At 36.9% G+C, this 72,089-nt stretch overlaps 1 long non-coding RNA gene across 1 annotated transcript; it reads right to left on the bottom strand.

Moving 5' to 3' along the window:
• Window positions 1-17,273: 17,273 nt before the first annotated feature.
• Window positions 17,274-66,073, bottom strand: LOC113964981. The gene is made up of 5 exons (XR_003533377.1): window positions 65,891-66,073; window positions 52,497-52,654; window positions 28,110-28,176; window positions 22,772-22,929; window positions 17,274-17,427 (listed from the first exon to the last, which is right to left on the bottom strand). It is a non-coding gene; the product is annotated as an uncharacterized LOC113964981 (long non-coding RNA).
• Window positions 66,074-72,089: the final 6,016 nt, after the last annotated feature.

Raw genomic sequence — 72,089 nt, 5'->3', positions numbered from 1 at the left:
TCAACAGGATGATGCACATCAGCAAGGTAAAAAAAACCTCTTCACCTGCACCTAGCTGCAACCAAATTCTTGCTGAGCTATACTTTAACCCATAAATAGTCCCACTGAAGTCAAGAGGAATAATTATTGTGTAAAGAACTCCCAATAAGCATAAGTATCAGAGCTAGTCTTACCCAAATAAGTCCCAGCCCTTTAATGAATTTTGTGCAATTGGTATCCTACAACCACATACAGCCCCATTAGCTTCAACTAGGGACTCATTGCAAGACTAGACCTTAAAGGCAGGCTGCCAAGAATGAACGGCTTAACTTAAGGGATGATGTTAAAATGATTTAGATTGACAGTTAAATTAAGTGAAACTACCTATGTAGACACACACCAGTTTAGTATGACCCTGTAATTTGCAGTTTAAAACCCCAAGAGCACCCACACACCACCTCACATGGGCTTAATACTGCAACATAACAGACTTTGTTTGCTAACAGCACTCGAGAGAGATGTGCTACCCAGCAATTTGTCCCTGCTTTGTGAATCAAGAAGTCAGCGCATAACCTATGCCTAATGATGAGTTTCTTTTCTTCATCAGGATGCTGCACCTATCTGTCCTGTCCTGTCTGCCCCTGCACTCCCCAGTCACCTTGGATGGCTGTGCAGGGGGTAGGCTGTTCATTTCTGACTATGTTTATTCTTTTCATGATCCCATTTGATCTGTAAGAAATCAGTGAGCCTGTGAGTGCTGGTTTTTGAAATCTCATCAGAGGCATTTCTAACAGAAAATAGACTTTTTAAATCTTACTTAAATAAAATAAAAGATCCTTTCCCAGCCTCTCAATCTTGTACTGCATTCAGTGAACTGCCTTCCATCTTTTGATACAGTATAATCTGAAAACTACATGAAGAGACCAGTGCTGACTTCCAGCCCTGTGCCAGTGATTTTACTGAGCTGTGGAATAAGACCCAAAGGCAAATAATTTGTTGTGGATATAACGCAATGAAATGTTTTTCAAGTATCCCCGTTCTCTGTATTTCTCTTCTGGATTTGGCAAAAAATTCCTGGCCCTTGATCTTGTAGTCCTTTATCTGTCACAAGTTTGTGCCAGCTACACACAATATCTGTATATCCAGACTATGGTCTGGTAGGTAGCTCTGTAACATCTGTAACTCGTAGATAACCTAACCTGGGTTGGTTTTTTTGGTTTTATTTTGTTGGGGTTTTTTTCTCACTGTAGAAAAGGTTGGACACTTCTGTGTTGTGTTCTTGAATGAATAGGAAAAAATAGCTTGAGCTAGGCAAGGGGTTTAGTTTGCTTTCTTTTTCTTGACCCCTACAGACATTTCATGACATATTTCATGTTGATTATAATAAATATATAGAAATATTTCAAAGTGTGAAGATAGGACATAAAAATTCAGTGGCTTATAATGAACTCTCTTCCTCTCCTTCAATGGTGTGTATCTAAACCATTTAGTTTCATAGTGAGTGTTCAAACTAACTAGAAGCATCAATGAAAAGGGTTTTGTTTACAAAAGATTTCATAAACCTCTAAACATAGAGAAATAGAAGGATATGCTTTTCTTTGAATACGGATATACAAGGCCAGGTTGGATGGGGCTTTGGGTAACCTGGTCTAATGGGAGGTGTCCCTGCCCATGGCAGGTGGGTTGGAACTAGATGATCTTTAAGGTCCCTTTCAACCCAAATCAATCTATAATTCTATGATATGATTCTTTCAACCATTTTAATCTCTTCTCCATTTCTTTTATTTTCTCTGATCTGTATTTCCACGTGTATTATCTCCCCTTTTTGCTCTGGCACAGCACAGAAATTCTGAGGCAAACTCTGTTCTATGCAGAATGTTATACAATGTCCATTACCTCCAAATTGCACACATCCTCCCAGGGCAAACTGGATCCTGAAATAAAGGCTGGAAACTGTGGCCAAAGGTAAGTCGAGGTTTTCCTAGAACTAGAGTAAGTAAGTGAAATTGTTTCAGAATTACAATTGACCCTAACATATGCATAATGGAAGAACATGAGTAAGCTAGATGAAAACTGTGGTAATTAAATTGTATTAATATTCAATAATTTTTCATCCATTTATTTCTCTTACCTATAGAAACCTATGATCTTCGCATTTGCCGTAAACACTTTTTAGTTTTGTTCTCTCTAGCTGACCTTAAAAACCCCAACTCAAGAGACTATCTACAGGTCCTCTGAACTATATTAGCAGGCTTAGTTTCTACAATCTGGTATAAAATTAAGCACATATTTAAGAACTTGCTGAAACAGAGCCAAAAATCCTGAGGCTGGAAACAGTTTTCAAGTCAACAGTAATTTAACACTATGAAGTCCATGAAGTTCATGAAAAAATATATATAACAGAAAAAGAAAAACCATATATAATATGAAGAAGAAACCACACGAAGAAAAAAAAAAGTATGCACACATGTAAAATCTTCTCTTATCTCTATAGGAGAGGAGTCGTTTGAGAGTATGAAAATCTGTGCACTCAAGAAAAGAAAGATTATAATCTACGTGCTTTATGCAGTTTTCGTATTTATTGAACCAACCTAAAAAAGCCCAGCAGAAAATGCATGGTGTACAATTTATAGTTAGGGATCAAAAATCTTATGTTCTAAGCTTGTTTAATTTCAAACTTTTATTGACAGCAAAGGCACAAAATGTTTATAGTGCTGTATTCTGTCAGGGAAAAAAAAGAATCATCTCTTTAACTCACGTCTCATCTCATCAGTTGTAACCTGCATGAATGATAATAGATTGTCAAAGCTCTCTAGTTCTCTGTGACAGTTCTAATAATGCAGTGACAGATGTTTAAAACTTTTGCAATACCCAAAGGTTGCAATGCAGTGACCTCCATGATCTCCCACTCAGTGAAAGTAGTTGATAAATCTAAACATAATTACAGTGTAAACCATTTAGAGTAGGCATGATTGCAATATAGCAAATAAAAGCCCCTACAAAACTAAATATTTTAAATTAAATGTATTGTTTTCGGGTTATGATAGACAGTCTCTGGGTGTCTCCTATTAATGCCTCCTCAGAAGAGAACAGTGAAGGAGCTTTGAGCATGTTTGAGAAATGGAAGAACACCAAGGAACATAACCTTTGTGTTTTCGTTCCCACAAGCTGTGTAAACCACTGAGTAAAAGCAAAATTTTATTTTTTTTTGCTAAGCCTCTGCAACAGCACATTGGGCATGTTCTTACTGTCCAGAGTCCTTGACAGATAACTGGAAGAGCAGTATTTCCCTTATCACATTTCACCAGCAAACTTGCTGTAATAATACTATATTCTCGCTTTCAGAATTAATTTAGCAAGCATGCAGAATTAACATACGGCCTTTTTTCAAGACCCAAAGCCTGACCCAAACCAAAGGAAAATAATTCCCTTTATCCTTGATGTTAAAAATTCCCGCTAAATAAAAAAAATAGAGCATGTATTGGCCTGTGTAAGTGAATGTTAAGTATGCAAGTATGTAAGTATTTTAAGATATGAGAGTTGCACAGCTGGCACCAGTGAAATGATGACATGACAGCTGGCTGTTGCAAACTGTGCAAACAGTACAGTTTGTAATGACCATCAGATTACTGTAGTTAACTGTTCTGTCCATGAAAGTAGTAAACACTACATCTATTGCTATCACATTATTGTTATTATTAGGTTATTAAAAGATATTACAGAGTGGAACTGAAGAGACATTCTTTTGATTCAATACTCATCGCACAGAAAAGCAAATGCCAGTGTATGTTGCGATGGTTTTTCGGCCACCCCTACAGCCTGACCACAGAGGAGTGGAGGGGCACCTCAGAGGAGGCGATGCAGTAATGTAAAATTGAGGAAACTGGTAGATTAGTGGTTAGGGCAGGTGTTCTCTAAAACTGATTCTTCTTATCCTCCCTTTTCCCTTTATGCTTCATGAAATTTATGTGAAGCTACCAGTTGCAGTGCTTTCCCAAAGCCATTCAGCAGATTATTAGCTGTTCCCACCCAGCCTACCCTCTTCCCTGTGGAACTCAAGGGGTTAATTTAATTTACTGAAGTTTCTCTTACATTCTAGTGGCAAAATTCTCATGATCACACTTCTAAAATGTTACCCTTTCATTTTTCAAGGGCCCTTATTGCCTTTCACTGTGGTATTTTCCTTTCGGTCCCAACTAAGGACAGTGTGCAGACCTTTTTCTTCCTCCCTAATTTAGTTATATTCCTAATATCATGACTCTGAGGGACTCTAGAGAACACCCTCCCACCTCCACTCTCTGCTTCGTTGCACAAAGCAATCACTGCTGACCCGGTAACCTCTATCTTTTAGACCATGATGGGCTCTCACTGAACTGCCTTCCCCACTTCGCCATCTTCTCTCATTTACAACCAAGCCAGCCCGAGTGAGGTCTCAGAGCTGCATTCACACACACATTGGCATGGCTAAGAGGAGTATTTTACCTCTTTCTGCTGTTCAGAGGCATCCGAAGTGCCTACCATATTGCACGCAGAAACAGTGACTCTTCTCATTATGAAATAATTTGATATCGGGGCCCTTCTTGAGGCATCAGTTTGTGCTATTTTCACCAAGAAATCTAGCTTTTATTGAGCTTCCTTACCACAGAAGGAAATTAAAATTCCATTCTGTAGAAACTTTCCAAACAACAAAAAGTACTTCATGCTCCTCCGCCATTCCCTCTAGGATCAGGGCCTCGTTGATCAGGTTTTCCTCTTTCCAGATGTGGTCATAATAATTTTGTCATGGATAGCTGCCCACTTGGGTTCAGGGACAAGTTCACAATTTCATCAAAAAAACCCAATCTGTCATGGAGAGACAGACAAATTTTCAGATACTTGTTGTGCTGATAAGATACTGTGAATATAATATGTGGATCACTCTAAAGCCAAATAACTTTTGCTTTGTAGAGTTACAGTCATACTGTCATAAATATGGGGCTATACAGTATGAAACGGAGTGTTGTTTTTACATCACTGAACTACTTTGGAAAGCTAAAGTTTGAGGAAAAAATGTGTTTGTTTGGTTTTTGTTTTTTGTTTCAAATACATCAATAATCTTCCATTTAATTTATATACCCACAGCTGACAGCTACCCCCAAACCCTCTTAGTGTAATGATATGGAAACATTTTTACTAAAAACTTCTCAGGAATACCTCAGAGAGTTCACATTCATATCTATTTAAGTGAGCAGATGAATAGAATCTACCTAACCTAATTGGGATAGAGGAAAAAAATCAATAAAGTAAGCTTTCTTCTTATCAACTTGTATCCTATTTCTTGTTGGTTTTTCTTGCTCTGTAGATTATTTGGAGGAAACCCTTGTTTGGAATTTAATTTGTTCTGCTCATTCCATAGTCATATCCCTTGGATATAGGGCTCTCTCTCTATATATAAATAACTAAGAAGTAGCATATAGAAATAAAACATTATGAAAGACGTTTGTTGATTTGTTGATCCACCTCGTAAACAGTTTCATGAAGTGTTTTCTTATAATGGGAAAAATGTTAATTCTTCTACTTAGTTAGTTAAAGCACATCAGAGGAAATTCAATCTAATGTCATACAATAGTTTTTTGTTTTGGTTCTTTTTTTCAATATTGCCACTAAATACGTTTGTCTTTTTCTTATAAGATCCTGCCTAGTGCATGGTATCTGCCTATTGACATTCATAAACTCAATGAAGGTCCACACAAGCAAATGGGATGCATCATTCCTGGAGGCCACATTTTCCATAAGGATACATAAGAGGAGGAAGTGTCTTAGCCTTGGTTTTGGAAAAAAATTGGTTCTCTGTGTTATAAAGTTTCTGGAATAATTCCTCCAGATATGTTACCTAACCCTGTACCAAAACACAGGGGTTCGCTTCTGCGAAGTTGAAGTTTCCATTGGATCTGAAGGAGACTATCAGCTTCTCTGCTACCACCTGGCTTCTCTAGCTTTCTCCTGACAGTGTTTTTCTGGCTACTGTGCAAATCATGCTGCTGCAGTATCTTCTTTTGAGGTATTTCCTTTATGAGTCTTCCTGAATGAATGTAGAAGGCATATAAATGGCGGTATCGACTCGGTATGAAATATCCTACTTTTGAGTCATCGTGCCACAGCTTTGAGCATGCAACAACTAGCTCATCAACTTCTACTATAGCAAAGGAAAGGAATACACTGCACTTGAAACTGCAGATCAAATTCTAGGATAATGACAGACAAAGTAGAAAAAGCAGTATTCATCGTGCCCTGCTTCCCCAGGCCAGCTCCATGATTCTGGGGGAAAAAAAAAGAAGCAGAAAAAAACCCCAAAAACAAATCAGGGGGCTCAAAGAACCTGATATAATCTTTGATTATCACAGTCACAGGTGTTGTAATGTGGAATGCAACATAATGCTGTATAGAGAAATTGCTTCAAGGAAATTCCTGTTAGATTCATGAATGTACTGTCTAAGTGATGACAGAAAACGTGTCTGGTTTGTTATTTTGAACTAGACTTCAAGGAGCAGGATGGTATTCCAAGACTGGTGATATGCTTGCTGTTGTAGATACCAATTCCTGAATAAACATGGACTGTCACAGTGGATGAAACACAGCAGATCATTCTCTAAATGTTCCCAGTTCCCTCTCTTGCAGTAGAGTGCATAAGATTTACTGAACTTTTATTGCCTGGGAAAATAAAATAAAATAATGTAAAAAAAAAAAAGGAATACAAAACATCTCTCCTTGTGCATTGTTGAGGGAGAAAACTTGACTTTAGATTGTGTTGCCATCAATTTTATGAATGACGTTGAACAATTGTTTTTCATATACATGTGTTACACATTTAATTACAAAGATATTCACTTGTATGTGTTTTTTCCTCTTCAAAAAAGGGAGCATTACATCCATTTAAAATAAAATAAAAAAGACATAAAATTGATATAATGATAATCCTTTGTGTTCCTATTATGGGAAAGTGTGATGAATAATGGTGTCTACTTTATGCCCTAATGTGTTACCATGATACAACTGTCCTTATCTCCACCTATTTTAACTTTCAATGCATAAACAATTCTCTGGAATGAGTTACAGTTTAGTTCTTGCAACGATATTTCCTACTTGGAGAAATTACTCACTCTGCCTGATTTCTATATGATTTTTTTCTATCAATTGTTGCTAGGCAAAATCCCATAGGCACTTTGGAGAGCAAATCATAGAATAAAATAACCAGCACTGCAAATCTTACAGAATTCTTCCCTAATTTAGAAAATGGAGTATATTACAAACTGTACTGTATTTCTATACCTATTTTTAAGAAAGCTGCTTGTAAGCTTATCATAATATCTAGCAGAGTGTAGTTAAAAGGACCTAAGGAGATTTGGTAACATCAGATTTCTGATAGATCTCCATTGTGAATTCACAGGGGTCATTGCTTAGAAGTTATCTGAAATGATCTATTCTTATAGCAATTTAATTGTTTTTATGCTGGTCTGAATTCTGCATCAAAAACAGGCTTCATGGCACTGTTAGCACTGCTAATTCTTCTAAAGATTTGGCTGTTTAAAGTTACTTGTTCATGCTATCTGTATAATGAATTGTCCTTTTCAAGGTGATAAATTATGTATTAGTCTAATGAACAAATCAATCAGTAGAGCTGGATAACTGGAACACACAGCTTTTGGCAAAGTAAGGTCTGAATGTTTACATTTATCACAGAAAAGCCTTGACTTTGATGCAGACCTTTCAGAGGGGTTTATTAATCATGATCTCATTACAGTTTTGGTAGACTAATAGCTTTTTATTTGCCAGAATTGTTTCTGATGATGTAGTGCTGTTGTCCTAAAAATACAGATCTATTTACACTATTTAACCTTCTGTAAAACTGTTCAAAGGTAGCTTATTTCTAACATTGTGCTTTATAATAAAACAAATCAAGATTAATACCTTAAGTCAGAGTGATTTCAGAGCTGGTGTCTGTGAAATGTTGTGGCTCTCAGATACCAAAGTCAAAAGCACGTCTTGGGTTAGCTGCAGCACAGGGCAGTGATCCACTGCGGAATTGAAAGTATTACTCTGGGAACAGGTCCAGCACTTTTAGAATATGGCAGGGAGCCTCTGACTGCAGAAAGATACATATTGGGTACACTAAGCATATTTTAGTGTTTATTAGTGAGAGATTTGGGATTTAGACTAGAATGTGCTCTGAAAGTAATCTAAATACACATCTTCTGAAGGGTGAAATAGCATGTACTGTAACTCATGAAAATAATGAGTGTGAATCAGTTTCTGAACCACAACTCTACAACTTATTCACATCAGATTTGGCATGAATTTGTTAAAAGGGCATATAATGAAAAGAGTTCATTCAGATCTACGTAAGAATTGCCATTAAGTCAAGTGTCATCTGATGAAAAACATTTTAGCTGTTTTGGAACTTTGCAGCCAATGAGTTCTATGTTTCCTTTTGTTCGTTTATTTGGTTTTGGTGAAAAAAATTACTGGAAATGCCATTTTGTATTGCTATGGCAGAAGATGACAAGGAAAATGAAATGTATTGGGAGGGAATCTTCTGAAGTCAAACTTTTAATCTGGCTTATATCAAATATTCAGTGTAAAGCAGTTGTACCATTACATTAAATTAGCAGATTGGTTAACTATGAGGCCATATATTAGACATGTGAAACTAGTCATGTTAATGGGCACAACTTTTCTGATGTCTGTGTTTAGCAGTAAAATTACTTGGTTTAGCAAAGTTGCCTTAGCAAATAAACTAAGATACACTTAGCTGTACATGCAATTAATTGCAAACATACCAAGTGATTAGAAATTGCAGCCCTCAGCATCAATTCATCTTGGTGGCACATATTATTGATGATGAAATGCTGTTGATATATACCTAGCTTTGACCTGTATTTAGGTGAATATATGGAACAATCTGTTTCCTTCATGACATCTTACTGCTGGAGTTGAAATCAAATTGAAGTTTTAAGTTGGAATCAGGACATCTAATGAGAGTTCATGGGCAAAGCTCTATCAAAATGAGAAATGTGGGCATAAAGCATTGATCAATGAACTGTTCCCTCTTGAAAAACTAAATGCTTTAATCCTGAGGCAGAATATGCACTTTGTGTTGGTCTCATGCATATAAATAGCCACTTTTGAGTCCCAGTTTAATCTGAGTGAAAACGTCTCCACATAACTCTGAATGTGAAAGTTTCCCTCTGCTCCCTTCCCCACTTTAGTGTAATCAATTGGGAATTGACTTGAGTGGAAGAAGGGTCTGACCTACAAATTCAATTAAGCAAATTCCTGGTTGATTGGTATCGCATGCAAGACACCATTTTTTATGTTGTTTTATTTTAAGCCAGTGGTCTAAGTGAACATGTAAACACATTTCTACAACCTTGAAGCACTAAAGTAAAAGAGGACTAAATCTGTACATCCATTTGTAATTTAGGGATAAGGTATAAGCAAACATTTACCTCTCCTGATACTTCTGGTTAAATGTATATCCTTGTCTGACTTCTAATAAATGCTTCATTTTGGTGCAACTTCTCTTAGAATTATGAAGTATACAACACTTATCATCACTGCTGTGTTATAAGTGCTGGTAAAGCAAATAATGAGTTGTGATCTTCCTTGACTGATGTGTAGGAATAAATAAAAAAATAAAAGAAAGAACTCATTTATAGCACTTTGAACGAACACATAAAATAGTCTTGGATTGGCAGAGCTCACATTCATGTGGACAAATAGTGGAACAGAAACAGGAGAGAAAAGTATTTGTGTGTGTGGTTTTTTGTTTGTTTGGTTTGGTTTGGGTTTTTTAGGTTTTGTTTGTTTCTTTGTTCCTTCTAACAGGGAATCTGTGTTAACTTGCCTGACTCACGTAGGGAGTTTGTAGCAGATATCACACAGTAAACACCTTTACTTGACTGTCTGTCCTTTTATTTTTAAATTACATGTTTTTGTGTCATTTGTTTTTTCAGCTATGTGTAGTTTCCACTCACTGTAGCTGAAATTGGTTGAAGCAGCAATGTCTTCTGAGAATCCAACACCCCCAAAAATCAGGTTGACACTGTAGAGCTGCAGACTGCAGCATTAGCATTTTATTTTCCAGTACTTGTGAACCACAGTCTCAAATACTCATTTTAGATAGTGGCAGTCCCTTTGAAATCCTCACACAAGGCACCATACTACATTTAGGCTTTTATTATCTCATGTTGCAGTCACTTTATCCAATTAACATACCTCTTCTTTGCAGACTACTTGATGATCCCTGTGGGTCCCTTCTAACTCAGGATATTCTATGATTCTATGGCTACAAGAAGAATTAAATAAGAGGATACAGGGTAGGAGGAAAAAGAACCAGTCATATTCTCATGCCACCTGAATTCTGGGCTTCAAAATTCTTGCTCTCAAATACTATAAATACAATAAATTCTAGTTCTCTTATTAGATAAACATTTCCTGATATTTATTCTTCTTTATTTTTTCCTTTATACAGTTTCAGTAAAACACTGTGATTTACATAATGCTCAGGCTCACAATCTGCTTATATAGGAGAACTGAATAAAATGGACTTTAAATTATTTGCTTTCCACCTCTCAGCCTTTACCATTTTCGCAGTATCAGTGTGGGTTTTTTCCTGCGTAGAATGAGTAGTTTCATTTTCTCTGGTAGTGAAAACTCTCTTAGTAGTTCTCTCTTGATTAAACTTGATGCCTATGGAAACACATCCCTCTGTTATTTTCCTGAAGTGTCTCAGAATATCAAATATTACCTGGTCAGAAGTAGTAAAATAGCTTCAGAATACTGAAGTATTCTGAGTTATTACTTAACAAGGATGGACATATTAGTAGCTGACAGGGAAAGGCATGTTATTGTGTTACTGCTTTTCAAAGCTGTAAGGGGAGAGGAAAGGAGAGTGTAGGAAAAACAGGTCTTTTATGTGATTCTACTGTATTAGTTGGCTGCAATTTTGCTTAGAAATCCTGATACCATAGAGGTAGGTTCATGACACCAATGAAAATGTGTATGAGGTGCCTATAATTAAATCAGACATCTGTTAAGCAATGGTATTGAACTACACATAAGCCAATGCATGCACTGTCATCATTCTGCTTAAGTACTGTCCTGCTGAAAATACTCAGCAATTAAGAAACTACTAATTTTAAACTGAAAAAAAAAAAAGAACCACATTTTTGTAAGGTTATTATTAAAGTGGTAAACTGGAAGACTACAAATTACACAAGTGCATAAATATTTGCAGGCTCAAGTTTTAGTACATAATGATTAAGACATAATACTCTATGTTACAATGGAATATACCAGATGTTTACATCCATGAACATATTATTATAATCAATATTTTGCTAAAATTTCATACTGCTAGGATAATCAGAATGAAGGTCTTCATGTTTCAAATTAACCCAACATAAAAAAATGTATCAAAGAAACATAAGATTCTGGCTCACTTGGGTGAGATACCAGTTACTCAAAAACATACATCTGTCTGCAGCCTTTAGTTAGACATACAAACATATGCAAACACACAGGTTGGAAGAGACCACTAGAGATTTTCTGGTCCAATCCCCACTATTCAGAGAAGTTGCTCAAAGCCGTGTTCAGTGAAGTTCTATTATCTCCAAATATAGCAATACCACTGCCTCTCTGGGCACCTCTTGCAGTGTCTAACCACTGTCACAGTGTAAAATATTTTTCTTGCACTTATTCAAAGTTTACCATGTTTCAGCCTGTGCCTGTTGCCTCTCCTACTTCTATTGTGTACCTCTGAGAAGATTCCATCTTGGTTTTGTGTACACCCTCCCCTATGTAGTAGAAGACAGCAATAAGATCCTCGACAGTTTTTTCTACCTCAGATTCTCCTCATGTGTCATGTGCTTCAGCCTGTCTCCTGACTGTCTTTGTGGTCATCGGCTAGTTATGTCCATATCTCTTTTCTACTGGGTAGCCAAGAAATGGATGTCACATTCCAGAAGTGTCTCACCAGAGCTGAGCAGAGGGGAAGGATCAGCTCCCTCAGCCTGCTGGAAATGCTCTCCCTGATGTGGATCAGAATGCTGTTGGTCTGCTTTGCTGCAACTGTGTATTGATGGCTCATAGACAACGTAAGTTTATGGAACCCCAGGCCATTTTCTACAAAGCTTCTTTTCCAACTACTTGGTCCATAGTCTCTGCTGGTACACAGGATTGTTCCTTCCCAAGTGGAGATCTTGGCAATTCCATTTGAAATTCCTGAGGTTCCTGTCAGGCTATTTTTCCATCTTACTTACATCCTCATTCCAGCTCTGCCCTCTGATGATTAGACAGTTTGGTATTGGCCGGAAATGTGTGGAGTGTAATGTTAATGTATCATCCAGTCATTAACTAAAAAAACCCATTAAATAGAAGTGCCTTCAGTCTCTACCGGAGAGAGCAACAATAAATAGCCAGGTGTCTGTCAAATTTTCCATGGTTGATCACCACAGTTTGAGCACAGAGATACAGTGAATTTTCAACACATCTTATTTCTCACAAACTTGACTCTAAGTACATGGTGAAAGGCTATGTTAAAACCATTTCTTAAGGAAGTTATTGAAGTATACAGGCAGGGAGCCAGCTTCAGTCCCAAATCCAATGAGTGAGATAGAAGTGTGAGAAGCTGTTGGGCACTGCAAACCCAAAAAAATTGGAAAGGGGTTTGTGTACCGCAACTTGAGGCTAAACAAATAAGAATGAATGTGAGAAATTACAATACATTATGAATGGTGAAAAAGAATACCAGGTTTAGATTAAATATTAGGAAGAAATTCCTTACTGTGAGGGTGGCGAGGTACTGACACAGGTTACCCAGAGAAGTTGTGGATATCCCATCTCTGGAAATGTTAAAGGCCAATTTGAATGGGGCTTTAAGCAACCTGATCCAGCTGAAGGTATACCCGCCCATGGCAGCAGGGTTGTAACTAGATGATCTTTAAAATCCCCAAACATTCTATGACTCTGTGACTGCTTCTGGGTGGAAGATGTCAAAAGACAGGGAAGCTCAGGTTTACCGGGGTCAATGCCTAAGACCAAAATTACCATATAAGTGCGAAAAATCTGCAAAACCAGTTAAGCAAAGAAAGAGTAAAAACGACAGGTTGTTTGTTGAGAAAAAGGAAAAAAAAAAAGAGAATATTGAAAAGCCCCATTTGCTTGGGCTGTCTTAGAGTGATGTTAAAGAGAAGCAAGGATAGTTCTGTTGCAGATAGGAAGGAGAACTGGGAGTTGAGACAAAGCTGGCAGGACTATGCCCTCACTGACAAAGGTAGTCCCACAGAACCTCAACAAGAATAGCAAAGCAGAACTAGGGACAATAACCAGCCAAGCATCCAGATCACCAGATATGTCCATGGCGAAAAGGCAGATCTGAGATCAAGCTGGAAAATCAGGACTGTGGGTCAGGATCAGGATGAACAGAGTACATGATCAGGCACAGATATATTGACAATACAGCTTGGGCAAGAAATCCTCGATGCTGCTCCAAACAATGGGAGGCAAGAACCTCGCTTCTTTCAAAATTGTCATCCAGATCTTTCCCAGCAATCTGATCTAAGATTCCACAGCTGCATTAAATCAGAGTTGGCTTTGAGCACTGGCAGCCAAAGCCTTGAGAGGAGAGATGAAGGAAAACATTGCAGATCCCATTGGTGCACTCAAGACCCTGATGAACCATTGAAGAGCCCTGCACCTTATCGGTGTGGCCAACAGTAGGGCAGCAAACCTATACTGACTGTACCCCATGCGAGCAATTTGCTTCCCTGGTTGTTGGACCCAGTGCAGTGCCAAAAGGGACAGACTAGATGCCCTAACACAAGATAAACAGTAGCCACTGCTTTCCTTGTGTACACAGTCAGTCATCTCATATATTGAAAAAGAACTTATTCAGAAGCAATATGCCTAAAAGCTTCCCCTCATCAAATAATACTTGTTTTCCCCTTGCATTCTTCCTGTCTTCCAATAGCCTCATACATATCCAAAGACTTCTCCCTTTATTGCAAGAGACTTGGTATCTCCAATTATTTGCAGGTGTGTAAAGATACCTGTTATCCAAGGACTTGCTTTCAAGTAGTGCTTTTTTGAAGGGTTAGGTTTTATATCTTTTTTTTGTTGTTTTTTGAGGTTTTATGTATAAAAAGTATGTTAATTTCATTCTTAACTCACAGGAAGTGTATTATAATTTTAGTATATTGACCTGAGAATGTCAATGTTGGGAATGTCAATACTACAGATAAGCTGTGAGTCTTTGATAATATTTGCATGATAACCTAATCAGAAAAGATAATGATATTAGAAGAGCACAGAAAGTCTTTTTCTTCGCATCAATCCAGTCTACCCAGCAGTTTTAGATATAAATGCTGTTGTATAAGTGAGCTCCACAACATGTCCTTCACACCTGCTGGTCTACAAAAAAGAGATGTATGTGTTCTGAGGATGTCATTAACAGACTTCCTGAGGAGACTGCTGAATCTGTACTGTGATTTACTTTTTCTCTTCATTTAATTTTAAAAAAATCGTGGTTGCTGAACTTCAGTGTCCATATTCTCCAAAAGTACAATTCCTAGCACCGGTTCAAATTCATATAGCCTTCCTAAGTGTACAAATGACTGACTCAGATTCACCATTCCCTAACAAAGAAATCAATTGTTGATGAATCGTACAAAGAACTAAATGCAGTATTTTTTACCTAACTTCTTATTTATGGGGTTTTGTGTAGTACAAGCACCTTCCTTGAATTTATACCATCAATATATATGCCAATATCTATGTAGGTTAGTGTATATGTAAGTATATATATTTGATACTGGCATTTCTTACAGATGAAAGGTGCATCTGTTATACAAGTCAAAACAGAATGATGGTACTTCCAAACTCTGCTATTGAAAACTTTACCCCACCTGTCACCCCCACTCTTACTGCAACAAAAATATCTAACACCAACCTTTGAGATATAAAGTGTCCACAGCAACTCAGCTGAGCATAGTCTTTCCTTGCAGCAGAGGAGAGGGTAAGTATGGGATATGCACTGCCCTATTGACATTGTTTTTCCAGAAAACCCCAGAGAAACCATAAAGAAGTAGGTCTGTATGTTGGATGCCTAGCCTTTTTGGCAATAAGATTTGTTGGAGCTGCAGTTACTTCCATACTTCAAGGTATCATTTGAATGGTGATACATAAGATTTTCTGTAGGATCACAAGCATGGTCCAGTTTGGACAGGTTGGTTGGTCTCTCTTCACCTAATTTTTGCAGGGATTAAGTACTATATTCTATGCTAATGACAGGATAGTCTCATTTAAGCTTACTGTTGCACAGGTCCTGAGCTGCACAAATAAGAATCACAGAATCAGAATGGTTTTGCTTGGAAGGGACCTTAAAGATCATCTAGTTCCAACCCCTCCTCTGAGTGCAGGGACACCTCTCACTAGACCAGCTTGCTCAAAGCCCCATACAACCCAGCCTTGAACACTTCCACGGAGGGGGCATCCACAACTTTTCCAGGTAAGCTGTGCTAGTCTTCTATCACCCTCATAGCTCTTCCTTACGCCTAGGCTGTAGAGATGAGTAAACAGTGCTGCAAAGAACATTTCTATGTTGACTAAGAATTTCTTGTGGATAAGGAAGACAAAGAGTGTAGAAGGAAGAAACAGGGAGGCAAATGACAGCGACACAAGCTGGTCTTACAAGCCCTATTCATGTAAGTAACTCTTAATTGGTCAAGTAATCTTAATGAAGTAACTGGAAATTCTGGCATGAATTAAGATCATCTGTGTCAGGACTACACACTTGGGTGTATATGACAAATGATGAAAGTAATGATTCAGAGCATCAGGCCTTTAAAATATATGAAGATGGGAAATTAAAAGAGACCTTAACCTGACATAAATTGACTCAATTACTTATAATTTTGAAGAATCATATTGACTCCCTGGACTAATGACCCGATTTAGACTAAATAGCAAACTATTTGGGAAATGGTAAAAATAAATTAAATGAACTACGCATTTTTATGTACCTTTTAATTCAAACCGAAAGCACCATTCCTAGAAAAATTATGTCCTGCTAACAGCCTGATTCATTTTAACCTGCAATGCACAGAAGAAAACAACACTACCCTTCATCAAAGAGCTGAACCAGTATTTGAAAAGCAGACAGCTGTTGTCTTGTAAGCCTCTGGATTTTTTCTCATCTCAATGTGACTAAGTAAACAGAAGCAAACTGTTTGCTATGTGTAAGAAATAGAAGGATTGTAAAAATGCTTTAGCTTTGCTTGGAATTCATCCAAACTAAGGAAATTAAGTTTCTTTCTGTAGCAAAACTGACATTCCTCCTTCTTTTACCTGTTACCCTTCGTCATGAAATCTTAAAATGTCAGTTTAAACTGCCCCCCCCTACTCTTTGGAATTTATTAGGTTAGTTATCAAAACTGCCTTCGTTTGTATCTGCTAGATAATTCCTATGAAGGACATACGCAGTCTCCGGAGCTGCTGTTCACAGGAGGTGATGTGCATTTTATATAAGAAATGGTGTTCCTTGCACTCCCACAACTTGAAATATGATCCTTTGAAATTTTTTTATTACCAAGGTGTTGTTGTTTCTTTTCAAGCTTTTGTACCCCATGGGAACACCCTAGTGGTTTTTTTTCTTTTTTTTTTTGCTACAAGAAGTTAAAGTAGAAGATCAAAGAGAAACAGCATGAATAGAACAGTCATTAATTTATCTTCTCTATTTTAAAATGCAAAAACCAAACCTAAACCAAACAATAATATTTTCTTATATTTCCAAGAATATATTTTAAAGTAAGTAAATAAAATTAATAAAAAAATGAAATTTAGCATTCAAAATTTCTTTAACTGTAATTCTACTGTGTTTGAAGGGAGCCTACTGTAAACCCAGCAATTTTCATATTGTTCTGAAGGGAAACTTGGTTGAATTCCCCTCTAAAATGTATAAGAAAATACCACTGATCTATATAAACACTGTTATAAACACTGTTATTTCCTAATTATCCCTTCATTTGACAAAGCTGATCTTGGAGAAGCCCTGCCATGACAAAGTCATAGAGATGAAATCTGGTCGGTACAAGTATGTGTGCATTAACGTAAGTGTCCCTTTTACCATGCAAAAGTGTAGGAGATTGTCAATTGTGTAATAGTTTACCTGTACCACCTGGAACAAATGAGGTAATGAAATGGAAAACAGAACATTTTCTCCCATACTAGATCTTTATTTGTAGCAAGATATGTGAGTGTGCAAAGAAACCAGAAGGGGGTGATCGATTTATTGATTCAGTGTTAGCCCTTATGAAGCTTAGGGTTTCAAGTCAGGCTACTGTGAGCTGTGCCATACTTCTGAGCTGGCTTTATGGTCTGTCATCAACAGCACAGGAAGAGTAAGACACTGAACTGTAAAAAAAAAAAAGAAAAAGTGCAAACGTGTTAAGTAATACCCATCAAAATGCACTTCTGTCCTTTCAAGCTGTTGTTTCCTCTGTTTTGGTTTAAAATGTCTTTGAATGCTCTGAGTTTTTCCTGCCTTTATTCATATCATCATTCATGTGCTCTGTGCAGCAAAGGCTCTGTCATTTTTAAACTACTGCTAATCTTCAAATAGTCAGCCTTGAAAATTCATTTCAGGCAATGGTTTTGCATAAATGATCTTAGCTTAAGAGGTTAAAATGAGTTGCCTAATTGTTGCATCCTCTTCCCCCCCCCAAGAAATTCAGTCACACACACTTTACTGATTGAAAGGATTAGGTTTACCATTTTTTCATATTTTACAGCTTTAAGAGGGGAAAATTTAAAAACAATATTGAACGTAGGAACTGCAAGTCTTCTTTCCAACTTTTATCCTTAGCTGCTTCTAATTTCTCCAGTCAAAATATAAAGACTATAATTTGGATTTATTTTTCTTTTTAGCTGAATGACTGTTTAAAATACCCTCAATCATTTAGCTGAGCGTCTGATAATCACTATACTTGCCCTACAGCACTGACATCTGTGCTTCTCTAAAATTTTTGTACTGTTTTATATTCTGCACTATAATTTAGCAGATAAATAATTTCTTGCCAGTGAAACAAACAAACAAACCAACAAACAGAAAATCCCCAGACCAGCATTGTGACTACTTCAGTGTCTCTGCAACTTTTTTGCTTGAGAGGAAGAAGAAAGGTGCTTGAAAGAAATTATTAGTAGATTTGTTCCTCTGTCTGAATGTTGTAACAGAACCAGAATTCTTCCTCACCTAACACGTAGTATAAATATGAGTGTCAAACCTAATTTCATCATGATATTCGCTAAGTATGTTAACTTTTTCTCAGCCTGTTAAAGAAGACTACTCACAAGGGAAAGTTCATTTGAGTTTGGGTTTCACATGCCTTTAAGAAAGGGTTGCTTGCCTAAGAAAAGTTAAACTGTGCACATTAAATCACTCTCCCAAGTTTATGTTCCAGAAGGAAGTAAAGAAATACTTTTCTTAATATGTTTGTGTCTACAGTGGAAGGTGTTAGTGGATTTATTTCTTTATTCTCAATTTGTTCCCAACAGAGTATTGATAGGAGGGAAGAAGAGATGCTGCTGACAATGAGAGGAAAGGCAAATGCCCCTCTGGGAGAGGACGTTCCGGCTTCGAGGAGTGTTAAGCAGAAATAATCTCATCTAGGACCTAGGAGCCTGGTTCTTACAGACAAGGACCTTGGCAAGGGGATCACAACTGCATCTTGGAGGGGATGAAAAAGCTTTTTTCTGGGAGTAGAGAGCACTGAGAAAGTTTGTTGTAATCTAGAATTGCTTGTTATTAAGTCTGAAAGTAAGAACATGACTTTGAAGAAGAAAGCAGGAAAGAAAAGAGTGGTTTGTACGTTTTCCTTTCCAGATTTTTTGCCCTGCCTCAGCTACTTGTTATGAGTTCTCTCAATGTAAGAATTTAAGTATTTCGGCAAATGTTCTAATTAAACCTTGTTTCTTCACAAGCCTTTGCTGTTCTTTAAGGAAGTCCTTCTAGGGACAAGGTCAGGGAACATAACTTACAAAGCCAATTAAATCTTCTGAAAAAATCTGTGTTCATCAGTACCAATTTTAAACTTATCTAGAACATGTCTCAACATATTTTACCAATCTGGGCATGTATACATTCCAAGTACTTAATCTGCATGCATGGTTTCTATAAGAACTTACACAATTGGACAACTTCTGTGTGAACAACTCTACAGGTCTCATTCTGGAAAGAAGGTCTTAAAATTTTATATTAGAAACATTTGTTTTCTGTATTTTCAGTGTTCCCTTCACATTGCATATTTGTTCAGCACTCAATGTAACAGATTCCAAATTTGGACTCTTATAGGCTATTTATATTCTGAAGCAACTGTAAGTATTTTGTTGAAGTCAAAAAAAAAGGTGCGATGTTAATAAACATTCATATTATTTTATCATTATTGTAAGTTGTATGGAAGAAAAAACAATTTTCTGCCATATTTGCAAATAAAAGTCATCCTGGGCTTCTCACCAGGTCCACACCTCTCACATGTGTTTCAGATTTTTTCCAAAACAATAGGGTAGGGCATTTGTCATAGTGATATGAACAGAGATGTCTTTCATTACTCTCAACCTTACCATCAGACACAGTCTAGCCATGTTAAAAATGTCTTCTTCCTTTACCACGTAAATTCCTTGAACAGGGCTAAGGATATTTCATGACAAAAAGGTATAAAACCATGAATGGAATGATCAAGAATTGCAAGTCCCTGTACTTAAGCTTATGAAGACCTAGTCAAGGTTACACTGGTATTTGCTGGATATGAGCTAGATTGCCCATAAAAGTCACTGTGAAAAGGCTGTGCATGTAAGACAGCTCATTCTTTTTTTTTGTTTTCAAATAGGCATGAATTAGACATAATAATTTCTTTAAAGTTGCTCTTGTTTGACCACTTTGGTATTATTCATAGAACTGTACAAATGTCTGTAAAAGGTCAGGAAATCAGCCAGATTCCATACAACACTACAAAAATATATAGGAAGACAACTAGTTTGTATGAGCAAAATGTTTCAGGCTCATAGCTTCAGTGAAATCATCCTGAGTTTGGTATCAGCTTCTGCTTCAAACCGTCCAACAACATTATTTAGTAAAATCTTCAGTAATCTGAAATATCCAACCAAAACAAGTAGGGAGACAAACAAAGAAAATCTCTTTTTCTTTACCATTTTTTTTTCTGAAGGCAGCCTGTTGCTATGTGATGTAAAATTTAGAAGTTAATTTTGTCTCAACCTTTTTGAAGAAAGTACAAGTCTAAAAATATAAGATTTAAAATTGTGACAGGTGAAGAAAATGGCAAAATTTTTCCTCTTTTTAGTTCTCCTCTGTCCTTTCCCATATTCAAGAACACAAGTAAAAGTTAGGTTGGACAAAGGAAAAGAGTGTGGGAATGGAAAAACTACACACTGTAAGTAGAAATAAGCACAGATTAAAAGAAAAAATGCTAGCTGTAACTATTCTCTGGCTTTGGACAGATTTACACAAAGTTAATTCCTTTATTTATTCAAGAGTATGAGCTGAATCCAAGCAGTTGAATTGTACAGTGTGTAATCCAAACATTTCAACTACTCAGGTCTTCTTTCCTATCCCAAAAGGATTCTAGAAATCCCCTTTCAGCTCTGACGATTTCCAGAAGGAGAGGAACTTTTTACTCCTTATTTAGCTGGTATCTTACCTTCTCTCTGTTCCTGACCTTTCTGTGTGCGATGATTTATGGAGCAGAGAGAGGGTAAGAAAAGAATGCCAAGTACTACTCAAACACCAGATGCAAACTTCAGCTGACCTTTCCTGTAAATGGGCAATGTGAGGATGGCTCCTTTCTTTCAGTTCACATACAAGAATATTTGCAAAATCTAATTATTTAATAATCTGTCCTCTCCACCATGAAAAGCCCAAAGTTTGGACAGCACTTTAAGACAGTGCAAATAGCCTGTATCTCTGCAGGTGACAGGATTTCATAACTACAGAAAATGTAGTTTTAGTTAGATAATGTAGCTTAATTTCCCTACTTTGTCAAATGCAAAAGGCTGTTAACACTGTCTCAGCCCAGCATATCATCTGAAATGAAAAGCATCATTGCCTATCTTTTCCAGCTATAATAGTCCTATCTGCTGAAGTATTACCTTTGTGTGAGGAAGCTGAAGTCATCATCATCCATTACTATGGTGGCTGATATTATATTTATCTCCACCAAAACATTGGATTTTTAAACCACTGAAGAGACTTCAAAGGATAAGTTATGCCTGGAGTTTGACAGGATCCACCTGTCCTGGTGAGTAAAACGGATCTTTGGGCATAAGCTGTCAGGGCTGATCGAGTGGGGTTTCAGCTAGATACTGAGGATTGCAGTAGGTAGGCCAAGGGCTGCCATTGCATTGCCCGGGGGTGTCAATGCCACTGGGAGCATTCACACTGCTTTTGGGAGCACAGAGGGCTCAGGAGCATATCTGAAATACTTGTACACCAACACATGCACCATGAGAAACATACAGGATGAATTGTAAGCATTGGTGAGCTTCCAGAACTATAATATCATTGGCATTACTGAAACTTGGTGGAATGAGTCCCACAATTGGAATGCTGAGATGGAGGGCTACGGGCTGTTCAGGAGGGATAGGCAGGGCAGGTGAGGTGGAGGTATCACACCATAGTTAAGGGAGAGGTTTGATTACATAGCCTTTACAGTTAGTGATGATGGGGTTGAGATCCTCTGAGTGAGAATTAGGGGGATGGGAAACAAAGGAGGTGTGGTGGGTGTCTACTACTGATCGCCCAGCCAGAATGTAAGCACTGGAAACCAAATTCATTTTCTGTTGGAAGCCAAACAAAGGAAAATGTGCCTTTTTTACTTACACGCTCGCTTTAAAATTACTTGATCTCTTCTTGAGTGGAGAGGTTGCATTTGCTGCATATGCAAAAGACTAGATGTTCAGTGTAGGTCTTTTTCAACTGAAATAGTCTATTCTATTTTAAATTTTCTGTTGATATTTAAGTGAAAATATTTTGCCTCCAGTAGCTTATTCCTTACCCCTTCCTTCCAATCCAGTATCTGTCTGACTACATTTCCACGAGCTCTTTTAGTGGGGTAGATGACCACAGTGCAGAGCAGATTGTAGTTGCCACAAACATATCAGAACATTTCACGCTCATGCCCTTCCTCTCTTTTACCTCCCCAGCAATAAATACGGGCTTCATTACTCCAGTGTATATTGCTACCATTTTTGCTCTCCTAAACACAGAAATTCTAGGAATACAACCTCAGTAAATATGTAATTTTCCATCAAGTAACAAAAGAAAAGCAAGGAAGAGAGAGGGGAAAATGGAATAAAGTGAAGACATTGAAAGTTCTCAGAAAAACTTGACTTTAATGATTTGTGTTCACCGCAATAGGCTGGGAAAAAAGCTGTGGAAATAAATGGATTGACTTTACTGCATATTCCACTGTTAAAAGTAGGAGCAATGTGGGTGATGACAAGTCTGCAGAAGAAAGTTCATAGTGGTCATTGAATTTATCATTATCTACCAAGACATAATAGATGAACCAGTCTTTTTCATATCGACTCTGATAAGAGTTGTGGTGGTTTTTTGATTTTCAATTCTCAGGCACAGTAAGAGATGTGCGTACTACATATATTAGGTCATTATTCTGTTTATTTTATAACTGGTAAACAACAGAAATGGCAGAACAATTTTCAGATCCATTTCTCTTGATTTGCATACCTTGACTAATGCATTGGTTTGGATCCACCTTTAATCACCTAGTGTTCTCAAGTTGAATGTTACTATTAGGTCTCCAAACTTTCATAAATTCCATGCTGTAAATACGCAGTTTGCTACTCATTATTTCTTTTCCTTATTCCACTATTAAAGATTTAATTCTGCAATAAAACATCAAAAATCAGCCAAAAATTACTCATTGAAATGAATGGCATGATAATACACAATGTAACAAATAATAGATTTTATCCTGGAGAGAAAATCTGATTATCTTTTTGCAAGCCATTTTTGAGATAAAAGAGAAACAAAAATATGAAAACATGATTTTAATCAATAGCCATATTTATATAAATATCAATTTTGTATCTGAATTTGCTGAGAGGTATCAGAGAAGACTTATTTCCTTGCCTCATATAAATTCTGATGAATTTGTTCTGATGGAAAATTGCTACCTTAATATCATAAGCAAAGGCTGATTCTTTATTTTCCAGCTGTCATGGAAAGTTTTACACAGTGCTTAAAAATTTATAAAGTATACTTAAAAGTTCCAGCAGATTTTGGAAAGCATTAGACATTCAAAGAGAACACCTGATTTAGAATTTATAAAAGAGACAGACTATGACTATGAAACTGCTTGACATTTCTTAGTTACCCCAACTTCTCTCTGAGGGAGGTGTAAGTTATCATGACTCTGTCATGGGTCTGAGAATCTTTCCTAAAGTTTAAAACCTCACCCTTCCCCAGACATATCAGGATTTAAGGTTGTGAACCTGAACCTTCTTTCTTATATGACACCATGTAGCATAAAAATATTGTCTCTCCTTTCTGTTTTTCGGTATTGTTCATGTTTAACTTGTCAGCTTTTAAGGAAGAGTCAATGAATTAGTTCAGAAAACATGACTTTCCTAAAGTTGTCACATTATCTTTTTGGCCACCTGGCCTAAAATTCAGACAGAACAGACAACATTTGAGTTTCTTGTTTTAAAGGTAACACCATTGTTACTTCAAGGTAATGTAAGACTGTTTCTGACTTTTGGGAGGAGATGACAAAGAAGAGTAAATTCCTCATAGTTAAAACTCTAATGACAGCATTACTCTGACCTTGACTACACATTTCATTAACCATGAAATAATTTCAGTTCACATGACTTTCAATATCAAAGCTGCAGTTGATAATGAATATTCTTCTTCCTCCCTTCTTTTCCCTGGGGGAAAAAAATAAGATATACTTGTTATTTCTTATGAACTCTGACTTAGGGAATCAGTTTTTATGTGGAAGTAGATGAAAAGTAAACATTTAGTTTCATTATTATCAGCATGTAAGGTGAAGTAAAATTACTTAAACCTCTTCAAATTCTTGCTTTGGAAAGTTGTAGATTTGCCATGAGAAATATGCAACTATGATTGTATAATTACACGTGTTACATGGTGTTACTCCTGCTTTAGTTTGGCTGAAAATACTTCAGCAGTATTCGTATTGATTTCTCCACTGTACAGTAAGAGAGAATACCTCTATAATTATGTTATTTCTTAGTTGGATTTGGGATTTGGGGAGGGGGTTAATTTCTTCTAAATTCAAATTAATGCAGAATTATAATTCCTAGATGAGTAAAATGTTATATTTAAATGTTATATTATGAGTAAATGTTATATTTATGTTATATATAGGAGTCCAAACCAACATCTATTGTGATGTATAAAACTGAAATTAAAGAATGTAAAAAAAAGTATTTTTATCAATTTTGGTGGCTTTTAAGTAAGTCTTCATTCAAATGAATTAATCAAAACTGCATAACATGAATGGCACTCTGTGAACTCTCCTTATTTTCTAAGAAACATAGTCTTTCATATTTTCTGTCTTTTATTACGAGGACTAAAAGTGAGCATGCAAGGAACATAATTTTCATGTTGATTCCTTATGAATTACATATATATATAACTTAATGCTGACCTAAGAAAATTTGAGTGCTTTTCAACTGAAGTCATACATTTTAAAAAAACCACTAGATTTACAGTTGGTAGTAAAAAGTGTATGGTCATAAAATGATGTATTGATTCAATACTGTTGGCACTGCACACACAACTTACTGGAAAAGAAATATTCAAAACACTGATGAGGTATGTAATGAAAAATGAAGGAAATATTGGAGCACGGTATTTAGCAAAATCAGACAGAATATTCATTAAAATAATTGCCTAAAAACATAGGGTGTCATTAAAATGCTACAGTATCAGCTTTCCAAATGGGCTTGGGTATAACTATTGACTGTCTTAATAATTGACTTCTTCAATTTTGATGCATGGACATGAACAAGATAAAAGTAACTAGCTAAGTGTTAAGAGACAGAAAACTGGAGTGGGGGATCTGCTTGTTTCCTTCTTGTATTTTCAAACACTGTTGCTAATATTTGTGAAAAAGCAGGGCTGAGCTATTACATCTTTTACCAGTCAAAAACACGAGAAAACACATGGGGATGTGAAAGCAGTTGGAAATTTTCATTTTGCACCATGAAAATTAAGAAGAAGGAAGTAAAAGGTGTAGGCTTAAGAATACCTCCTTGGCAAGACTCATCAGTGATTCTGTACTTTGCTTTACTTTGCTTTGATTTGAGTATACATGACTAGTTTTCATTTTTAGGACACTAGAGGAGGCTCTGGAGTCAGAATTGTTTCTTTTTTTAACAGGCTGAACAAATTAATAAAGTAACGACTGGATGGTGTGCCGGAAGAACGTACCTATTGTTCCTTGATGCAACTTTAGGGCCTTCAGACGAACTACATCAAGATTAATTCTGATCTTAGAGGACTATGCTCAAATATGTGAATAAATGTTCTGCAATAATTTTCATTTCCATGAAAAATATACTCCTTGGGTTTTTCTCTTTCTGCTCCAAAAGGTCAAGGAAGGTGTTTGGCATTGGCTTAGTTTTTTGCTGTGTTTTTCTTTTTTTTGTTTGTTTTTGGTTTTGTTTCTGTTTTATTGCAATGTTGTAGGTGGGGTTTTTTTTCTTTTTTAGTTTAACACTTTCATCAATGGCTCTGTGTTTTAGATTTTTTTATCACCCTACTTTCTTGCTATGCCTTCTGCTTGTAAATTTTTTTTTTGTAAAACATCATTTAAGACTAGATAGATATATTGTCTCCACAGGGTATTTGAACAAATATATTCTATACAGACACTAGCTTCTAGATGGTCAGCATTCTGGAAGAGTTCAGCAGACCTTAATGTCATAAAGGTTTCATGCTATCTAGGTATCTAGGAGTTAAAGAGATGCATTCTGCTCAAGAGAATTATGTTATATAATCTGTTAACTGTAAAATATAGAGTAGATAAATTTTATAACAGAATTAAAGTACATCTACACCCTACAGCACAATTGCCACTGTGACTGTTTTCCTTAGAATATAAAGTTTGTCTTAAGCATTTCTATATGATAACAGGAAAACATAGGTTGGGAGGGACTTCCAAAGACCATTTAACCCAACTTCTTACCCCACCACACTATGATCAGGTTGCTCATGATAGTGTCCAGTTGAGTTTAAAATATCTTCAAGAGAAGAAATCCCACATATTCTCCAGGCATCTGCTCTACCTGAATGACCACTTTTATGATGAAAATGCTTCCCTTGTATCTAGTTAGAATTATCCTGTTTTTGTCCATTGCTTCTCCTTCTTCCAGTGTGCACCTTTGATAACAGCCTGGGTCCATCTTTCTATACTGTTCCAGTGCTAAGTCAGTGTTTTGTATCAAAGACCCCCAAGCTGAATACAATACTTTGATCACATAAGAGTTAAGTGGGGCACAAAATTTACTGCTTGAACTGTTGGCTGCCCTATTTCTAATCTAGTCAAATATGAGGGTGGCCTTCATTGATGCAATGGTGCACTGCTGACTCCTCCAGTTCATCTGGTTTTTCACCTAGAAACCCGGGTCCTGCATTCTGTGAAGTTGTATTCTAGCCAGCTGACACTAAGACTGCAGTCTTGCATGAGTTTAGTCCATCCCAGGTGCAGAAACTTATATTTACCAAAGCTGAACTTCATTCAGTTCTTTTCATCCCTTTTCTCTGGATTGTGTTGTCCCTTGAACAGCACGCCCATCTTCCAGCCTTTCTTCAGGCCACTATTGTCCAGAAATGTATGGGAAGTGTACTCTGCATAAGCATCCAGTTTGTTAGTGAAGACTTCGTCGGACGTGAGCTGAGGCTGACAGGTCTGTTGTTTTGTGGATCTTCCTTCTTCCTCATCTTCAAGATGGGGTATTGTTTCTCTTTTTCAAATTATCAGCAGCCTCACAACAACAGCAGCTAAGTCCCCCAGCACCCTTGTGTCCCCCTGACCTTGTGTTTGTCTTATGGCTTAAGTACATCTTCACTTGATCTTACCTCTATTGTTGGTAATACTGTTCTCCCACAGACTCTGCTAACAGGCCTGAGGACTTAGAAGGCATGTGGGCAAATCTAACCAGTGAAAAAAATGAGTTAAAATAGTATTGGGTACCTTGGCTTTCTCCATGTCATTTGTCACTATCTTTCCAGCCCCACCGAGAAGCTGTCCCACATTTCTTTCACCTTCCTTTTATGCCAATGTGCATATAGAAGCCTTCCTGGCTGTCCTTCACATCCCTCACAAGTTCCAATTCCAGCTGAGCTTTGGCTTTCCTAGCTCCATCTCTGCATGCTTAGGCAATGCTTCTGTATTCCTACCAGCTACCCTATCCCTGCTTCCAGCTTTTGTGTTCTTCCTTTATCTAGTTAGGCTCAATCAGAAGTTACTTGCTGATCCATGTTGGCCTTCTGCCATCCTTGCTATGATAGTCCTTGAAATATCAGCTCTCACATTGGACCAGATTCTCTGCAACTCTTTTAAATTTTAGCTCTTCACAGTCCTTTGATTTCCTTTTTTCATCCTTTTTTTTTAATTTTGCTTTCATTTTAATTGCAGCTAATTTAATTTGGCTACTGGGTTAGCTATAGAGAAATCAATAGTTACACTATTATGAAACAGAAGTAAAACTGGAACAAATCAGCTAGCACCACCTCTTATGATTGCCTGACATTTCTCATGGCGTTTTGCTTAGCAAAATAAAATTTGCCAAACCTCCAACGTTTCAACCTTTGGTGAAAGTTTTGGGGATACTTTAGTTATTTCTAAAAATAAGACTAAGGTTAAAAAAAAGTGTAAAAAAGAAAAAGTAAAAAAACCCAACCAACCAACCAAAAAAAACCCCAAAACAAAACAAAAAAACCAAAAAAACAAAAAACAAAACAAAACAAAAAAAACCCCCAACCTTTCCTAAAAAGGATATACGTGCAAACTTCCCTTTGAATGACTTAACACCACTGTGGTTATATATGTGGTTTATCAGCTGTTAGTTTTACTGCTCCCTCCAAAATCCATTCAGATACTGTGAAGACTGACAAAAAACAATTGCCAGTAACTGAGTGGTATGTACCGGAACTCATAATTCAGGCTATCTCTTCCATTGTTAACATCTAGCAAAAGCTACATAACTGAGACAAGGAAAAGCTCAAGTTAAATATGTTTCCAAACACCTGGGTACTAGAATCTATCACATTACTCAGAAGCAAGGTGTAGCTTCCCTGGAGCACCTTCTACAAAGCAGTGGTGTCATGTGAAAGGTGGCAGTTTAGATTTTGTCTGTTGGCATCCCCAGGAGAGTCAGGCATCCCCTGGTGCCTGACAGTCTCCCAAGTGAGACCCTTCACCAACAGATTTACAAGATTGCAGGGTACCTCGACCTCCCTCATTAGGGGGAGCTCAACAGAGCCAAGACCTCTCAGCGGGTACTGCACCTGGTGTTATCCGCTGCCAATGACTGCAAGGACTCACTGAACAGTTTACAGAATAACACTTTTTATTAATACAATTTATAACAGATTAATAAGGTTCGAAGGTTGTCAGTGATAGTGTCCACTGCAAAAATATGCTTTAAAGCATTATACTGATACATGTATTAAGCAAGTACAAGCTCTAATATGAAGCAATCTACTAATATGCTATGCGGTAAGCACAAGCAAAAGCTCTAGTTCTAAAAGCAGCATTCAACATGTGGAGAGTATATTTCTCACCCAAGGCATCCCTCTGGGAGGGGAAAAGATGGACTCAGCCTGTCAACTGATCCTAGCAGTTCCAGTGGAAGTCTCCTCCCACTTTCCCCTCATTCCCAATTTACTTTTATTCTATTTTCTTTATGTTTGGATGAAGTTTGAGTGGCTCTAGTCATAAATATATTTTATTTATGATTGGTGCATTTAATGGGGGGTGGTGGTGGTCATGGTTTGGCACCTGAGGAGGGGGTTCAACATGGTTGTTGGCTTCATCAGGAGAACATCTTGATTCTCCCTTGTCAGACAGGTACTGTATGGTCTCAGGACCACAATATTCTCCCATTCTGCTGGGATTAGAATGGAGGGGGGCACGTAATCTTCATTTCTTTCTGCAGTCCATTCTGTTTCTCTGAGCAGATGTTTATCATTGTACTGGGGAGCATGTCGACTTCAGTCCATCCTGGGAGTTGCAGCTGCTTTTTACTTTAAAATTCTGAATCGCCTCTAGCTTTAACTCTATCCATCATCCCACAAAGGGCCTATGAAAGTACATAGTTCCCTGTGGCTAACTGCCCTGCAGGTGAGATGTGAGTTACCAACTCTAGCAATGATACATCAGGATCCTGTTTCTCACAGATTCTGCCAGCCAGCTCAAGTGGTCACTCTACAGTGCTGGGTGGAACTCAGGGGAAGCACTTGTTTTCCCCTTTGTGAAGCTGACTCTGGATAGAACCCCTGTTGGCATTTCAAATATAAACATTTCACGGAAGTGGAAAGAGTCTTGCCCTTATGTTAAAAAAAACAAACAAAACCCCCTCAAAACATTAAAAAAAAGTGACATGAGCACCTTCAGTCTCAGCACTGCTGGTACCTTTATAATCTAAAATTATATACATGTGAAAATGTTTATTCTTATAGAGAATTAAAGCCATCCCAATGTTTCACGATACAATATTTCTTGAATGTGGTAAAATTTGCTTGACTTCTTAAAGTCCACAGCCAGGAGGATTGGTAACATCCTGTTTAAAAAAAAAAGACTCATGTAGGTACTGTGCCTTTAAGAGAATGAATATTTGGAAATGTTGGTAACATTTAAATACCTGAGAAATTTCATCGTCGTATGCTTGAACCATGGTTCAGCATAAATGCATGCAGATGCCTAACTGTAATACAACAGAGGTTATTACTGACATCAGTGAGGTATTATTTCTAAACTACTTCACCACACAGGTGGTGGGTGTAATTTTGAAGGCTACCGAACACTGTGAATCTTCCCATGTATCCCAATTTTACAGAAACACCTGTGTTAAATAACTCTGCACTGATTCTGTATGAAAATGCATGGTGTTCAATAGTCCTTTGAATTAAATGCCTTGCCAACAAGCCACAGGTGTACACCACAGGAGCACATGATAAAGTAATTGAAAAGGATGTGATGACAGCTCTCCATCCATAATACCACCTTCCCAAGATGCACTCATGCATCTATTTAATATTTAGGTATTTTCTAACTAGCTTCAGAGTCATCTAAGCAGTCAGTATCAATCCCAAAAGTAGCACTAAGTAGGAAAAAAAAACCAAACCAAAACAAAAAACTCCCATGTAAATCACATTTAAAACTGACTGAATCCAGTCCAGGAAGCAATAAAATAAAACCATCACTCACTCATCCCCCCAAAAAAACCCACAAAAAATATGTGCTAATACTTTAAATAGATAGGATAACTTTGATCTTTAATATTTTAAAATTGAGAGTCTGCAAAATGCTTCCCTTACAGAAAATGTTACTACGGAAAATGTTGACAGGATAAATACTTCAAATCCATTGAAATCTATAGACAAATTTTATTAATCCTTTAAGATCTACAGGTTAGCTTAAAAATTCTATAGCTATTGTGCATTTCTATTCCACAAATAATTTGGCAGTGGTTTTTAAATGAATGTATTTGAGTTCTGTAGACATTAACTGATGCGAGTCCTATTCTCTGAAATAGAATTTTTGCAAATACTCCTAGCACCTAAAAATTTTTGGAGGAGTTACATGATGTGAAAATTCCAGAAAAATTTAGACATTTTGATCAGACATTTGTGTTTTGCCAATCTGTTTTGTCCCCACCCCACCTTGGGCAATGAGGATGGGTTCAAGGAACACAGTCACCAACTTTAAAGAATAAGTGTATAAGTTTATTATAGTGCAAACCAGTAAAGAATTACAAAAGAAGCAGTGGCTTATGAAAGGATACACTTAGTAACGCATCTAATCATTACTACAAAGAAAGTCTTATAGTGATTAAGAGAGAGATACATCATCAGTTACCCTAAGTAATTATCATCATTCATACAGCACTTCAGCTGGGAAGGCCCCGATCACAGTGAAGGACTGTAGAACCTCTTCCTGGTAACTGAGAAATCCTGTGTGGTGTGTCCACCCATAGGGGAAGCCTCCATCTTTGCTGAGAGAGGGTCCAGTTAACATAGTGTTAAACCAACCATGTTACACCATCACTCGATTGGTGTGGAAAAACAGTCTGTCTTCATTCTTCTCCTTAGTTTTCCCCTGAGGCCTGGCCAATGCCCAGAGGGAGACCAAGGGAGTCAGTTTGGACTGACTATTATCAAATGCCCCATGGCCTTGACTGGTCTCTAAATACAGAATTATGGCTACATTGATATCTCAAATATGAACCAGCTGCAACCATGTGAGGCCTACTGTTTTCGTGGCCTTGGCTGAAAAGTCATATTTATAACACATACAAACCTTACTAATTATTAATAATATGCTGTGCTAACAAACATGAATGTGTATTCTTCAAGCATTACTAAGGATTATGCAGAATCTTGGTTAATAAGCAAATATATGGCTAAATGCAATACTAGGCTAAATATAATATTAGGTTGGAGGGTCTACCTATAGGTCAACTTTGGCTCAGGGCCAGTTCTTCAGGCCTCAGCATTTGTAAGAAATCTGAAGAAAATAACTAAGCATAGCAAGTATAGAACTTCCTTCTGAATTATTCCACAATTACAAAAAACAGGTATATATTATATATGAAGGTTTTTATCAGTAAACAGAAACTTAGTGTCTTAAAGTATCCTGTAGAATGATAAAGCTATAAGTAGCAATTGTCAAAGCATAGATCCATCCAAATTCACAAAAAAGTACTACCCTTTGTTTTATTGTGTTTAGCAGAGCACATAGTCTAAAGGTAGGTCAGGAAGAATAAATTTTCTTATGGTCACAATTAAAAGATCCTGCACTGCCAGAGTGGATGACTGGGGGAAGGCAGGCTCTACAACTATCTATGACTCAGGAATGGATGTGAGTTTGACTAGAACTAATAAGAGGAAGAGCAAAGTCGGATGGACTAAATCTCATCTTGCTCCTCTCTGCTTTTGGTATGACTTTTGATTTGAATCTTTTCTACAAGCTTAGGCAGTTCATGGCTATATGTACTTGCATAGCAGCTAAACTGTACAAAACATCTTTATAAGCTCATGTGTTTTTGCTTTGTTTTAATTACAAAAATCAAGATTAGCATCATCCCAAGTAGCTACAAATTTGGGAAAAGTTCAGTCCAAGCTTCTTGTATTACAGTTGAAACTTTGCCTATAGTCCTGTCCCTTGTGTGTGCCTATTTTCAGTAATGATGACATTCACTCACCTTTTACCCACAGCCTAATTATTAAAATGTTGAATAGAAATTCTGTGGGGATAAGAATGAGCAAATCTGTCAGTCCCCAATCTGCAAATATGCTAAAAGAGTGAATCATAGAATCACAGAAGAAACTTTTGCCATCCACATTAGCCGGTCTGTCAGATTCATGTCATTTAATTACCACAAATGTGAGTCAGTAGCTCTTTCCATTAACTTGTATCTAATTGTCCACTGAATTCTGGTGCAAACTCTTTCCTCAAAGTGCTGAATACTGAGTAGGGCTGAGACTTTTTCCTCACACTACTGCTCTGTTAATACCTCCCCTTCTGCTTTTCTGTCTCTCCTACATAAAGAACAGTTAGAGACTCAGTCCTTTTTAACTTCTCTGTGCATATATACACATACCACACACACGTCTCTCTCTCTCTGTGTCTTCTCAACAAAAGAATTCAGAGCATGTTTTAGAAAGAAGCATCTACTATGTCATAATCTTTAAGGTACTATGGTTTAATAGCTATCAACATGATTGATGATTGATACCAATGCTTAACAGTGGAAGACTTCAAGGGATTACACTATGAGATTAAATCTGAAAATCCAGCGTCTCTGTTAAAACTACAATAAAAATCACAGTCTCTGATGGGCACAGTGGTGGCAGATAACACAGACCGACGGATGGATTATGCAACTGCTTCCTGATTTCTGTGGATATTTTTCAGAAAATTCAAACCCATAAAATATATTTTCCTTTATATTCAGCTCCACACATGGTGGATTCATTTCCTCCTCAATGGATTAAAAAAAAATTATGCCTGTGCCAGGGAGTGATGGTAAATGGAGTTAAATCCAGCTGATGGCTGGTCATAAGTGGGGTTCCCCAGAGCTCATTACTGGGGCCAGTTCTGTTTAATATTTTTATTAATGATCTCGATGAGGGGATAGAGTGCACACTGTCGGTTCACAGACAACACCAAGTTGGGTGAAAGTGTTGATCTGCTGGAGAGTGGGAAGGCTACACGTAGTTCTGACCAGGCTGAATTGATGGGCTGAGGACAACTGTATGAAATTCAATAAGGTGAAATATTGAGTCTTGCACTTGGGTCACAACAATTCCATGCAGTGCTACAGGTTGGGGGAAGAGTGGCTGGAAAGCTGAATGGAGGAAAAGGACCTGGGAGTGTTGGTTGACAGCCAGTTGATTATGAGTTGGCAGCATGCCCAGGTGGTTAAAAAAGCCAGTGGCATCCTGGTTTGTACCAGAAATAGTGGGGCCAGCAGGATTAGGGAAGTTCTAGAGTCCTCCTGTACTCAGCACTGGTGAGGCCGCACCTCAAATCCTGTGTTCAATTTTGAGCCCCTCGCTGCAAGAAAAACATAGAGGTGCTGGAGCCTGTCCAGAGAAGGGCAATGGAGCTGGTGAAACATCTGGAGCACAAGTCTGATGAGGAGAGGCTGAAGGAGCTGGGGTTGTCTAGCCTGGAGAAAAGAAGGCTGAGGAGAGACCTTATCGCTCTCTACAACTACCTGAAAGGAGGCTGTAGCGAGGTGAGGATCAGTCTCTTCTTCCGGGTAATAAGCGATAGGAAGAGAGGAAATGGGCTCAAGTTGAACCATGGGAGGTTTAGATTTCATGTTAGGAAATATTTCTTCACTGAAACAATTGTCAAGCATGGGAACAGGCTGCCCAGGGAAGTGGTGGAGTCGCCATCCCTGGAGGTAATTAAAACACATGTAGATGTGGTTCTTGGGGACATGGCTTAGTGATGGACTTGACAGTGTTGTGTTAATGGTTGGAACTGATGACCTTAAAGGTTTTTTCCAATCTAAATGGTTCTGTGGTTCTGTGATCCTCTGCTCTGCTTTTGCAGTGTTGATATTTTCATGTAATACACTATATTTCTCAACCCAGCTTCTCTTCCAGCTCAATCTTGTATTCAAACCCTCATCCTGCTCTTTTGAACATCACAGTCTAAAATAATTCAATGTTATGCATTCCTTTCCAGGTTATAGAATAGAATAAGACAGGTCATGAAGAAACAAATCTTTGATGACAAGTAAATAGCTTTTATAACCTAATTTCCAAATGTCACAAAAATCAAGAGACACATGGAAATTGACTTAAGTATTAATTCATTGTTTGCATGCTTCTGATCAGTTTTTTCATAAGGTTATAGAATAATAGACCAAAGTTTCTGCCCTGGATGAGATCAAAAACCAGGCCCAACTACAAAGACAGAAATTCCCATGCTTAAATGTAGCTGTGTTGTAGTCCCACATACTTGAAAGTCCATGGTCATAAAGGAGAAAGCTAAGTACATACCCAAGTCCTTTGAGGGTCAGGGAATTTAAAAAAAAAAAAAAATCAGTGGCACTTTGAAATGAGTGCATTGGCATCAACCTTATCCATATTATATAGAACATGGCATGAAGATATTCTCAAAGAGTGATAAGATTTTTAGACGAATAATATACAGCATACTATTAAAATTTCAATGATTATAACTTATCTTGAAAAAAACTTGACACTGTTTTGGGATCTAGTTTAAAATACATTGAAGAATATAACCTACAATCAAGAATACAGCTGTCATGGAATTAAGTGTACACTTAAAACATTTATGAAAACCAGATACTGGTTAAATTATTGGGGGTGGTTTATTTGAGAAGTATAGAAGAAAACAGAAGCTAATGCCTAAGTGGTGATGAGGTAAGTCAATCTTCAAGCAAATTGACTTACTCAGACAAAGTTGGTTGCTTAGTGTTCAGAATTCTAGGTTGTATCCGTCCATTCATCCATCCATCTGTCCACCCATCCATTCGTACACCCACCTGTTGTCCCACTTGCTGTCCCAGAACAACGGAAACAAAAGCACTATTGAAATTTAAGGTAATTTCCTTTTTTCTCAAGTAGATGAGTAACAGACAGAAGCATGGGGACTTTCCCACAAAGGTTTTTAAATGTTTTTTGAAAATTATGGTCCACTTCAGGTCACTGTAAAAGATTCATCAATTTAAAGAGTCTTGTGTGCTGCCTCTTTCTTTGAAATCACTTTTGTCTTTATGCTTTCTTCACTTAAATACTGTCTGGTTAGAAAAAGTTTACTAGTCACTACACTCATTGATGCCCACAGGGCTCTGCATATGAGTAAGTACAGTAGATATGTATGCACCATGTTTGAGATAATTTCTGGTTTAGGACTGGCAAAAGCCTGAAAATTGGTGCCTCAGTAGATGTGCTTACAGAGAACAAAAGGACAACAGCTGTGCAGCTAGACCTGTAATCATGGCAACAGTTAAAAATTAATTCATTCTGTTTTCCTTATTGAAATTCATTTCCTGTTCAGGGACGACAGCACTAAATGAGTTTCGTAAGATGGTTACATGTTGTACTGTTGAATCATTTTAGGAGACTTATCTTAAAGTAGTGGGATAGTTTTGGTAATTTCTCATGTGTATAGAAAGATAAAAGTAGCTCAGACTGTACTCTGTAGTTCATTCGATAATATATCAATTGCTTTGATATTATTATATTTTATATTATATTACAATTATAATTATATTTTATTGCATAAAATTAAGGTTGCTCTTTTCATATTCCCATTAATCTAAGGCTACATGCAACTGTTTCTTGGAGGAAGAAAACATAAGCACTGCACTGGTGCATAGGCTCTAAATACCTTCATATTGGCAGCATGACCAATTTCTATCACCAATACACAAAGCAGGGCTTATCATGATCTTGCTTCTTGTCTCCTTTCAAAGAAGTTTATGAATGCTGATATATAAAAAGAAAGATGCATAAGTACAAGAGTTCACACACACTCTGAAAGATGTTAAACAGAAGACAAACACATTAGCTGTTACATTCTGGATATCTATATTCAGTTTCTGCTAGTGAAAATCAGTTTGATGGTTTCAATTTATTATTAGTTGCAGCAGTCACAAAATATTGATGCTGTTGGTTGACTCCCTTTAACAAATGACCAAGAGCATCTTTTGAAGATCAGGATGGAGATATGCATGCAGAGCTGTGCAAGAAACTTTTGAACATTGCCATTTCTTCTATTTCATGAACACTAAACCCATGTAAAGATATCTTAAGATCTCAAATAAAGATTCAAATCTCGGTAAAGAAAAAAATTTCTTGTTGCTGCATCTACAGGCAGCTCCACGTTCCTATTCTCATGACAAACTGATAACTTGACAAGCCTGGCATTTCTTCTGTAGGAATTTCTCTGCACTTTAACTTAAAATGATAATGTAGCAGAAAACCTAAGTCTTCTCCACTTGTGAATGTGTCTTAACACTAAACTATTTTCTGTTATTAGAACATTACAGACAATGACTACCAGTGAAGTAGGAAGGCTAGCTGTGTAATTGAGACTCATACAATTTCTCGCCATACTCAACATACCTTGTGTCATCTGGTTTGAATCCCCAAGAATTATATGTAAATTTGTATCTGAAGTGGGAGCCCACACATGCAATTCCCCACTCCTCTACCTCTGTATCCCTGTACCTTGGTTTTGAAAGTGGAAAGGAAAGCCTGCCTGTCAAGACTGGAAGGGAACAGCAATGTACTCTGACAGCTTCCCAGTATTGATCCTGTGGGAACCAAGGTTCTTGCATGGGCCAAGGTACACAGCTGGTACTGAGCATCAACCTAATTTTTCAGTAGCTAGGCAACCCTCTTCAGATGTTAATACTTGCTGAAGACAGAAAAATCAATGACTGTGAAGTGTTCCAGCATCACAACAGCACAGTATTTGAGCAATCAGACTCTTACTGTTACACACTTCTGTTTGTTAATGGAGCATCCAAAGTTGCGTAAACCGGCTCAGCGTGCAGTCCAGTTGCCATTTTGTGATGGCAAGCAGTGCAGAACATTACAGACTGTGATACAGAAGGAGATTTATCTCTTTTCCCCTTTTTGCTAGTGTACGAGAAAGTCCTTTAAAATGAACATAGATATCTGCCTCTGCCTCTGTGTTTGTGTGTGTGCATGTTCATAGATAATTATAATATGCACCTTGGTAACCTTTACATGCTGTGAGATTTAACAGGATTTGCATGCTGATCTTGTAATTGTATGCTTTTAAGTCTTGCTGTTTTTCTTTATAAGCAAATGGCCCATGGCTTCAAGAACCCAAAACTGATGACACTGGGTTATCTCTTGATCATCTTCCAAGTTAACTTGGGGACAGTTATCTGTGCCTACCAAATTAATTCCTAGGACACCACAGATAAATACTGTGGATTCACTTATTATGCATAGTAACCTGAAGTTACGGGTCTCTAACATTCATTAAAAGGTTTCAGTAGATACTGAAAGACAAAGCAACTCTTGCAGACTGGAAAAAATTCCCTCAGGTTAAGGATACAATTCAAGTGTTCATGGGAAACTAGATTAGACTAAACAGAAGACATAAGAATGGTTTACTGTAAACTAAAGTGTAATAGGAGTAGACAAGCTAATTCACTTTCATAGCTAATATTTACAGTGCTAAATCTGATACATAATCACAGAACCAAAAGCCTATTTATTTTGGTAGAGACAAGAAGGAATTTGTTCTTAATATTTTTAGTTTCTGGAAAGCTCCTTTATATCAGATTTCTAAAAAAGGGTGCTGCCTGTTACTGTCTGGTAACGGTTTGGGGAAATGATTTAGCAGGGAGTGGAAGTTGCAGGACTTCTAAGTTACTTACAAAATTATTTGAAAAATTCAGTGTTCCAAAGACATTTCACTTCTGAGACCTGATGCAACCACTGACAAAGAAAAGACAGACAATTTAACACAAAACTAGCAGTAGAAGCAGATGGGACAGAGGTCATAGCAAAAAAAAACCCAAAAAATCTGTGAAGAAGTGGCAAGGTGGGAGGTGAGTACACTCTTTTGTGAAGGGTGAAAAATACTGAACGGCATGTTTAGGAGCCTGAAAGTCAGCTGAAGAGCCTGGGTCATGACAAAGAAAAGAGGTAGCAAAAAATATTCAATAAGAAACTGCAAGAGGAGAAACTAGGACAAAAATGCAGCTAAAAAAAAGGATTTCTTTGTCATTATTTTCTAATTATTGTTGGTTGCTGAAACTTTCCCTGCTTTAAACAAGTTGGAAGTAGAAATTTTCTTTTCAGACAAAAGTAGTGCCGTTTTTTGTAGCTCACACTGACTTTCCTTTTCTTACTGTTGACAAGAACTAGATAACATTTATAAGCTCTCTGAGAGGTTGATCCAGCACCACTTGAGTCAATAGAAGTTTTTCTAGTGACCTCAATAGGCTGAAGATCAAGCAGTGAATGAAATGTCTTCCGTGTAATAATAACAAATTCATCCCATACCCTGGGACTGTGCCTGATCCTTCCCCTCCCCAAAACACAAAGTGAGGTGAAACAGATTATAAGCACTCAGCTGCAACTGTGACATCTTAATGGATCTCATGTCAGAAGGTAATACAAAGCTATTAAAATGTCCCAGCATAAGTCATTTGTTACTAAAGGAAACACAACATCATTGTTTATACTTTCACAAAATCTTGTTAATAATAATGCTGGCTGTGAGACACATGCCTGTTCATTTTAGGGTATTAGATTTACCATCTTAGGGACAGGAGAAAGTAAACATAATCAATAGGTAAATGTTTATTAAGTGGAAAAGAGTAACCAAGTGTAAAAGGCTCTTCTGAGGTAACTGCTGTCTGACTCTGTCAAATTTAAAGGAGACAATTAGAAAAATACCTTAATAATGGCCAGTTCCTTAAACTGGCAACTCTGTTAATTTGTGCAAATCAGCATGGTAATTGATTTTGTTCTTCAGTTTTGCACATGATCATTACATTTCAGATGGAACACAATATTTTGCTCTTTGAATTTTAGAATATGCCTGTAAACAGAAAAAGAACTGTTCTTATTCTTTATTCATACAATTCCATCTTATTTTTTCCAGGGCTATAATGTTTTCACTTTACTTAGCTTTTATATTTAAATTTAACACATATGTAAAGACTTAGAGCATCCACTCTGATGTTATTTGTCTCAATTCAACCCAAAACATATACTAATAAAAAGTATCACATTGTGATAACCTGTGTGGGTGTAGGTGCAAGCTGTGTGTTAAATTCTTCACAAATATAGTCACCTACATAAATTATTTGATGATTGTTCATGATGCTGACAATATTATTAATAGATACTAATGCATTGCAGTGTCTCTTTAGTAACCAAGCATAAGGTTATAAAAACCTACTACTTATTTCAGAGATGAGAGCTGTGTTTTATCTAAAGAGAAATAAACTGACAGCACTAAAGGCTTTAGATCATCATTAACTATTAATTAGATTATCCTGATTTGAACACTAGGATTTAATCTAATATTTTATCTTGGACTCCTTTCTACTCTTAGTTTAAACATGTATAATACAGCTTGAAGTCTATTTGTGAATTTCATACTGACCACCTATCAAATGCTGGGCAGTGCAGATGAAAAACTGCTGATATATCATGACTTTAACCTGTCTAGATGCTACACTTTTTTCCAGTTTTTAGGAAGACTTTCAACTGTGAACTTCCTCAGTAGTTCCAGGTTGCAAACAGAGGCCCAGGGGTGGCTGTGAAGGGGTGAATATCACTCACTGCTTTCTCTCCCTTAGTATACAATAGACTGAAAGCTTATTATCCTTTCTGTCTTTATTGTTAATTTTCTACACAGAAGCTTTCATACAGGATTCTGTTTAAACAATGCGTCAGCGGACAAACCCACGGAAATTGTATAAAAAGGAGAAAGAGTTCATGAACTAGTCTTGAGTTGCTTTAAAAGTCCATATATATGTATTTTAAAACTCAGGTCAATGATAATCTGAGAGGGGCAATGGATCAAATAAGGGGGTGTGACTTCACAGGTAGTGATCCAAAAGATATGTAAGATGTGAAAAATAAAAGAAAAATAAAGGAAAAATAAAAGATGTTGAAGATAATATTCACAAATGCATGCCTATGATCATCTACATAGAAACACACATATTTTCAGGCACAACAGACATTGTTTTGCGAGAATACTCCAGACATTTTACTTCTACCCTAACCACTTGTGTGTACAGCAGTCAGATCAAAGCATCAAAATGTCATGCACTTCATACCTGAAGTCTCCAACATGTTTTCCTTTGCTGAGGGTAAACAGGCCAAGGAAGATGATATGCTAGTTAGCTTGGGAAAAAAAGAAAAAAAAAAAAAGCTTTTTTTATTCACAGAACCATTGAACTGACATTGCAGTAATTAAAGAAGACAGGACTACAAAGCATATCCTTGGACGATACCAGTTTAGCTCCTGACTTAGTCTGAGTCTTTGCATGTTAGGAAAGTTTTGTATGAAAGGTCAGAGTTTAACTTGCTTTTTGTTAGTAATTTACTTTAATCTGCTGTTTATGACTATCTGTGCATGATTGATTTAGAAGCTCAAAACCTACAGGGATATTCATGCCCTTTGTTTGGTTGTACTTTTCCCAGTACTTTGATCATAGACAGAGAGCAGTTATTTCTTCTATAATTTCCTACCCAGAGAAGACATCCATATTCAGTTTGCTCTTTGTCTTAAAATATTACTGAGGGGGAAAACAATTTTAAGAACCATCCACTTTTCAAAAAAAGTTAATGTAGGAAAATGCAGTCCCTGCACAGTTGCTACAACAGGAACACAGGAATGCGTGGGCTCCAAAAAAATCATATCAAAGAATCGGTATTTGCTCCCATTTCCACTATGTCTGTGACTATTTCCACTACGTCTGTGCCATCCAGAGAGACCTTGCCAGTCTTGAGAGATGGGCCAATGCAAACCTCATGAAGTTCAACAAAGAGAAGTGCAAGGTCCTACAGCTGCATCAGGGCAATCGCAGGCACACCTACAGGTTGGGTGGAGAAGTGACTGAGACTAGCCCTGTGGAGAAAGACTTGAGGGTGGTGGTTGACAAAAAACTCAACATAAGCCAGCAGTGTGTGCTCACAGCCCAGAAGGCCAAACTGGATCCTGGACTACATTGAAAGGCATGTGGCCAGCAGGTCAAGAAGGTGATTCTACCTCTCTACTCTGCTTTTGTGAGACCCCACCTGGAGTACTGTGCACAGTTCTGGCGCTCCCGAAATAAGAAGGACATGGAACTGTTGGAGAAAGTCCAGAGGAGGACAACAAAGTTGATAAGAGGACTGGAACATCCCCCCTACAAAGACAGGCTGAAAAAGTTGGGGCTGTTCAGCCTGCAGCAACCTTCCAGTATCTGAAGGGGGCCTACAGGGAAGCCAGAGAGGAACTCTTTGTCAGAAGCTCTAGATCAAGGACAAAGATTAATGGATACAAATTGAAAGAGTGAAAATTTACCTTAGATATTAGGAAGAAAGTCTTTACTGTGAGTGTGGTGAGATACTGAAACAGGTTGCCCAGGGAGGTTGTGGATACCCCAACCCTGGCATTGTTAAGGGCCAGTTGGATAAGGCCTTGAGCAACCTGGTCTAGTGGGAAGTGTCCCTGCACGTGGCAGGTGTGGGGACTAGATGATCTTTAAGGTACCTTACAACTCTTAACATTCTATGATTATATGTTTGTATTCTACACGTCTCTAGGGCTGTAAACTAAACATTTCAGTGATTGCTGAGGTCTTCTGCACAGAATAAAGAATTAAGAAAGGGGTCTGATACTAAAATCAACAATTTGAAAAACTCCACCAAATAATCAAAGTCCTGCTGGAAGAAGTGACTTATAACTCCAGAAGTAAGCAGAGTGCTTGATCTCTGGTCTTTCATGAAAATAAACTTATTTACTTTTATGATAGTAAATAATTTGTAATTCAGATATGAGTCAAACAGTCTTGTTGGATGAAGTTTTAGACTTTCAATAGAAAAATATCCAGTCCAATTTTGAAGTATTAAAGATCCTTAAAGCAATTGAATTTTGCAGTTTTTATCCATGCTCCCTAGTTGATAGAATAGTATATCTCAAAGCTTCATACATAATCGACAAAAAATTTTCTGTCAAGCTCAATTCTGCAGACTGAATTATCTCTCTCTCAAAAAGAAAAGACAATCCCTGTAGATCAGGTTTGAATCATGGGTAGGATAGAGATGTTCTCAACCTCCCTGCCATCTCTAGTAAGCCCAAGGATAAATATAAGACTTCAATGTCCAGTGCTTTTGTAATACCGAGAATTTTGCTCTATTCATTAAGAAGGAGTCAATCCACTTTAAAATAATGTTGAAAAATGTGCAGCAAGGCCTTGGGATAATAAAAGGAGTATACTAGGGAATCAAAAAGTGTACATAAGTGATAAAAATACTTTTGATAGTGTAATAACATTACTTAAACTGGAATAAATCTTCCTGAATTTGAAAGACACTGCTTTATTCTAGTGCAAGGCAATCTTTATCCCCAGCAAAGGCACAGGGAAATCTTCTTGCTCCTGCACAGTTTCCTCTCTATCACAACCAGTTTTAATTTACACAGCTGTATATAGTCCTTACCTAATGTAGGTAGTCAGCACACTTTATTTTGTAGGTAACATCAAAGAAAAGATTGCATTCCACACAGCAAATATACCCATGTCTATGATTTACTGAAGCCATGCAGCATTTCACGACAGAGAGGGAGGCACTGTACTGGACAAGACAAAGTGTTGGCACAGTCCTCTCTTGGATTGCAGGATGCCTGTGTCTTCATTAGGGCACAACAGTTAATCAGACCTATATACCATGGACCCAGGACTGGAAAAACCCTAGGGACATTGCTTACCACGTCTCACAGGTTTTTTGGTTTTATTTTTTTTTTTTGATATATGGGTATACTCGGTATACCTCTTCTATATACACGCATGAGCACAAATGTTCTTACCTAGTCTCCCAAATCTCTACAAGAAGGTAATATGAAGATCATTATTAACAAACACATCATCTATTGTCAAACATTATTTTACCATGGTACTAACTTTCTATCTAGCACAGCAACTTATCATCCTTTGCCCTTAATACATGATAATTTCAAATAATTTAATATTTTTGTCCAAGGCAGCGAAATTACAGAATGCTATTTTTAGAATTCAGTATAATGGCAGGAAAGTTTAGAATTAATGAGAATAGCTATGTGAGATACAGAAAGCAACTGAAAGCAGCTATGTAGTGAGGTCAAAAAAAAAACAAAAAAACAAAATGAGTGGTGATCCAAGAAATAGAAGAATGGCTGTTAATGGGAACATGGCAAAGAGAGATCTGAAAAAATTATTTTAAAAATGTATATGCAAATCCCTCCTAAAATTTTTTAAACTCCTAAAATCTTAAAATAAGAGGAATTGTAGCATCAGTATAAGCTTGAGCAGATGAGCATTTTTCCAGATCACTAAAACCATAAACATATAGAGGGGACAGAAAGAGAACAAGGAAAACAGAAAGAACAGCAAAGGTACTAAGCAGAACAAATGTCAGAAGTAAATGCACAGAAGATAAAATAAAAACCTGAATGACAGTGAAGGTCAACAAGATACTATATTTCTTTGTGAAAAGAAACTTGAGGGAGAAATAAATATTGAGACACAGATGATTGTAAACTTGTATATTACAGAAATATTGTATTGTATTTTATTAAAAGAATTAACTGTATTAAAATTGTATTAAAAAATAATTCTGTCCCCATTAGACTAACAAGAAGTAAGAAACATGATGTGAAAGAGTCACCTGATAAAAGAATTGGCATAGCCAGAAGGGAAGAAAGTCAATATGTTTATCACCCAGAAACAGATGTGTTCGTATGTTTGGTTCCAAAATAATCTAAAAAATAACATAAAAATGGCACGGCCTTTCAAACTTTTCACTTACATTCTCTATGGGAGTGAAATGTTGTTGCTAGTGATAAAATCTAATGCCTTGGAAATATGGTGCTTGATTATACAGATTTATTATTTTAAATTACATTAAACAATATTAACGTGCCTCAAAATTCATGACTATTTGCAGAAATAAGGAAAACTGAAATACCATTTTAGGTGTTCACTTTTTTGACAGAATAGTTGTTTTTTTTCATTGTGGTACCTCAGCTGAAGATCACTTACAGTAGTGGTAACAGCATTAATCCTATTCTACCTCTTTTGGCACGACAGAAGCAATGCCTGGGGAAGAGGAATCAAACATGGCTTTCAACTACCTTTCTGTGTGTTCTTTTTTTTCTGGCATGAGTTCAATATATAGATAACTTTGAGTAGGTGGAAGGGCTTGACATTACAGCTGAAAGAGACAGCACAGTGTAATACCTCTATACAGACTCTGTATAACTACTAGAAGCCATTAGAGATAAGGAAGCTATCCCTAATGCTTAATGCTGCAATCATTTAGGAAGAAAATAAACATTGCATTTCTCAGTTCATATCCACTTAACGTCACTCAAGAAAACTGATTTCCTGTGCACTACTAAGGTGGCTACAAATCCTAAGTCTTTTCTCAAATGTTGAAAACTAGCACTGTTCCTTAAAGTAGTTTAAACCTGTTACACCTTGTGGGTTTTGGCCTCTGCAGGTAGTATTTTTTTCAAAGTCTGCATCTGTCTGTTAAAATCTCCAAAACTGTCCAGTATGGGCTAGATTCAGAGTCACAATCTGTCTAAGGGCAGGATACAACTGTCTTGCCTCTGCTGGAGCCATTAGGGAGGAACAATTTCTTTCAGACTGCTCCAAGAACATGGGAAGCAAAGGAATAGTAGTGCACAATTTATCCCTCTTCTTGGATATTCCCCTAAGAGGTACAGTCTTAAGAAAAATACTAAAGAACAAAGAAAGCTTAGAGTGTTCTGATTTCTCCTGCCTTTTTCCCAGTCATTCCCATACTCTGCCAGAAAAGGTAGAGTAAGCAAGTTGTCTAGAGACTCCAAAAGCACAAAGTATCTGGGGAGAAGCAGCCTGGCTAACCAAGCTGCATCTTTCTAAAAATGGCTTATGACTTTGGATTTTGAGCTGACTCACATTCATCTGCATTGGAAAGCACCAGACTACGTGTGTCAGCATGCAGAGGACTGTGCAGATATACCTTTTTTTTCTCATTGTTTGGTGCCTTGTAACAACCATCCACGACTGGAATGACTACAACATTTTTGAAACCATACAACACTGGAAAGAAAACCTTAAAATCCAATAGATTTACTGGTTAGGTACTCCTAAACATGCAATTTTAGCTATTTATTAACAGCAGAGTAAACCTTAACCTCCCCTACACACCCCTGTGACATTAACATTTCCTTTCAGTTTCCTCTCATTCCCTTCTTGATCATTGCTGAAGTCAACTCCATTGAACTTCATTTTGAAGTTAAAATGAACTGGTTTTCCTAAGGAAGTTGAGCTGTTGTAATTATAATATCAGATAGTGTAATGATAGTTTAGTGTTAAAGAAAGAAAAGTCCATTTCAGTTGTGGTAGATTTCATGTATGTTGGTTTCAGCACAGGGGTTAAAGTGAGTCATTACACAAAAGTGCAATCAGTACAATACATAGCATACATTCCCTTCTTCCTTCTATTTCATTTAGAGCACATGTTGCTGACTGGGTTACTGCTGAGAATGACATTAATTTTCCACTGTTGCTTAATAATATGAAGCAAGGTGCTTCCCACAGGCCAAGTCATTCTCATCCTCAAGTGCTGCTTGTGTGCTTCTGCAGCTTGAGATATTCTTGAAGGAAGAGTTGAACACTGAAGATTTATCACATGGAAGTGATTTTTTTGATCATCATCTTGATTAAATATTTTGTAGGAAAGACTCCAAATTAATAATTATAATTTTTTTTATTTGATTAGTGCATGTGTTATTCCACAGTTTAAATAACTTACAATTTAACTTTTATTCTAATAAAAGTTTATTGCATTAATATACAATGCTGTATAAATAAATAAGGTTTAAGCTTGACACAAATGAAAACTCTTCATGCCTTCAGCAAATGTATCTCTGAACTTTTAATAGATTTTTCCAAATCCTATCTTTTCATTCCAGTTCATAATGAAAATTCATTTTGAAATGCTGAAATTGAAGCTACAAAAAGACTGAACAACAACAACAGCTAAATGGCTGCACTGACAGTTACTTTTTGCTATTTCTGGTTTTCTTCTTAAACATTTATCAAGTGCCTGACCAGCTCTAATAAGCAGTGGCATAAAGATCTCTAAATGCTCAGAATTTCAATGGTGTTTATGTGAGGAAAAAAAGTCACAAATTTTATTTTTTTTCTTTTAGGAGATCCAATTTATCCAAAGAAATATTAAAGGAGTAAATAGAAGTTTTGGTCCTGCTTGTTTGTTTCAGTTAGACTATAAATAGGAAAACAGTAGAAGTACTAAGATATATGTTTGGATACTGGAATATAAAATGATCATATTTCTATTAACTGCTGGAGGTCATTTTTATCTAAACCAGTGTTCTTCTATTTCTGATCTGAATTTTAGGAAACTTAGGACTTTTAGTAAATTTAGAAGCCTTCTACACAGTGCAATTTTACAAAATTGTAAAGAAAAAGAATGGTAAGTAATGCCAACCATTTCCTCAGTCTCAATTAGTACATATTAAGCACCAAAGCACTTAATTATTAAAAGCCTTAATGATCTCTGATTTGTATTGCATATAGCACTTGAAACTAGAGAAAAGTATTACAAAGTAAATGTACAGTATTTAGGCTTATCATTTTGCTCTCTTTTGGCTCTGTTTTCAAAAATTCTCAGAAAAAGAACCAGTTGCTTTGAGCTCCTGAAAATTAAATCCAAAGTGCATCAATGTAAATTATTGCCCAAAAATATGGCACAGTGGGGAATCATGCTCTTCTATGTTTGGCGCTTTTGTTATGTTTTCTTTTTTTTTTTCCTGTTCTTTACTTTTATTTTCTGTGTGTGTTTTATGCTTTGTTTATATGCTACACTCTTGAGGAAAACAATACCAGCCATTTCAGGACTCCTTCTGACAGGACAGGACAAATTTAATAGCTAAAACAAAATACACACATTTGTTCCAGATAGTGACTGGGTCTCCAACTCCTCTACCTCAGTACCAACAAGGCATACAAGCAACTCCCTGATGGAATATTCCCTGTCTGCACAAGTTGAGCTCATGCAAAACCACGGACTTCTACATTGTCCCTTCAGATGGAGTTTAAGAAGCAAAGACAGGGTTATCTCCCAAAAGGCAGAGCTCCCAATAGCACAGGCTTTGCTCAAAGGAACAAACACATACTTTTTCATGTTGCCCTTTCCTTGGGTTGAGATAAAAAGACCTTCCCAATGTTAAAACCGTCCACAGAGCAAGATCAAATAAAAAGCAATCAAAAGGAAAGGGATTTGTATTTTAATAACAGCCTCCAGTAAAAGAAAGGAAAAAAGAAAAAGCACATATCTCCAAAATCTCAGTGAGTTTTGTCATTAAATATAATTTTCTGTAATTTGGGGTTCTTATCCAAAGTACGCTGTCAGATAATTGATTTGCACCTTTTTCTGAGTCTTACTTTATACCGGGTGCAGGTATCCCGGTGGTGGCAGCAGCACTGGGGATTGTGCCGGGGTGTCCCTGTGTGGGGCGGCCGGGGCTACCCTGCACGGACCCCGCCGGTTCCAGCGGCTCCAGTGGCCCCAGCGCAGGGCACGGCTGAGCCCCTCAGCCACGGGCGGGCAGGAGAGAGCCCCGGGGAAAGCCTGGGCAAGGGAGGGCAAAACGCTGCCCGGCAGCCAGGGCTGAGGGAGGGGAACCGGGTGAGAAACAGCCCTGCGAGCTGGGAACTTGGGAAAAGAGGGAGGGTAGAGGTTTCTCACTATTCAAACTATTTGAATTGGCAAAAAATTAAATTAGTTTTCCCCAAGCCAAGACCTGGAGGATCAGTCAGACGGCCTGATTCAGATATCCACATTCTTTCTCTGTTCCACTGTTTCCTAGCTCTTAGGTTTACTCCTAAGAAGTTTAGACAAAAAGAGGCATTAACACTATATATGTAGCCTGCTTGAGTATAGAAAGAAAGGTTCATCCCTTCAAAGTACAAAAATGAGAGTTGCTTCCATGTTCTGTCACAATTTTATTCGATTTATGCCAATTCCTACAAACTGCTGTAGGAATTAAGAATTCCTAAGATGATATTTTACCAGCTCAGGTACAGCTCACACTGCTCTAGTTTTTGCTGATGTCAATCTATTTCCTTTGCTGATGTGCATGAGGTCATTTAGTTCTGGAAAGATTAAGTCCAATGATAATATGAACTAGTCAAACGGCTGGCAGGGTTGTAAGTAGGTTTGTATGGCCCGTCTTCAGGGATCTCAGGATCTAGTAAAATTTAGATAAATTTTAGTTTTAATGAATCGGTAACCAGGCACTGTTCATGATTATTAATTATTGATATTACAGCTCCTTATATAGGTCCTAGATAATAAATGAGTTTCATTGTGCAGTATAACTATACCTGTCATGAGACACTGCTTCTTCTAAACCTTACAGTTCAAATGGAGAGGGAGATAAAAGCTAAGAAAAAAAGAAAGGAAAAAATCAACACTCAGAGATGAAAGTAGTTACACAAGACCATGCCCCAAGGTCAATGACAGAAGAAGGGAGAGAAGCAGCTTTTTTAAGTCTGAACCACATGGTGCTCACTCTGAACCCAAATGTCTTTGCCATATTTGAACACAAGTGGGAACAGAGATCCCTTCCTGCCTCAACTATTAATTGTATTCTGACCCTGCAAACTCAAACGCTTCCAAATGTCCCCACAGCTTCTTCAGTTTGTGTCCACTTCCTCTGCTAACTCTAAGACATTATGCTGCTGATGGATTTTCCCAGTAAGAAAGTATTATCTTTTCCATAAGACAAGACAGGCAAAACAAACACATTACAACACAAAAAGAAAATAATGCAAGTGTTTCAGCTGCTCCACCTTCTACCTCCATCTCCCTGCTCTGGAGAGGGGAAAAAAGCATGTGTGTCATGTATATACTCTCCCTTGGTAGAGACAGCGAGAGGTTGGCGCAGAGGACAACAGGTGTATCTGTGTATGTCACATTCCTCTTCTTTCCTTGCACATCCATCTAGACAGATCTAAAACAAGCCTAGAACACATTATTTTATGCTATTGAGGAAACTACTGTGAAATCATACATCGAACATATTACCTTCTGGAGTCAGAGTTTTGCCACTGACTTTCGTAGGAACTGGATCTCGTGTGGAGAGGGATAATTTGGCACATCACATTGTGAATAGCTTTTAACCAGATACTTTGCAATTTAATAAAGCGTTTGTGCAATATTTCTAAGTTGATTAGGGAAAATCCTGTAAGGATTGAATTTTTAATTAAAATTGTTACTGCCTCTTTCCCCTTTTGGTGTTAAATAGATCATTTGCATATTAGAAATAATTTCCCTTAATATCTAAATAAATGTTCCAGTTAATGAAAGCATTTAAGTAACTTTTTAATGAAAAAATGAAATATAATATATAGGACTAAGACTAATTTTCTTGAATTTTAACACACGTGGAACTTGTTATGAACTAAGAGAAATACTTTTAACCTGATGGGCTGTAAATTACAACCCTTTGTGTATATTGAATTTTTAATTAATTTTCTTAGTCATTCTTCATAATCCTAATAGCTGCCTGAAAAAAAATATAGATACCTAGGGGTGAATGGGGAGGGGGGGGCAAGGGGGGATTGTACATTTTTATTTCTGAGATGTTTAAAAAAAGCCTCATAGCCAACAGTAATAAATAAATAACAAAATATTTCAATTATATATTCAATAGAAAGCCTGTTCAGGATGTACTTTGATATAATGCAAGTGCTCCATGAACATAGTTATTTATTTTTTCTTAACATTTTAAAATAAAACAGTAATGAAATATGCTCTCTTCTATCATATTTCTTGTTAAAAAAGCTTATGTTTAAGAAATATCACTGCAGTTATTAGAGAAAGAATATATTATCTACCTAAACAGGCATATTAAACCATAAGAGTGGCTTAGGTGTTTAAATGACTTACATACCAAGCCACAATTAGGGATAATTTGGGTCTTTCTTATTCTGCTCAGAAACTCTGTCTCTACTAGAGCCTATTCAAGTTCTAAAGAGGCATAGCTGCCTGATTTCTGAAGAAATATAGGTTTTTGTTTTCTTGTGTTTGTTGTTTTTTTTTCTCCCCACTGGCTGATGTCATGTATGCGTTGGACTGAATGTTTTTAATAGCTTTTACTGTCTAATTACATTTTACAAATGCTGTTTCTTCAGAATTTTATTGTAAACTGATGTTATTATTTATTACAAAAATAGCTTTTTAAAGAATACAGAGTATTTTTTTTTTCCACCAAAGGACATACGGCGTACAGACTTTTCTAAGAAACAGCACTGTAGGTTAGTTCCGTGCATAGTATAACTTAATGTGATATATGCCTTCAAATGATGTTATTTTAATGATTCAGAGCTTTCTAGCTAGAGTTCACAACCTGTACATTTCACCTAGCTTTTCAGGTTCACTTCACACAAATATCATGATTCCAGATGAACTGCAGAGCAAACAATTTCCTACATCTTGATTAGTGCAGTATCATCTGAGGACCAATTAAATTTACCTCTATGTGGTAAGACTAAGGCCAGAGTTTCCTTTTCCTTTGACTGTAAGATAAAGATGTGAGTGGTCAAGAATCTAATTGCCATAAAACGTTCCCTTTGGGCATACATAGGAACTGTATGCATAATAAATGGGGCTATCAAGAACATCCAAGACTCTTAAAGGAACCAAAAATTTGTTAAATTTTAATATGATTTCGTGTTGTGAGATCTGAAAAATAGGGGTTTTTATTCTAAACATCTTAAGTAAAGGGAACTATTCAGTTACCCACTGAAGGGTCAGGAGCAAACCAGTTTGCTCAGCCCACCTCCAAGTGCTCACAAGATGTCGCAACTACCTGAGCAAAGTTGTTGGGTTTTTACCTTAGAAGATGATACTAGTAGTTGGCCAGCCTGACTTTTGCACAAAAGTAGCCTTTGCTGCAAATAATCTGCAGGATGGTTTGGGTCTTTATATTTTTCAACACCCAATTGTGCAAAACTGACTATTGACTATTTTTAGAGAAAAAAATACACTGTAGATGATATTTTACGTTTTGGGAATGTTTTAGAAAGGTTAGAGAAATGATCTTCGATTTTAAAAACTTCTTTATTGAGTACCCAGAACTACAGAACAAATGTTGAAAGAAAGAATCAGTAAATGACAAGCGGAACAAAAAGCAAACATGGTTTGAGCACATGTAGGTTGTGACATTTGTCTGACATCTTTCTTTGAAAAAAATCATGGACATTTCTTTGATAAGGATTTGTGAGACTGGGAAAATCTATTTAACTTAGGAAAGGAACAAAATAAATGAGAGACAACAATAGCTGACATTAAAGTGGTATATGGGTTCAAAGACAGTTACAAACAAACCTTCTGAAGGGTTGGTCTTAGGTCTGACTTAAAAATTCTCATTGAGGACCTTGATACTAAATTCAGCCTGATAATTCTGTTGATTATGTAATGTAAATGTACTGTCAGTGCAGGAAAAGATCAGAATCTTGCTCTGACCAAAAAAAAAAAAAAGACCTCCAGGACTCAAACAAGGAAATGGAATGCGATTTCATAGCAAAGTGCAAGGTCATGCATTTGAGGATTAATAACAAGAATTTTCTCCTTCATGTGGAAAGTCATTAGTTGGAAATGTCAGAGGAAGAGCAAGATCAAGGTGTATTAGTCAATTATAAGATTACTATGAACCATCTCTGTGAAGTAGCCATGAAAATGTCAAAAGCAATCCTAGGATTTTTCAGGCAAGGTATTTCACAAAGAAATATGGAAGTATTAATGTCATTGGAGAAGGCACTCCTAATATATCACCTGGAATGCTGCATATAATACAGGTCCATCATGTTCGAGGAAGATGTATTGAATGTCAGGTATATTTCTGCTGAATGTTAAACCTGAGCTCACTGCTAGCAAGCCTACTTACCACTGCTGTGAAGTCTTCAGTCAGGGGACAGTGATATGAGCTGTGAGGTTGAATTAGTTATTCCCACTCTCCTCCTCCTCTTTTCCCTTTATGGAGATGATCTAACTGAAGTGTTGTTAAATGCAGTCACTGTTTGCAAAACACTGCATAAGCACAGCCTGGAATGGGAGCAGAGAAGAGCCACACTGATGATCACTAGAGTAGAGAGCTTCTCTTTCAAGGGGAGCCTAAAAGATCCTGGGTCAATTGACCTAGAAAATCTCGTACTGTGATGGGATATATTAATTCAGTTCATTAATTCATCCATCCATTCATTCAAAATAACAAAATTAATATATTTAGGGCAGAAAATAGAATACATTTCAGTAACACAGAAGGACGGAGGGAAGCATGTTTTAAATAAGAAAGTGGTCTTCCTTACAGAATTTGAGATTTCTGTTTTCAAACCCCTCTTTGCACCTTTGTTGCCCCCTCTCCCACACTATTAGTGTGCAGATAGACACTGGGCTGCCTTGTAGTTTTAAATTTTAAATTTTGATGTTTATAAAGCTTTCAGTTGTACATTTGACTCGAAATATGGTAAGTGCTGCATTTTCCAACTGGAGTTAGCACTATCACACAGTATAACAGCTGACATTAAAATGTTACCATTGTTTTCTTTACTCAGTGTATTCCTCCAGTCTTAAGCCTACACAAAGTAGGTAAACATGACTGTATAGTCTCCACACAAAGTAGGTAAACGTGACTGTAAAATATGAAACTCATTTTAGATTTTACCTTTGCACATATTATTTCAAAGGAACAACAGTTTCCCCATGGAAGGAATTTACAGTGTGAAAGTATAACACTGCATTACCTTAAAATGTTTGACTTCTGTAAAAACACCCATCAACCAAAACATTTGCCACAGCTGGAGAGGTAGATGATATCCTGGATGTTCAGCTAGAAGGCTAATCTACACCACGACATGGACATGGCTCAAATAAAATAGCTGGAACTTGTGTCAATGTATTTTAGGAAGAATTTAAGTAAGATTGCATAGTATTTACTAACAGCAGCTGTTAAATTTGAATAATTTGTGGTACCTTAAATGAAGGTTACGAGTCTTCAAGTGATATCCTTGTGAATTGTGCTGCTTTAGTATATGTGTGGCACTGATTAATCTCTCAAGACTTTGTTCTTGAATTTGCACAAGGTGTTAAAAAACCTTGGATGAACTGTTTCAGAAGCACTTTTTTATTGTCTCCAAAGTCCTGAGCTGGAATTTGGAAGAAACTTCTTCAGGCTTACAGATAATGCTGATGGAGGTCAATGTAACAATTGACACTCACAGGTCCTTATGGCTTAACACCTCAAAGTCTAGAAGAAAAATTTTTTGAAAGAAGAAAATAGCCCTATTCCCAATATGCTTCACTTCAATGAGAATGGACTGAGAAGACAAGATAATGCTGAATTGGAAATGAACAGTGTTTTCTATGTGGCCTCCAGATTTCCTGACGAAAATGTGAGTCACTCCCTTTTACAGGCCCCAAACAAACTTCCGTTCTTAGGTGTAGTTGCTGCTACAGCAAATTACAGTATAAGAGCCTTAAGATGTAGGAATCACAACTGTAATTTGCAACATATTCTCATGTTAGATGGACAAAATATCCAGAATAACAGAGTACCACCAAAGCTTATGGAATAATAGGGTGAAAAAGAAACAAGAGAAACAGGAGGGTTCTGCAAACAGTCTTATCCTGTAGTCCTGTGACACTTGGTGTGTATTCTTGCAATTCCTCAAGTTGGACATATGTGTAGGGCATAAGTGCGCACACAAGCAGAGGTTGCCTCACCACTACCCTTGGAAATTTAGCTGGGTAGCTGTCAATGACATTACTATTAATAGGCCTAAGGAAAAAAAACGATTATGCACGTAAGAACTGTTTTAATTGCACAGTTGTGCTCCTCTGTAGTGCAGACATATAATTACCAAAAATCCCTTCTGTTACTGACGCATGTCAAAGCATTTAGCAGCAGTATTTTCCATATTCCATTCCTAGTCACTATTTAATAAAATCTCCTCTGATTTTTGTCAGTAAACCAATCTGTGGACCTTCAAACCTCTTCCAGTATTAATACTCCTTCATTTTCCAACTGCTGACTTTAGCTTTACTGCTGATATTAAAGAGACAAAGGTAATAAACTGTCTAATAGAAAAGTGAAGTTAGATTATTTAACTTTCTCATTGATTTTTTTCTTTTCAAATGCAAGAAATATTGATAGCATTAATAAAGAGTTTACATTGTGTAATTAGGTTTAGAATTTGCTATGGAAATAGTAGATAAAAGAGGATAGAAATACTTCCAATAGTTTAGCTTTTTCCATTGTAACAGAACAGAAGATTATGCAGAATCTTCACAAATGTACTCCATGCAGGCTAGTGTTTTTTGTACATAATCTCTGCTTCAATCTAACTAGAGAATGATGTTAGTGAGAAGTTCTTATCTATTTGCGTTTTCAGCATTGTCTAAATTTATGTAGGACCTTTGTGTCATTAAATGGTAGGCCCTGACTGAGGTTAAATGATTTCTTTTTATGATAGAGGAAGCTCTGTTTTAAAATACCTAGTGGGATTTTGGCAGGAACAAAATGTGCATGAAAAAATAGAATTCTGGTTCTGTTATCTAATCATATTGAATATAAGACTTATTTCTATAGACTCTTGTTCTGGTCCATGGTCATTCAGACAACAAAAACGAAGACTGATAGAACCAGCTCTTTTTAAAAAAAATGATCCAATCAGACCAACATGTTTTAATTTATCAAAGGCTTGGAAAGGAAAGCATCAAGAGAATGTCATCAAAACACATACCTGCATTAAAGACTAAGATTCCAGCAACACAAAATGAGATTAAAAAAATACAACTAAACCAAACTTCCAAATAGGTAATTAAAAAATAAATTCTATTTCACAGTTTGTTTTAGTTACAGTTTGACTGTCTTTGTCAAAATTACTGTTGTAATATCAAATGTGCAAAACAAGGAGGATTTCATTTTGAAGTGTACTCTTAACAGTTAATTTCACTTGAGTTCAGATAAGCTTCATGTAACCACTTTGGAAGATTTCTATTAAATGTCATGCATAATTACATAAAACTTGTAGAAAATTATAATCGTCATACTTTTGGATGCTTTCAAGATTTTGGAGAACCTCTCCAGCAGTACTAGTCTGATACTTAGCTTTCCTATTAAGCAGCCAGTTGTCTTGAAATTCAATTTACAAAATGTTTTTCATTCATTTTCTAAGTAATCAGTTTAAACGTGAACAAAAATATTGAATTGACTCTGAAGAAATGTGACTGCTACATTCTCTAATAAAATATGGTAATTTAGCATGGCCTTTTATTTGAGGTTGTTGTTCTTTAATAGCATACTGCAGAATTTTCATTTGAGAACAAATTATTTGGTTTTACCTTTTTTTTTGTAGGACTAAGAACACCACTGTATCTGATTATTTAGAAAAAAATATTTTTTTCAGAAAAAAAAATTACTAACGTTGTGAGCAATGTTATCATAATATCATCTCTCAGTGGCTGTTTTACAAAGCAGTTATCCTAAATTTCTCATCTGTCCAAACTGATTAACAGCTAGTTCCTCAGGTTTTGGCTGATATGTAATTAATAAACTGTGTGTATGAATCCCATTTACATGGCTGAATAGAGGTTGATCAGGCTACATTTCAAAAGAAGTGTAAGGCTCAGTACAACTGTACAAAAGTACAGTACAATGCAGGAAAAAAGTATTAATTTGTCTCAAAATAGCTCATCAGGTTCCAATAGATTAGTAATATACTACAGAGTTAATATGAGAATGGGTTTTATGAAGTCTTAACGAAATAACAATGTTCTAACAGTTAGGTGAAGTTGTTGTTTTAACATAAGTAAAAACTCACCTTCTATTCAGTATAAGTGATTATATGTATGCCTAAAGCAGTGTCATGGTTTCAGCAAGGCCCAAAATCCAATTTTGATTCCTAGCCCCCCTCCCACATCTCAACCCCATGTGAGATGGGTTTTCCAGACAAAAACACGAGACTCAATATGGGGGAAGGAATATATTACAAAGACTATACAGCAAATAAATACTATAATACATTGTATACAATCTTAACTCTATATCTATCTCTACCATGACAATAATATTTACAATGGGTCAAATCTCTTCTCTCTCCAAATAAAAGTCCAGGAGAGAAGAAGAAGAAAAGACCCCTTCCAGTCTGTCAGTAGTAGGACTCTCTCTCTCTCTAGGCAGTAGGCTTTCTGTGTCTTCTCTTTCAGGCAGCAGTAGTAGTTGCTGGCTCTCTGCCAGCACACACGAGGGAGGTCTTCCAAGCCTCTCTCGGCCCCCGTCTTCAAACAGGGGGTCTTTCCATGGGCTGCGTAACCCCAGACACGGCCGCTACACCATGGTCATATCACGAAGCACCGGGGTCTTCGTGACGGTCTGGTATCCTCAGGGGAAATCAAGCCCCTGTGCAGAGCTCCCATGCTCTGCCTCAAAGATGGCTGCCAGCTTCTCTGAAGCCTGGCAGCAAGGAGGATGGGGGGGGGGGGAAAGCTCAAGGTCACCCCCTCCACACACATTCCTTTGGCCATCCTGGCTGAGCTCTCAGGAGGCCGAAGCTTCTTAGCTCCTCTCTGTAGTGCATACTGCACTTTAGGACTCCACTCAGTCCACCACCCTCTCCTCTTTCTCGGAGGGGTCTCTAGCGAGTTTGGGGGTTTTGGTTTGAGCCAGTTCTTACCCTCCGAAACTCTCTTCTTGCTGCTGGCTCGGGTTTCTTGTCTTGCTTTCTGCTGCTGGCTCTTTTTCGTTCCCTCAGACAACTCTGTGTCTGCTTCAGTTGCATACCGGCATCTGCTGCTTCTCTTGGTTCTTATCAGTTGGCTCTTTGCCACTGCTCTTCGGACACTGCCGTTCTGCTGCTGCTCTGTCGCTGCTCCCAGCGTCTCCCACTTCTGTTTACAGGGGAGAAAACTCCCCCAGCTCCTAGCCGCAGGCACTCAGTCTAGCTAACACTGTTCCAAGTCCCTGCAGCCCCCCAACTGGGGCTGGGGGGGCAGAGGCCCCCAAGGGGCCGGAGCCCCTTCTCCTCGTGGCCTCTACAACATGGCCACCTCTTCTTCTCACAACAAGTACCACTGCTTCTCTTCCAGTCTCCAGAGATATGTTTATATTTTGCAGGAGCACTGATTGGTCAAGCCCCAAGGGTCACCACCCCGTGGGGGTTACCACTTTCAGCTTCAGGGGGAAAACCTGGCTCAAACCACTACAAGCAGTCATCCCTTCAATGCCAGAACATTGACATTTGTGATGCATATGTAAAAAGTAAATCACTAATGTTGTAGATATATTGAAAGCCACAGAGGGAATGTGTTTTGGATAGTACATAGGGTGAACAGCATCCTAATTTTTAAGGAGTAAGAAAAGAGTCTCTTTCTTTATTTCTGTGTATAGGTCTTTATAGTATTTTCCATATTTAAATATATTTATTTTATAAATAAACTATACTTTTACACTTAATTTTTACATTGTGCTACACTCGCCATAACAAGGTGACACAATACTAATCTAAGAGAACATACTTATTGTAGTCAATGCACATGAGAGTACTTTGTCTTCATCCTTCCTTCTTCTTCATTTTATCTCTTAGTGGTGTGGTATATACTTTGTAGGTGCCTTGTCTTCGTCAACCATTAGAAGGCATGAGAATGTATATATTTCCAATATGCAGATTTTCATGCTATTTCACATACTATGAAAAGCTATTTTATAATTCAGATCTGGAAGTGAAAACTATATAACAGGTACTACCTCCAATTTTCAAGTAGTGGCAGTGGTAAACAGAGCTTTGTTTTATATGGATAAGTTTTTTAACTCAAGTTTGTCACAGTTTAGCACTATTCACAAAAAGCCTTGGATTTCATCAATTGGTTACACATGAAATTGTATTTCTTACCATGTTTTTTTTCAGATTGAAATAGCCAGACAACGAAGGTCCTCAGGGTCAAGACTAGACCCAGTTTGGGAGGTTACTGGGGAGAAGGAATGTGTCTATCTCTACAGTACGGGGTTCTATCCTAACTGTAAGCCAGGACTTTCTTCAGTATTCACCTGCAAAGTCACTGTGTGATGGGGGCTACACCACAGCCTGTTGAGTACCAGAAGACAAGGCATGTAACCAAAGCTAAGACTGAACTCAGAAACAGATCAAGCATCTCAGTCCCTCATTTCAGTAATCTGGTTGGGCGCTCTGCTGCTGCGACCTAAGATCATCCTGAAGTATGTATCAAAACGTTTTGTATATTTTCATTTATCTGGATCTACATGTGCAATACCATTTAGCCAATTCCTCCATGTTTGTTTGCCTCAGTCATTGCCCTGTCAAGGTGCTGGGTAGTGGTGCATGCAGCAGGAGCACTCCTCCTGTGCTAAGCACATCAGGGTGGATTCCAGGGGGCTGTGAACTTCCATATCCTTAAAATATCAGATCAAAATTACTTCCCATTTTTGTTTCAGCAGAATGCCTTCCTTGACTGAAGGAATATCATCAAGTACAAAATCGGGTCTTCTATTTGATTACAATGTATTATATAACACAAAATAGCACAAATGAAAACCACAGTATAAATGTGAGGTTAGGGTGGTCTGCACTGGGTTAGGGAACCTCACAGATTGCTCTATGCTTTTGCAGTTCCAACGACTCATTGCACTGCTCCTTTTACACTTTCAGATAAAAAGTACAGCTATTCCATGAATTTGGCTTAAAATTATGTAATCTGTTGTCCAATTCTGATTATGGAAAGAGCCACAACATGTGAGCAGTTGTTACACAAGGAAAAATAGCATTCCAACTAGAAACATGCTTTTCAGGAGAAAAGTTAGCTTTAGAAAACGTTTTATTCTGACTAATAAAAGACTTGTGTTAAAAAGAATCTTAAATGCCCTGCTAGCTCTAGCAGAGAAAGAAGGATATCTGAACGCCTCCCCACTCACTATTTTTTTTGCCCTAGCATATACTAGGCAACCTAATTCTCACAGTTTATCATCTTATTTAGAGAAGTATAATATATCAGCAAGCAAATGCAGTGTCTCCCAAAGCCTGATGTTATGCAATGACGGGCATCTTGTAATCACTGTATATCACTTTCTCGTTTCATATTATTATACATTGCTATGAACATACTCCCTAATGTCAAGTACAATGTACAGGGAACTGCAGTTCCCTTTGAACATCTGCTGACAGCTGAAATATTGAATGAAAGCACAAAGCACTTAATAGTGCAGGTTGGAGCTAGTCAAACAAATCAAATGCAAATTGAATATATCTTGCAATTATCCCTCCTTTCAATATTCAAATGTAGGGGGGAGGCAAAGAAGGGTTTAATTTAGATTAGAGCTTTTTCCTTTTTTTCTTTTTTTTTTTTTTTTTTTTTTTTTTCAACAAAGTATTCTTCTTCCTGAAGTGGTCTCCCAAGTTACATAAGTGTTGTTCAAATAGAGATGTCAAAAAATTTTGACAATTTCATTTCCAGTAAATATTTCACCCTCTGCCTGAATGTTTGACTTTCCTCCTAATTATGGAAAACTTGAAGATTCTTTGTTTCGTTTTGTGTTGGAGGCAGCTCAGCAGCAGTGCATAAGGAATAAAGCATTCCACAAATCCTGAGAGCTAAAACTGACTCCCAATCCATTCAGAAGACTCCAGAAAAAACTGGTCTAAGTTTTGCGCTCTCCTTTCAATATAACGAGACAGTCCTCTGCCATGATTTGACTTTGGACATTTTGTTTATCAAAAGTGTCATTCGTACTTGGTGTGTTATTTCAACAAAATTTAAGATGTAGAGAGATCAGAAAGGAATGGTGGGCAGAAGGCACAGTCAAAAGGATAAAAACTGAGACTCTTAACTTGAAAAACCTACCACCAAAGGTACTCAGTTAGATAACCTAGAGGACAAGCTACAAATTATAAACATAAAAATTCTTCTGTGTTCTACAGTTTGCTGGAAGACCCTATTAAATGGGTTAATTTTAGATAAAAAAACAGCAATGAAAAAAATCTAACATCTCTCATTTTATATAGCTATTATATTTATATAGCTATTACTGAAATATTTAATTGTACTTGTATAAATTTGATGTTTTGCATTTGATTATAATTTAAATTAAATGTGGTATTTTAGCACATTGGCAAGGTTGTGAAGAAGGATTTTATTGGAACAAAATGCTGTGACACAGGTAAAAAAATACCAATACCAGTATTTTTTGGCTATTAGTGTTTTCAAATAATACCTGCAGACTTTATTCTAATTGATGCCACTTAGAAGACTGAATACTGCTATTTGCAGATTTAGCATGTAGAAGTAATAATTACCTTGAATCTTGCTTAGAGACATCAGCTTCAACACAGGAGTAAACCCCAAATCTCCACAAAATGGATAGATACTGTAACTAGACATGTACATTACCTTGTTTCCAAAATTTCAACATAAAAACAAAAGGAGCCTCTGTAATATTTGGCACTAGAGATTCCTAGAACTAACTCTTTCAGGCTACTTTCTTTTTTCATCTGCTTCACCATGACTGTTAACTATTACTAAGACTGTGCATAAAAAATATTAAAAGTTTTTAATACTCCTATGCATTGAAACATGAAAGAAATAATAATTTAAAAAAACCCCAAAAACTCAAACACCAACTAAAACAATATTAAAGCTGAAGATTATCTTACAGTTTCAGGATTGCTAGGTTTAGATAATCAGGAGGACAGTATTCGACTATGAGTATATTTAAATATGACCACTGACCTGTAATGTCCATGAACTCAAGCATGGTCATGTTTCTTAAACCTTTTGTGCCATTTAATCTGCCTGAGCTCTTCTACAAAGATTTCCCCTGACAGAGTGGCAACAAAAGAAACAATGGCCTTTCCCTAAATAAAAAAAGATGCAGTTTTGGGCAGTCTGCCTTTACAAGCGCCAACATTTCTTTCAAAGGCACCTGCTGTTACGTACCAACCTTAGTCTGCAAAGGACAGCAACAATGACAGCATCCTTTTTTTCCGCTATGTGAAACTGGAGTCATGAATTGTATACTGATGGCTTTAATTTATGGCATGCAAACAAGCCTGGGTTTCCTTAGCTTTCAAAGTCATGAATCACAAACATGACCTCAGAGGGTAACGGTAAACAAACTCACAAAGCATTTGTTTCAGAAACATTCACTGCTTTTCCAGTGTATATAACTGAGCTTGAGCTCAGGTTAGACTCCCACACACAGAAAGCATAGATTAGCAGTATCTCTTCAGCTTTAGTAATTGTCCAGAACCATTGAGTTTGCTTTTAGATAAGGATGAACTGTGACAGTTAGAGGAGAAAAAGTGCCACCACAACACCTGCAGTTTAACAATGCCAATTCCCATGACAGCATTTCTGAAAAGAAACTCTTGGTGAGAACACAAGGATTCATCTCTACTATGCTGGCAGAGTTAGGATTATTACTGGAGCTGTCAGAGATGCTTTCAAGATTTTCTTTCTTTGAAAAGCCTGTCATAAGGGAGTCCTCCCTCCATTTTATTATTTCTTTTTCTTTTTTTTTTCTTTTTACAAAAAGTCTTTTTTTTTTTGCAATAGAAATGTCTAAATAAATCTATATTCAAATGACAAAATAGTAGTGATTTCAAATTTTGATTGGGACTGCGGTTCTCATCAACTTTATCCTGTGTTAGAAATGACCAGAAACCTGTATCCCAGACAGATATATGAGTATCCTCATAACCATGGTCTGCCTAACAGGGTTATACCAGGGTGCAGAAGCTTAACAAAAACTAACAAAAAATTGTAGAGTAACTGAGACCAGAAGAGTAAAGTATTCCAAACCCAAAAGTCTGACATTTAAAGGTCTTAATTTCTGTTTTCCCAGTTTCAGCCTTCAATGCCTGCATCTTTAGTATAAACTGAAGGACACTGAGGAGTGGCAGTTGTTTAAACGATGATAGTTTTGATATCTGAGACTACAGCAAGATGCAGCTGTTGGGAGACTGTAGTTTGGATTTCTGATTTTCTAGATAGATTTTTTGTCTTACTCATTTGTTGATTCTGAGTGCTATATGTATTAGCCTGTTTTTCAATGGCCTCCTAATTTCTCATGAGAGATATTTCTTAGGTTCCTCTTTCAACTGGAAGATGATTGGTTCAAATTTTTTCACCTAATTAATATTCACATCACTTACAGAGTAAGCATATACATCGGTCTCTTAAGAGTTCAAAGACTTTTTGTCCTTTGTTTTTGAGAAAGATGGGAAAGCTGTATTCTAAAGCAGGAATATCTTTCAGTAGAGACCTTAGAAGGCACTTTACTTACCATGAAACAACTTCAGTGAAAGGAAAAAAAGAAAAAGAAAACCAGGAGTCATAGATGCCTACACAAAACGCTAAGTGATTCTAGGAGCCAAAAAAGCTACTGGTTTAATTACTGCATTAAGTTTCTTCAATGGTCACAATACTTTTCCACAGTTTATGAGTCAGAGGGGCAGAGTAGAGAAAGGAGAGTAAAGAAGCCATTATCACTCTTTTTCTAATAGTGGTGCTAAGCATCATGGCTGTGGTAACCATTACCAAGACCACTGGGATTTCTAGACTGTAGCAAAAAAGTGGGCTACCTAATCAAGTACAGTATTTCTTGTATGTAACACCACAAAGCATAACCTCCACATAATGCTTTTAAATGTTATATTCCATGGACAGTTATTTCCTCTTGATCCCAGCTCCCAATTAATTTATTATCTGAAGCAGTAAACTTTACTGTTATGAATTGTGAAGTGCAGCCACAGGTGTAAATCAGCTACTATTCTCTTAATTTAGATGTGTTTTATGTTCATCTGCAGTCTTATAGTATACAAAGAGAAGTTGACAGATTCACTGCTTGCTTATTTGCATTTTCAATTATATTGATCTATCTTGATATTTTTAATTTATTCTTTCATTACATTTAACTGAAGTCTTATACACTTCAAAATTATTTCTTTAGCACTTTTGAGCTGTCTAGTTCCTTCTTAACAATAGGTATGATAGTATTAGTAAAATAATACATATCTAAAACCCACATGCATGTGTAGAAATGTCCATTTTAGAATAGTTGACGTATCCTATCAAAAGAAATAATGTTTTTGAAAGTTCCCTCCTGTCTCCTCAGAAGAAAAAAAATGGACTACTTGCACACTTTTTGTTTCTGTGTTACTAAAAATAATGTTTCCAAAAATCAATGGATTACTTGCATGTGTTTTCTTTCATTTTTTGGTTGGTGTGTTTTCTGGAGAAAAACATAGAGAAAAAGGTATGGGTTTTGGTTGCTTGACTAAAACCTTAAAGAAAACTGTTTTGCAGGCTGATGTTTCCGCATGATTATAAATGAGCATAAAAATATACATACTGAACTACAGGCTAGCTTTTCTTTCTAGAGCTAGTGCTGAAATACGTAAATCTTAATCTGTAAGAACAAGCATCTCGTTAAAAATGTTTCATTGATTTGATAATTTTAAAAGCACTGGAACTTAGAGGGATTATTTTTGTTTTATTTGATGAAAAAAATAAGTAATTACAAGACAGCAAGTATTCAATGAAGTTCAAATTATATCATTGAACTTCATGCGGCTATAAACACACTGTTTCACAATAAAACATCAACAATACAGTTGTTGGTTTTAATGTTGAAATCCATATTGTGTGCCTTAATATAAAATAAGGCAAATAAGAGTTATTGTTTGTCGGGGTTGTGGATGAAGAAAACTACGAGAAGTGGAAGAGAGAACAGGAGATCTGCAGGAGATCTGTGGCACCCCTGATAATGAAAGCCCCATTTGAAGTTACTGAGATGTTCGACCCCCCTGCGCTTCAGGATTTATTGTTATTTACCTTTGCTGGTACCCCAAAATGTTTTTTATGAAAAATCCCTCAGTTCTGTATCCCTTACAACCCCTGTTCCTGATTGGATCCTGCTTGCTGCATTGCAGCAATTCCTTTTATGGTTATGATCCCATTTATGGGTAATGCCAACCCACACCTTCCTTTTATGGTCATTATTTGCATGCTCCTCCCTAGTCCCACCTTCCCTTCTGGCAGTTTCCATCTCTGCTCTATATAAAGCCAGAACTCCCTTAATAAAGTGCCATTTCCCACACACATCCTGAGAGTGGCAAACCCCTTTTTCCCTTTGGGACCGCAACAATTGTTTACCTTGTACGTCATCTTCATGGCTTTGAGTATAACATAAAGTAGCTTTTGCTCAGACATTCCGTATTTTCAAAAGCAGAAAGTATGATTTTTTTTCCTAAATTTTACTGTCCTTTGAAAAAAAAAAAGATAATTTTATTCTTTTTGTTTATGAATGATTTGATAGGAAGATCATTCTAGCATTGGATTTTTTATTTTTTTTTTCAAATTAACATAAAGACTTTCTGGTAAGAAAGGGAAAAATCCTGTATAAACCATATTCAATGTTCAGGATGCTCTGGTATTATGAAACGCTAAAATACAAATCTTCAAAGTATTCAAGGGATGATTTTCAGCAATGCATCATTTTCCTATATTAAAGAACAATTAACTTATTCATTAAAAATTTAGAAACATGTCTAATTGTATTCGTGAACATATCTAACACTAATTAATTGAATTTCTCACTTGAGAAAAAGAGACTATTCAAGTATGAGCTGTATTGTTTTCTTACATACTTGCATCTCTCTGAAGTCATTGATATGTAAGCAGGTCCTTTTATAAGCAGAAATATTATCTTGGCTAGTGAAAATTATTCTTCAAAAGACTGACATGTAAATGACTAGCATATTCAGGTTTAAGTATCTCTAAAAATATGAAAGGTTCAACAAGAAAACAAAGGTCTCTGGAATTTATTTTGACTAGACTTGAATATTCATTTGCTTAGTGTGTTCAAGTTGGAATCCAACTCCAGTTCATCTAAGCAAGTCAGAAACTTTAATTTTCCTTGCTAATGTAGCTTCACAGCTCAGCATTAGCAAAAGATTGTACTTGCCACCAGAGACATTAAGCAGTGGGAAACAGTGGGAAAAAAACCTGTTACATACTGGACATTTTTTAGTTTCTATTTGGTCCCTAATTCTTTAGGTCACTTCAGTTTCAGTCAGAGCACCTGTTCATTACTTTGCCTTGGCTGTGCCACCACACCTTCGGGGCATCTACAAAATAAACATGTCTACCGAACCAGTCTTTGTTAAGAATAACTCAGGTTATTCTTAATGTTGGTTCATTGCTCCAGTCTGCTGCCTATCCAATAAGGAGTAACATTCACATAGCAGAGGTGTCAGGAGCTCTTTAACTTACCTTGTCCCTGAGACATTTCTTTCTCTCATGCCTGAAGGAGGCATTCACTGTTCAGTCTGTCATCATTTTATTTTAATGTACTTTATAGTATGTATTAGGAGATATATAATTTAGGATTAAATGGACAAAAGGGGCATTTTGCTGTAAATTATGGACCACAATCTGTATCTACCTCTGGTTGTGGGTTGATATGCTGCAGCAGAATTTGCTCTGAAGTCATAGAGCCCTCCAAGTTCTGGCTTGCTACCCTTTCATGTGATAGCTCTGCATCCCTTTACTTTTGGTTTTGTCTAGGGGCTGTAAACATTTAGTCGTTTGCACAAAGCCTCAGAGGGACACTGGTCACAATGCAGCATGAATTTTATCCAACCCAAAACAAAGAATGTTTCCAGGAAGCATAGAATTGGAAAAGAAAAAAAAAAAAGAGGAAAGGAGAAACAAACAAAGCAAAATAACTGAAATGCATCTGGGAAGGACTTCAAAACATAATAAACTAATGGCATTGCTGTCATGCTCTGGCAATCTAATCTGACCGAAATAACATTCACAATCAGAATGCTCAAATTTATTCAAACCTTTTCTTTTACTATCTGGATCCCACGTATAAAAGTATTTGACTAAGCCTAAAGGACAAAATAGGAGTGGAAATATGATTAATGACAAAAATCATAAAGCCTATCATCTTTTCTAACATTTGATATTGCCAATATCACTTTGAACCCAAATTTCTAATGCTTAAGAATCATCCAACAGTTTGCATTTACTTGATGAGAACTGAAAAAAAAAAAAAAGAAGACAGATTAATTCAGTCATTGACTTTAAAATATGTCACCATTTGATACAGAAAATACTTGCAGCACTTCAAAGTGTTTTGGCAAAATTTCGTGAAAGGCAAAACTTCCAGGCTGCATCTGAGCTGGCAAAGGTACTTCATTTATAAAACCCAACAGAGCACTGTAAGTTGCATGACAGGATGTCTTAGTAGTAGCTTAGGAACTCTACTGTATTTATCTCTGGCATTGCAACTTTTTCATTTGGACAACAAACTGCTATTATGGAAATTACAACTTGTGTATTTTGTTCTTCACTTACTCAAGAATTAAAGAACACCCCAGGAACACTTGATCCAGTACATCCTCTGTCACAAAACCACTCCTTCTTTCCTCTCTGCAAAGACTGTGCAGTGGTCAGAAGATTAGGAGGTCACTGTTGCAAAGTCTTTACTTGCATGTAAGGAGTCTCTTATGTGACATGTTGTGAAGAGAAGTCTGTTTATCTAACTATGGATTTGCTGAACCAATGCAGAATGAGACTTTTTTTTCTTTGTTTCCATTTCATACAGAATTTGCATTGCTTTTTTTTTTTTTTTTTTTCTTTCTGACATTTATACATACCTTGGACACGAGGTTTGAAATTTTGGAAACATCAATGTGTACAGTCCATGGGTATAAATTTTTTAAGAACTTTTTGATGTCTTTTCGCTACAGATATACCAAGTTGAGTAGTTACTCCTATGCAGCCCCTTGCTCTTCACTGTCCTCCTACCTCCTGAGAACTTGAATACATGTTTATTAACCCACTCCATTTAAAATGAGTTGAGCTAGTTTAAAATGCTTGAACTGTAGGTCTTTCCATCTTAAACAAGTTAACAAGTCTTCAGAACAGCATCTCAGCTGAAAGGACTGAACTGACAGTCACAAGGAGCAGAAAAAGATTAGATCTGGTTGGATCCAGAAATCAGTCCAGGAGTCACAGGTAGAAAACAACCCTTCATCAAGCCTCTCATCCAAAATCAATTCTTTATTTTAGCTAGTTCTCTGTCACTCAAAAAACCAACAGGAGAATCAAGGAAATATAGAGAAATCTGAGGTTGTGGACAAGTTGTTCTATTCATATATACTTATATATATATATATATATACAAGTATATATATATATAAACCAATAACATGTTAAAGAACAGATTTAAAGGTAATTTGGAATTCCTCATTGTAATAGTGAAAATGAGAAATAAGAAATATCTTTAAGAAGTGTCTGTTTAATTATGATGATCCATTATTTATTTGAGACCCATGGAGTGTAACAGCTCTTTTTAGTTTAACCAGGTCCAAGGCATTGCTTTTATGAAAGAAAAAAGGCTTAAAACCACAAAAAGTACTACAGTGAAATGCAAGGAGACATGACCAGATAAATATACCTCCCTGGAAAGAACACTATTGATTTTTATAGTGTTTGTTCTGCAGGGATTCTTTATCCAGTCCTGGCAACCATTCAAAATCTGCATTTAAACAAAATTTTTTAAAGTGATGATCCTGATCCATTTTCTCAATGTCAAGAAATAAAAGTGTACTCTTAATGAAAAAGGCACTCTAGATATAAAATATTTAAAAGCTTCATACTACAATACTTGCTGGTTAAAAAAAATGGAGTGGGGGTGCAGAGGACATTTAATTTCTTTTTTTTTTTTTTTATACCAGTGCCAACAAGCAATTTAGCCAAGAGGAGACTTAAAATCAGCACTCCATCACCATCCATCAGGCCCACATCTTTTATTAAGGATAATGCTTGAAAATTATTGATGACTCAAGGTGCAAAGACCATTTCAAAGCTTCCATTTTCCAGCTCATATGATGAGATTGTCACCACAAAGATGTCTGTTCATTGATTTCCTCCTGCTCCCTCTTGCTTCCCCCTCCTTTCCCAGGAGCTATTTACCTGTTAGCAGGTCTTGCTGTATGTCATGTACTAAACAAGTGATGATGCCAGGTGGTTATAACTGTAGAACCTTACTGTTAAAAATAATTCTTTCTCTCCTCGTCAAATGTTTACACACTGCAAAGACTTTTCCAAGTTCTTCGATGTTGAGTTTTATGCTAAAGAAGAGAAAGGACGACAATAAAAAAAATCCTTCTCCCTCTTGTGCCCCTCTTTTTTCTGCATATATTCTGCAAATATTTGGTGGGAAAGACACAACAGGGAGATTTCCCTCTTGTTTGCTTGTCTGTTTACCAGTTTGTCAAGAGTTTTGAAAGTCAGAATCACATTGCATTTGTCCATTGGTTTCAAACAGGTACGTTTACTGCCCCAGACCATGCTATAGCTGGGATTGTGATGAGAGAAGAAAACCTTTTCCTAGAGCAGCAGTCACTACCTTTTTACATTTATGAATTCTCACTCATACAACCCCTTCCTCTTTCTTGTCTTCATTGTCATCCACCCCCTCTCTCCCTCTCTCCCACACAGAAGCAGCATGGGAGCTTCAGATACCTGAACAAGCTGCAGTCAGGAACAGAAGGGAAAAGAGGACAACCCTGAGGTACAGTTTTGAATTAGCCCTTCAAATTCAGATCAGTGAAGGAGTTGCAAGCTCTATTAGGAGGCTAGGAAGCAGAGGGTGGGGGAATAACAAAAAAAAAGTTTTCTCTCAATTTTTCTCAACTACTCATTCCCTTAACCTACTAGCCTGAAAATCTCTTCTCACTTCCTTACCATTCTATACCACTGCTATTAAATTGATTTTATACATACTGTTGAATGACTCAAGTTGCCTCTTTAGTGATCTGCCATGGAGAGAGGACTTTAAATCCTATGTTTAAGGTAAAAAAATTTTGCTGCTGCCACCAAATATTGTCAATGCAAGAGGGATCATATTATTATTTTCCCTATTTCCTGCCCTCCCTTGACTACGAGATTGCATTTTACCTCACTAATATGAATTCTGGAATGCTGTATAAACATCTCTGTGCATGTGTTAAAGGGAGTATGAATTATGCTATGCTGAAAAAGCAAGAAAACAACCATAAGTAGTATTTGATCAAAATCAAAACCACTTCCATGCAAATCTGTTCATACTATTAAGGAACTGAATGCACCCCAAGTTCTTTGCCTGTTAGGAATCTGTACATACAGAGATTTTTCCTCTTTGAGCTGCATTCTAACTGAAATTGGGAAGTGGGAAAGTGACACAACGTGGAATAAAGATGAAAAAGAATTCCCACAGGACAGCAGTGTCATGTTTCCAATTGCTGCATCAAATCTACCTTGCAATGACACTTGCCCCTTGAAAAAATTCTCTCAGGAATCTAAAGACTGAAAAAGCTTCAGCCTGAAATGCACTGTGAGATTCAATCCAAGTACATTAAAAGCCAGTCCACACTGTAAAAATGTTATAAACATTTAAATGTTATAAGCAACATCAGCAGCAACTATAAAAAGAAAACTAAAAATTGTACCTTCCTTAGAGATGTGTATATTTAAAAATAGTTTGAGATATATTTCTCATTACATTATGACTTAATAGGATACCAGAAGGCTCACTAATGGCTTGGCTCCTGCTGTATGAATAAAATGAAATGCACATGTACCTTTTTTTCAAGATTAGCACCTTTATCATGTCCAAATACAGGTCTATACTCCTTAATTGAACAAGGTTAGAAAACAATATATGTTGCAAATAGCAGTGGATAGTAGATGTTATGTACAGGAAAGGCTTTGGTCTGTATTAACTAACTTTTTTCCTTCACTAGGGACTCAGAGTTTTTCTATACTTACTTAAAAAAAGGGATACGTTAACAGATATTCATGCACACAATTTGACAATAGAGTTAAAATTCCTACTTTGCAGTAGCAAAATACTGTCAAATTATGCACATCTCTCCCTGGGAGACTTAGAGTTGTAAAGAAATGGTGAAGAAGAAAATTATTCATGGCATATTTTACAGAACACATTCTTAAGCCTGACAGCAAGCTATGGTCAGTTTATTTTCCTTGAATGCCTTCCCAGAGTACAGCACAGTAGGAGATAGGACCTAAATTGTTCAGTGTCTCTTTGGCAGACAGTGCTGACAACATGATCTTCCTCAGTGGACAGTGATTTTTATGCTATGTAATCTAATAACGACAGCAGCCACAGTAACAGTAGGTTTTCTCTCTGGCATAAGACAATAAAAGACAGCTTGTACTGGGGATGTCTGAACCAGTCCATTAGGTCATTAAAAAGAATGAGTAAAAACATATTTAAAAAAATCCAGACATCAAATTATGGAATAGCCTTTAAACCGGTTAGTGAGAATGGAAGCAACAGGTAACATTGTAGACTTGCATCATTAAAGAGATTCCTTAGAGACATGGACATGAAATCATTGTAATTACCCATGTAAATATAATAAAAAGATGGTTCATTGTTGCAAGCAGTTCTAAGATTGTAGTCTGCATCAATAATAGTGCTTTCTGAGAAAGAGCTTTGAGAACATATGTGCTAACCAGAGTACTTAAATCAAACTTGGAATTAAGGATCTAAATTTTGTAAATAATTCTGTAACACCTTGAGTTACTCCCTGACTTACTCCCTGAAAAAATGGTATGAATATAAAAATCACTCATATCAAGAAATTAAGCCTGACAGCATCAAAAATGTGGGGGGTGTAGGATATAAAAGTAGCAGCAATGCAGTATGAAAAGTACAAGATGAAGCATTATCAAAGGTTGCTAAACCTGGCTTGGATTTTATTTAGTACCTATTTTTTTCCTTGTTAACAGGACCTTTGATGAATGAACTTACTGAGTTATTTCACTGGTGCTCTGGACTACATAACCAGGGTAGGAGATTTTGCCAGACTTACTCAGTGGTACATCACAGGTTTTGCCTAATTAGTTGAACCACAGGGACATTCCACCTCAAGGATTAAAGTGCCTCGGTGTCTTTTTAAAAGACAAGAAGCATTCCTTTTATTTTAAGTAGTTAATAAAGTCACAAAGGCTTTTTTGGTATCCCAGCTGGAAGTTTCTCCTTGAGCTGAAACGTTAGAAGCAACTGAGTCTAGATAAGCTCCAATATTAAAGACAGTTTGGTTCTCTATTCATGAGAGGGGGAAATAGTGGGCTGTGGAGCCACTGAAGCAGTCCTGTTTATGCTTCTGCCTTGAAGGTTAAGGTGTGTTAAGGGACTATAGCTGGTGACTTAGGTCTGTGTATTCTTTTGGCCAACAAGTGCCTTGCAAACAGATGAGAAATTCCAAAAGTATTTTTTAGTTAACACTTACTGCAAGTGTGACCATGGCATTCATAGAACTGTTTAGTACTTATTCAGCACTAGAGAATGAACAGAAATTAAAATCAAAGGTTCAGGTTTTGGCTCACATTTCTATGACAAACAGTCTACACTGGGAAATCACCAAACTCAGAATAGACAGGTCATAGA

This window comes from Neopelma chrysocephalum, unplaced genomic scaffold, assembly GCF_003984885.1.
Source record: "Neopelma chrysocephalum unplaced genomic scaffold, ASM398488v2 Primary Assembly neopelma1_22b, whole genome shotgun sequence".
NCBI lineage: Eukaryota > Metazoa > Chordata > Aves > Passeriformes > Pipridae > Neopelma > Neopelma chrysocephalum.
This window is presented reverse-complemented; position numbering and strand designations above follow the sequence as displayed.